This window comes from Beta vulgaris, chromosome 4, assembly GCF_026745355.1.
Source record: "Beta vulgaris subsp. vulgaris cultivar EL10 chromosome 4, EL10.2, whole genome shotgun sequence".
NCBI lineage: Eukaryota > Viridiplantae > Streptophyta > Magnoliopsida > Caryophyllales > Amaranthaceae > Beta > Beta vulgaris.
In genome coordinates, this window is record NC_079205.1 from 57,667,985 (window position 1) to 57,739,499 (window position 71,515).

Genomic DNA, 71,515 nt, shown 5'->3' on the forward strand with positions numbered 1-71,515 from the left:
TGTTTTCTGGTGTGGTTCTTCCTCCTCTTCTCCCGCCATCGAGGTCTTTTTCTTTCTCTCTCTCTTCTTATTTTCATTTGATGTTTCTGTAATCTCGAATTTTTGTTCATCAGTTTTTATTGAAGAAAAAAATGAATTTATTGAAGAGGTTGAAGAAAGAGAAAGACGGTGAGTGTAAGAATGGCAGTGGAGGAAAAAAGGTGGGAAAAAGGAGAGGCGGTTGATGCTATTTGCAGATGGAAGGCGGTCGTCCGACAGAAAGTATTGGGTCAGATGGTCTGACCTAATACTTTCACTTAATTTTAATACCAATAAGACAATAACGTAAAATGGTTGTGATACTATTTCAAATGCTTAGACTGATATGAGCTCGGTAAGTTCATGTACAAATCATATGGTGGTATATATACACCATAAATTAGTACATAACAGTAATATACGTCCCCCGGGCCAACTGAATGAAACATTTATTATTAAGGCCATTTCGGAATAAACACAACTTTATTTTATTTGACATTTAGGTATCTTTATGTCTCTATTCGTTACATGGGTTCATCTTCTTAATCCTCTCTATCACTCTCCTTTCATTGATCTTTATGCCTCCTCCCTACATTTCATTTATTTTAAAATGGATAAAGTATATATTTACGGCTTGTGCATAACGTTGGTGGTTCTTGGTAATGGCGTGTTGTATAGCACGTGTAGTGTTGTTGAGTTGCAATACTAATTTGTATATCGTAATTGTAGGGCCCATGAGTCCACCTACAACTATATCATTAGTATAATATTATCTGCTTTGGGTCTACCCGCACATATTTATTTTTGGACTCCTTCTCAAAAGGCATTATACTAATATAGTTGGTGAACTCTTATAAACTAGGTAACTTCTTATCTCTCAGATTTTGGATTTGAGATGTATACCCAACAATCCTTCCATCAGATACAGGACCACAAGCCTCCCCTTCAGTGAACAATCCATCTAATCATCTTGTATCGCTGCCAATCTGTGCACCACCACAATATCAGGAAGACTTTCAACATAAGGCATCAAGCACAAATTTCTCATCACAAGGTCACACTAAGAGCCTCACCATCTCCTTAGATCTCATGCAGCATGCCTCTGAGCTATGTATGCAACAAACATGTTTCTGTTCCATGCTTCCAGATTTCACCGCACCCCTGACATATTTTTGCTCTACATGAACCGCATGTGCATCCAACTAAGTCAACTATATTTGAGAATCATATAAAATACCACCAAAGACTTGCACCCACGCCATAGAGCTTCACCACTCCACACCCTGCGTGCTCCAGCAAGCCGACCATGGGGGTCCACCATTGTATACATGTTCTCCTGGGCCAAACCATCGGCTCTGATACCATTTGTAGGGCTCACGAGTCCAACTGTAACTCCACCATTGGTATGCTATTGTCTGCTTTGGGCTCAACCGGCAAGAATTCGTTTTTGGACTCCTACCTAAAAGGCTTCATACTAATTTAGTTGGTGAACTCTTATAAACTAGGTAACTCCTTATATATCCAATGTGGGACTTGAGATGTATACCCAACAGTAAATTGTATATGAATTTATTTTAGAAAGGTATTGTTATTATTATACACTCGATCCTACTCACGTTTTAAAGCTTAGTACGCTAGCACGCCTAGATGAGCTAGCACGTGATTTGCACATGCATGTTGATTGGAAGTACAACAAAAGTTGCTAGGGAGAGTTACTTACTTTTCATTGCTTATCTCATTACTCATGATACTTTTAATGTTCCTTCATGAGAAAATTAAATTATGGTTTACATACATTTAAAGAACATTCTTAAAAAATGGGTTTAACAACTACTCTATATATCATTATTCAAATTTGTTAAGTTTGCCTCTGACAACCAATACAAATCTCAATATTGGTCCCACCTTTTATAATACCCCTCATGATTGCTTTAAAGAGATTTAGCAGACTACTCATTCCAACAAGATGCATCTTTTTTTTAGAGGTGTTTAGTTACTCCACATTTAAGCGTGCTTGGCTGGGAGTAATCCAGGGATGACTGATGAGTGACCTCTTGATCTGAGAAGTTTCTCACACTCGCATAAGTGAGGACAAAATGTGCCGAAAAAACTTGTGTTAGTTATTGAGGACTACACCTTTTCTCATTAATTAATCACATATTTATACCACAAGGTCAGACAACCTATTTAAACACTAACTCCTAAAATATATCGAACTAGACTCCTAGTTGTATAATAGATAATATATATCTCCTAATTCTATTTTCATTACTTTAATCATATCTCCAGATGATATGTGATATTCTATCAACTAAAATAGCTCTGTAATCCTCAACAAAATTTTACATCTCCATATAATTCTTATGCAATTTCTCTTTAGAACATGTAACTAAAGATATCATTTAAAATTTCCATTTTCACTTTCCAGACAACAAATCCTAGTTTGAGTATCCCCTCAAAAAAAAAAATCCTAGTTTGAGTATCCTCATCACCTCATCTCTGGCCTCTTTCCTTGATATATGAGCCTTTTGTTGGATTATCATAAAAAACAAAAAGAAAGAAACAATCTTTTCAATTCAAAAATTGTTACTGCTGGTTTTTCATACATAAAAAAGTACCCTTTATTATTATCTCAAAAAAAGTAAACTTATAAAGTCATGCACATAACAAACTACATTAAAATGATGTGAACAAACTGCCATTAAACACAGTGACTTAATTATTAATTCCTTCCAACCTTAGAAAAAGGAATCGTATAATTCCATCCAAGTTTCCTCAACCTATATATCCAACCTCTTTTAGTTTTAGTATGGGAAAAAAGAAAATAACACGATAATTAGAGTAAGTAAAATTCCTAAACTACCCCCGAAAACATTCAATATGATATAAATATACCAACAGAAGATATTCCATAAATAGTACTACTTGTCATAATCTTATAGGTCAGACTCACCCAAATTATCAAATACATCATACATGCACTATAATTAGTATCATGAGATTGTGAAACTTTTAAAACAAACCCGTGAACTTTAAGGGTAATTTAGACATTTCACACTGCATTACTAACCATAAAAAGAAAAATCACCTAAGATTTTTCTTGCTTCTTTTGTTGTTTCTTCTCTATAAAGTAGCTTTCAAGTTTTTCAACCTCTACATTTGCATTAAGTCATATGTATAGCAAGTGAGGTAGTATATTATATGCAGTTGTGCAATGCAGCATTGTTCTTGTGAGGAGATATAAAGAGAAAAAAATGGAGTTGAAGTGTTGGGTTTTTGTAGGGGTGATGTTAATGGTAATAGTAGGAAGCAAAGGAAGTGAAGAAGAAGAAGTTACATATGATGGAAGGTCTCTCATTATTGGTGGCCAAAGGAAGCTCCTCTTCTCTGGTTCTATTCATTATCCTAGGAGTACACCCGAGGTTAGCATCATAGCATGTTCGATTTATTTTAAAGTACTCGTGTCAAATACTCGACATATGAATAAATTTAGTTTGGTGTTCTGGTGTATAATTTATATATTATGTGTAATTTGTTATGATGTTAGAGTTTTAATAATAATGTAGGTAATGGCTGGTAGTATAATACTATCATGGGTAGTTATTAAATGATTGATACTTCTATGGTTCTATTAGGTAAGGTGTCATTTAGCTTAGTCAGTTTTTGTGGAGAAATTGAGTCTAAAATATAAAATTTGTTGTTTAATGAGTTCAGCTATTTACCTAATTGTTTTGCGGAGAAATAAAGTGGTTAATGACTTTCATTCACCCGCTCTTAGAGCCCGTTCTTTTCGGCATAAAACAACTGAACCGAACCGAATTGAATTAAATTGAACTGAACTGAAATGAACAAGGATATGTGAGAATAAAAGTATTGTCCAAAGCCGAACTGAATTGAACTGAACTGAACTGAAAACAAGCTGGGGAGAACAAACCCTTAATTAACAAGTCAAGGTTCAATTGTACTAGTAAGGGTGATATTGTCAATATACATTTTGTTATTCAAAATTTTCACTTTATATTTTTTTTTTGATAATAAGTACTCGCAAGCAAAAATCAAACACAACCCACTACTTATGACCAACGACCATTTCGTAGGATACAAGACCAGGTACACATCTATTATTATCGCTTGATTAATGTCATTACTTTTGGGATAGAAAAAGAGTTAAAACAAAACTATATAAGTGTATGTAGATTGCTTTGATCATCTTCAGTCACTTCTCAGTTCTTACAAAGTGTGTGATTTCAACTAACAATTTATATAACTACATTTAAGACCAGTTTAAGCTAAATTATATTTGAAGGGACAAAATGAGGTAAGTAGGTTAAAAGAGTGATAATTAGTTGGGACCTTTTTGCAAGCGCTTTTTCAATTGTAGGAACTTTTGTGTAGTTCTTTTTCGTAGTATCTTATGTATCAAAGTAAAAAAGATAAAAATGAGTGTTTACCAGCTCAAAAGCCAAATTGAAGTGACCTATAATTTAAATAAACTAACACATTTAAAAACAATCTGAATGTTTGAAATTTCAATATATTTGGGTTTGAATTGTGCTACTTCACTACTAGACTACTAGTGCAATCAATTCTTTATGCACCAATTATCTATTAGAAAATTTGTTATAATCTACTTCCTATGCTGCATAAAAATATGCAATACTTCTCTGTTTGGCACTAGCATTTCAGGTAGCGATTATCGGTTGGACAAAAATTAAAACACTACTTAAGAAAATTATGAGTGTTTGGTAATGTAGTGATTGTAGTAGCGGGTAGTAGTTGGAGTAGATTATAAGTAGCGGTTGTGGAACGTTACTACAAGTAACATTTGAGATTTAGAGATAGCGGTCTAGCAAATAAACACTATATGATATCATAAGGTAGCATTATTAATCAATGTTTTTTTTATTTCTTTTTTCTTTTACTGTTTATTAATTTTTTTATTTTATGGCAATTCAATGTTTATTTTACAGTAGCAGATATGCAATTCAAATATTTATTTTAAAGATAAGATATGTTACAAGTATTTTACTTAAAATTGGTAATATAAAATTTTCGAGGGTTGAATATTTTCTTAGATTTATACATTTCTTTGAACAGCTAAAAAGTCGTATACTCCTTTTTGTGTAACTTCTTGAAAAAATAAATATTGAATTTAACTATTGAACGAACATATGAAATTGTTTAGTTCATTTCATATTAGAATAAATGTCATTTATTGTCTTTTACAATTTCAACAGCTACTTTTACCAAACACTTCTAATTGAACAACTAATTTAATCGTTGGTCGCTGACAGCTACTAGTAGATCGCTAACAGCTACCCCCAACAGCTACAACTATTGCAATCGCTAACAGCTACTAGAACCGCTAGTTTTACCAAACATGCTTAAATTTTAAAAACTTTGACCACAAATTCTCACTAGTAATAAATAATGTAATCACCCCTCAAAAAAAAATAAAATAATGTAGTCATGTATAATCTTGTTAGACAGATATCAATGTTTAATTTTTTTTTTTTAAAATAAAGTGTTACCTTTTTTAAGGAGTGAACTAGTTATTAGGCCCGGGCTATGCCCCGGGTAAAGAAAATTTTCATTTATTAATACTATACTTTAATTTTTTATTGTTTGTGAATTACATGGAGTAAAATACATGCTTTAGGGAGAGCGCCATATGGCACCGTTCCACGTTTAGGAACGCCTTTTAATATATTAGTACTAGAATTTTTTTGCACGCGATGCGTGCTTGAAGTTTTTTCAAAACAGAAACTTGATTTTCTTCGGCATAAGAGTCAAAATTTAAACATTAGACATATGAAGTAATTGTCTTTAGTTGCAAAATTTGATTGCTTTAGTTTCTATCACTTAAGAGTTAAGTCTCTCACCAATCTTTTTGTTTTTACTTTTCAAAGTTAAATTCTATGAACAAAATAGAAATTTTATTGAATTTATTTATGATTTCTAATATTATAATTTTTTAGTTGATTTTTGAATTAAGTACAGTACTTCGTAAAGAAAGTGGACACTTTGATTTCAAGTCAATTTTTTCATAAAAAGTAGTTTTTAAGTGAATTTTTATGTTTTTATAAAGTTTTCTCATTTTAGTGATTTGCATAACGTAAATTATGCAATTTTTTTAGTTGACTTGTGAGTGATTGTTATATTATATGTTTTGTATTTTTGTTTGAAGCCCCCTTTGATTTGTAATTGAATTTTTAATTTAGAATGGGAAGAGGGTAACATAATCTCTTCATTCGGGGACACCATAGCTCCCCCTCCCTTATTATATAACAGAGATATCTCTATTATATAAGCCAAGGGAGGAGGTGTGGTATCCTCTTTTGAAGTGACTAAAATATCCTTAATGATCTAATTAATGGAATGAAAAAAATTACAAAAGCAAATCATTTAAAAATTCTCATTCCAACTTGCCATTTAAAACAAGTTCAAAATGGTATATGCATCAAATAATTCAATCAAAAATTAAATGGACAAAATACTTATACTTTATAAAAAATATGGCATACATAACGTGCACATGAAAAGTCTGAACATTCACTACCTTTGATACTCTTTAATTCAGTTAAACCAACTCATTATTTTTGTTCTTTCTATTCAATATTCATTCACAAAAAATTAATGTCAACAATCACTCACAACCTTTTTATTTTTTTACATTAGCGAATTAATATATCTAAATTCATCTAACTGTTGAATTTTTCACATTTAAGTTTAATCATAAATAAAGTACGAATGGAGTATCTAATAGAATAATAAATTCTAAAATTAACGCACGCATCGCCTGCATATGAAGGCTAGTTTTATATAATAGAAAAAGATAGGTCCAAATATATGTAAAAGTTTCATTATATATAGGGAACACTATAAAAAAAGTAAATAATTTTTTTCCTTGTCTAACTTCTAAATTTCAATTTGACTACAAATACACCTCTATTTTTTTTTATCATGACCCACCATTAATTGTGAATGGTTCTTGAGAATAGTGATTTGTGTATTTGTGAGTTAGTGTTATAAATTAATTTTCGGTAGTTTTTTTTTTTTGAGTGCCAATTATGATTTTGATATTCCTTGTAATTTAGAAAGGGAAGGGGGCAAAATAGACATTTCAAAAGAGGACACCATTGCTCACCCCTTCCCTTATATAATAGAGATAGATGAATTACTTAAATAGAAACACATTGTTAAAAAAATTTGTTATAAAATAACTTATAAAGACCCTATTAGTATCTGTTTATCTCCCCAGTCTACTCCCCAAATTACATAATTTCATCAACTAAACTATAAAGATCCCTTCAAAAAAACTAAACTATAAAGATAACTGCAATTTTCTCACCTGCAAAAGTTCATAGCTACTATCAAGTATTCAAGTCCAAACAATGGAACATGGTCAGAGTGATAACTACATAAGTATGCTCCTTTATTTTTTTTGTCCTCGTCTTCTTTTTTCTTTCTTTCTTCTTTTTTGAGTATGACTGCTCTTTGTTGAATTTAACTAGTCTAACATTCTATATTACAGATGAGAAATGTTTTAGATATCAAAAGTTTGAAATTTGGAATGTCAAAGGTTTAACCATTTCTTGTTTGAGGGTTTTGTCGTATAAGAAAATGTAGGCTGTTTTTATCAGATACTATAATTTACATAATCTTTAGGTAGTTGATTAATTTATGTGCCCTCTCTTGAACACTATTAATTAAGAAACTAGTTATTGGGTCGGACGATATGCTAAATTGTTTTGTGCAATGTTACTCTGAATCTCTAAGTACTTATGTCGGATGCTTGGTGCTTTAATATAGGTATAGACAATTTGACACTTGCATATGGTTTCATATCATGAAATTATTTCATATATAGTGGACACGGAATATACCCGTGTTCGACATGAGCACCTTGAGTCCGAGTATGTTGAAGCTATAATGTATAGCACATAATACATGTGAGTGTCCTATATTGACAAAATAAAGAATAGAGATGAGTTCACTTTATAATGCAAAGGGGCTACTCCCCTCGTTGCCAGATGGTTTTAAGGTGAAACCTCGTTTTTCTTGTAAAGAGATAGGTTTTGTGTGATATATTTGCTTCGTTGGTGAGCGTTTGCTTATTTGCTATTACTGTCGTGATCAATGGGAGTTTCTTTAGCGACACGGAGCATATTAGCTCCTTAAGGTGGCATTTAGTGGGGAGCTTGTGTGTCTTTAGTGATATGAGGGTTGCAAGATTGATCAATTGTAGCATCACTGGTATTGGGGATAGAATTTAAGGATGATTGGGGGGGAAATTAATAAAGTGGGGAAATTTGCAAAATCTTTTGAAATGGAGTTAGAAATAGAAGAAGATGTTGTATTTGTCTTTTGGGCTTAGTTCTTTTCAAGCTAGTATGATACTAGTGTAATGGGTTTGCTGTGACTTAGAACAAATTAATGGTTTGTGGGAGTGGTTAAAGCATCAATTTTGTATTTATGAGGTCATAACTCATAAGATTCAGACTTCTTTCACAAATGTAGATGTGCTATATAGGAAGGAATATCTTTTAATGTGGTGAGAGAGATTACAGGTGCTACAATGTCTTTAAATATGAGCATATTATGTATTGTGGTTCATAAGAAAGAAAACTGGGGACGTGAAGAAGCTGAGATATCAGCAAGAACAAGAAAATAGAGAGAAGGAAGAGAAGAAGTGTTTATTATTCTGTTAAACTGAATCAAGTATTTACAGTAGACCAAATGATCTATTTATACAATAGTTTGTTGTAGGAATAACAAACTTATAACAGAATATGCTGACTAGGATTAATATAAGTTATACATACATCTTATATCCCCCCTTCAAGCTGGACTTGGGATACAAGACCAAGCTTGGAACACAGAAGATGATGTTGCTGGGAAGCTAAAGCTTTGGTGAGTAAGTCAGCCAGCTGAGCTGAACTCTGAATGTGACATGTAGCTAAGAATCCAGCCTCTACTTGCTCACGAACATAATGCATGTCCCTCTTGAGATGCTTTGTTTTCTCATGAAATTTGGGATTAAGAGCTAGGTGCTCAGCAGATGTATTATCACAATACATAGTAATTGGAAGAGAAACATTAACTTGCAAGTCTTCTAATAACCCATGCAGCCAAACTACCTCACTAGCAGTTGATGACATGCTGAGGATTTGCTCACAGTAGACTGTTTCTTGGTTTTCCAAGAAACTAAGCTGTCTCCAAGGCATACAGCATAAGCACTTAATGATCTACTGGAGAACTGACAAGCGCTCCAATCTGAATCACTATAAACAGTGACTAGAAGCTTGTTATTTGCAGGATAAAACAAACCACAATCCTTAGTACCTTGTAAATACTTCACAACATGTAAGGCAACCCTGAGATGAGGCACTCTAGGTTGATGAAGAAATTGACTGAGATGCTGAATTGAATAAGAAAGATCTGGTCTAGTAAGACCTAGGTATAACAATCTCCCAATTAATCTTCTGTAAACTTCAGGTTCTTCCAGAACATCACCAATTTCAGTAGACAACTTTAGTCCAACTGGTAGAGGAGCAGGAGAAGAATCACTAGACACCATTCCACAATCAACAATGATGTCATTAATGTATTTCTTTTGAGATAAAAAAACACCAGATGAATTTCTAGTGATCTGAACACCCAAGAAATAATTGAGATCACCAAGATCTTTTATAGTAAATTCCCTGTCAAGAGCAGTTTTAACAGCATGAATTTGAGCCATATGAGTACCAGTAACAACCATATCATCTACATAGACTAGGATGGCTAAGAATTCACCATCTAACTTTCTTGTAAACAATGAATAATCTTGCTTAGATTGAAGAAAACCAAGACTCATGAGAAATCTGGAAAGCTCCTTGTTCCACTGCCTTGAGGCTTGTTTAAGTCCATATATGGACTTCTTTAGTTTGCAAACTTGACCAGGAAGAGCCTTATCATAACCAGCAGGAGGCACCATATAAACTTCCTCATCCAAAAAACCATGCAGAAACGCATTATTCACATCTAATTGACACATAGGCCAATTCTTTGCAACAGCAACAACAATCAAAACCCTGACAGTAGCAAGTTTAGCAACTGGTGCAAAGGTCTGAGTAAAGTCTTGACCTTCCACCTGTTGATAGCCTATAGCAACCAAACGAGCTTTGTATCTTTCAATAGTGCCATCAGGATTCAATTTTGTCTTGTATACCCACTTAGAACCAATGGCCTTTTTATCTGCTGGAAGAGAAGTTAACTCCCATGTTTGATTAACTTCAAGAGCCTCTATCTCTTTATTCATTGCTGTAATCCAATGTGGATTATTTTTAGCTTGGTTATAGTGTTTGGGTTCTATATGTGGCTGTGAATCAACATTGAAAGAAGCAGAAGAGGTAGAAAGGGAAGGAGGAGAGATTTGTGTTTTATGAGGTATATAAGTGGTAATAAAATCAGTCAATTTAGTAGAAGGTTTAATGTGTCTAGATGAATGTCTAGGAATGAAAGGAATAGAATTAGGAGAAGAAGTAGAAACTGACTGAGAAGAAGAAGGAAGGTGATGAATAGAAGTATCAATCTGTGTGTTAGATGGAAGTATGGGAGAAACAGGTGGAGAGGGAGTGTGTATGTGAAAGAAAGATTCATTATTACTGGAATCATCATGAGTAATCTGCCTTGGATGGCATGAATCATCACCAAATTGAACAAGAGGAATATGTAATGGTTGCTGAGAATGTACCAAAGTAGAATAGGGAAAAACAGTTTCAAAGAAAATCACATCCCTAGACACAAAACATGTATGAGTAACTAGATCATATAATTTATAAGCTTTTTGCCCATATGGATATCCCAAGAAAATACACTTTCTAGCACGAGCATCAAATTTGTCCTTCTGAACATTCATGTTATAAGCATAACATAGGCAACCAAGGACTCTCAAGTTATCATAGGATGGCACTTTGTTGAATAGAACTTCATAGGGAGACTTCCAGTTTAACACCTTAGTTGGAAGTTTGTTGATAACATGAGTGGCAGTTAAGAGACAATCTCCCCAAAATTTCTTGGGAAGATTAGCATGAAATCTAAAGGCTCTAGACATCTCTAGTAAGTGTTGATGTTTTCTCTCTACCCTTCCATTTTGTTGGGGAACATATGGAACACTTTTCTGATGCAAGATACCTCTTTCAGCAAATAGATGTAAACATTGTTCTTTTATCACTTCAGTGCCATTATCAGATCTAATAACTTTCACCTTCTTATTGAACTGTGTCTCAACCATAACCAGAAAATCTGCAATTGTCTTAACAACTTGTAGTTTGTTATGCAACAAGAAGGTCCAAACTACCCTGCTAACACAGTCAGAAAATAAGATGCCCCATTTAAAGCTTTCACCTTGTAAGGACCCCATAGGTCTAAGTGAATCAAATCAAAACAGTCAACAGCTCTACTTTGACTAATAGGAAAAGGCAACTTATGTTGTTTTGCATGAAAACACACATTGCAATTATATTCCCTTATACCTTTGCAATTACATACAGCAATATGCTGCATTTTAGACAAAGAAACATGTCCCAAACGAGCATGTATTATATCAAGATTCAGTTCTCCACTTATTATATTCTTGATGCTTGTACTAGTTTTATTAGGTAAAGTACTAGTATCTACAAAAGATTCAGTAACAGCCACATTACAAGAATTGTCTCCAGCAATCATCTTATCTTCTCTTCCTGATTTCAGCAATGAGGAAGAGTTGAAGTAGTATAAACCATGCTGCTTCTTGCCCACAGCAATAATATGTTTGCTAGTAAGGTCCTGAAAGTAACATCCAGTTTTGGTAAACACTACTGTAATCCCAGATTTATCAATGAGTTGTCCTATAGACATGAGATTATGTTTGAAATTATCTACTAAGAGCACATCATGTAAAACCAAACCATCTCCCAAATTAACTGTGCCAGTTAATTTCACCAAACAATAGCTCCCATCAGGCATCCCTACTTTAATTGGAGTTTTTAATACCACTTTATCAACAAGCATATTAATATCATATACCATATGATCACACGCACCTGAGTCAATTATCCAGTTGACATGTTCTTGAGATTTAAAGACAGAACAAGTAATAGAGTTATTACCTGCAAAACTAGCAAAGCTAGATGATGCTCCTTCATCAGATGTCATCTGTTTGCCCTTCATATTCTTCATAACTTGTTGACATATAACAGCTAACATATCTGAATCAATTCCAGTATATGTATTATGAGTTTCATGCTGATTATCATGAGTATCCAGTGGAGTGTCCTGAGTAGCAGTATGCACATTTGCCACAATTTTGTGAACATTATGCCCTCCCTTCTTACCAGCCTTGATTGTGTTATACCACTCAGGGTAACCAATCAATTTAAAACACTGATCAATAGAATGACCCTTGTTTTTACAGTGATCACAAAATTTGTCCATTTTATCTTTTCTCCAATCTCTCTTCATAGGATTAAAGGAAATCTTCTGTGACTGAGCAGCCTTATAGTTCCTCTGTGCAGCCATGGCACTACTTTCTGCACCAATTTCCACAACACCAGCACTAACTTCTTGTTGTTTCTCAATTTGTTGGACTATTGAGAAAGCACGATTTACTGTAGGCATAGGATCCATTGACAGAAGATTAGAAATGGTAGAATTAAACCCACTGTTTAATCCAAGTAAAAACTGCATCAATTTATCTTCAGCCTCCAAATCTTGTAATTTCTTTAAAAAATTACAAGAACATGAGTTTAATGCACCACAAGAACATATAGGAAACATTTTCAAACTCTGTAATTCATCCCAAAGTTTCTTAACTTTGCCATAATAAGCCACTATTGAGAGATTCTCTTGTTTTAGATCACTGATTTCTTTCTTCAATTGATATACAAGAGGTCCATTAGATTGGCCAAAACGTTCTTGTAATTCACTCCATAAATCCGTTGAATTCTCTATGAATCCAAATTCATCAGCCAATTCAGGACTCATAGAATTCAAAATCCAACTCATAACCATGTAATCAGCACGTTTCCATTTCTGGAAATCTTTATCCTTTTCATCAGGCATTTTCAAGATTCCAGTTATGAAACCTTCTTTATTTTTAGCTATCAAAGCTCTCCTTACATTTCTACTCCAACGCATGAAGTTATTGCCAGAAAATATAGTAACAACAAGTGAAGAATTAGGATTATCTGATGAAGATATGAATAAAGGATCAATACCTCCATTTTCAGTTCCTGAATTTCTATTTCCAACATTTCCACTATTCAATGAAGCTTCAGAATCTTGCACCATCTTTGATTATTATGAATCAATTATCAAACCTCAATTCAAAATTTCAATGTATCATGAAATTTTAAGAACTGAATCTTTAAACCTTTATCTCAGTATCGAGATAAAGCTCTGATACCATGAAGAAGCTGAGATATCAGCAAGAACAAGAAAATAGAGAGAAGGAAGAGAAGAAGTGTTTATTATTCTGTTAAACTGAATCAAGTATTTACAGTAGACCAAATGATCTATTTATACAATAGTTTGTTGTAGGAATAACAAACTTATAACAGAATATGCTGACTAGGATTAATATAAGTTATACATACATCTTATAGGACGTTAGTGGGTAAGGTGGGGGGTTGAAATGTGTTTTCACTCTAAGTGTTTGGTTACATAACGTATATTGAATAATGTGATATAAGAATAGAAGAGGTAGATGAGAATGTATAGACTTATAATTGAAGTTATTGAGGCGTTTGATTTAGTAGTTAAAAAAAAAAATCTTTTTCAGGGCGAGAAGGGTTTTATAGAGAACCACAACAGACAATGATGTTGTGTGACGACTCACGTATATACATAAATACATAATCATACATCTTTGCTTAATCTTGGATGATAATCATTATCATACAATCTTACTCAGATATACATGTCAAGCTAAGCCAAGTCGCACATTGTAACACATTGTAAATACAATTATATGTCCATGTCTATGTATAACCATGGATGGAAAGGATATAAAGTGGTGATCAAAATGAGTGAATAAAAATACATGATTGCTTACACTTTAGACATCAAACTAAGTGTCTTTATGTGTAAGACTTTGCGATCATGACAATAAACAAATTTCATTGTTGCATTGATCAATTATTCATCTCTAATAAAGATGCAAATATGAGCAAGGCAAATTGAGTGACAACCTTTTGGAATGATTTTTTAGATGTGGCCGTCATTAATAGCCAAGGCCAAAGACGGTGGGCTGGATGTAATTCAAACATATGTGTTTTGGAGCCTCCATGAACCCCAACCAGGTCAGGTATGGTTGTTCTTTTAACCTGTTTATATGTTAAAATGTGTTAGATCTTATCATATCCTTGATCCTTCTTATATTAATACTAACTATCTTCTCTTGCTTTATGCAGTATGACTTTTCTGGGAGGTACGATCTAGTGAAGTTCATCAAGGAAGTTCAAACACAGGGGTTGTACGTTTGCCTCAGGATCGGCCCTTACATTGAAAGTGAATGGAGTTATGGGTGTGTATCTACATCCGTGTAACTTATATTTCACAAAGTCCTAACATCTTATTTTTGCTAAATTAATGTTCTAAGGATGAAATACATTACAGTACTAGTGTTTTGACTAGCTACGCTCGGGTTATAGCAAATGAAAAAGCGTCAAATGACTAATTATTATTTCTAAGCACACGATAAATTTCTATATGTTTTCTTGTATAACAATTATGCAACTCTTGCTAGTAGTGATGGATGCTTTGTTGTGAGATTGCAGGGGTTTTCCGTTTTGGCTGCATGACATCCCGGACATTTCCTATAGAACAGATAACGAACCTTTTAAGGTACTTCTTCTGCTTATTCTTGATTCATGTCTGACATCATCAAGTTTTGCTTATTATCTTTTCCTTATTTATTTTTGTAGTTCTACATGCAAAATTTTACCACAAAAATAGTGAACCTCATGAAATCAGAGGGTTTATATGCATCACAAGGTGGTCCTATAATATTATCACAGGTAAGATGTTGGACTAGCATTTCATATGATGAGTTTCAAATTTAATAAGTCACTTGTCTATTTACAAACTACTACTATATCTTAAAATAGATTGAAAATGAATATCAAAACGTTGAAGCAGCTTTTCGTGATAAAGGACGTTCTTATGTACGTTGGGCTGCTAGTATGGCCGTTGGGCTTCAGACTGGTGTTCCATGGGTGATGTGTAAGCAATATGATGCTCCTGATCCTGTGGTTAGTTCCTTAATTGGCTATAATCTCTTTTCATTATTTCTTCTTGTTGACAAAGAGGGAAGAATCTGATTATCTTGTTTCTTATTTCAAAATAAGATTTGTTTGACTATTAACTTATAATTTATACTAACAGATTAATACATGCAATGGGATGAAATGCGGAGAAACTTTTGCAGGACCTAACTCCCCAAACAAACCTGCAATGTGGACAGAAAACTGGACTTCTTTGTAAGTGTATATTAATCAGTAAAAATGATTTCACTTCAGTTAAATTTGGCGAAGGGAGCAAGGCCTTAGTTGAGTTGACAATTGTATGACGGGATAAGTTGAGCTTGTGTCTGTGAATTTTAAAGTTGATGTGCTGTTCAGATTATTTGTATCCGGCTATCAGCAATCTACCTCTTTGGTAATTACCTTATGTTATCTCGATACAGCTTCCAAGTCTTTGGTGGGAAGCCATACATAAGGCACGCGGATGAGATTGCATTTCATGTCTCACTTTTCATTGCGAATAATAATGGATGTTACGTGAATTACTATATGGTATTTCTGCTGTCAGCTATAATTACATTTCAGATTCAGATGCTATTTTTCTCCTCTTGTACAATTGTTATTTATAACTTTGTCATCTCACTTTCCTCTCTGTTTTGTGACATCTATCATCTATGTAGTATCATGGAGGAACAAATTTCGGACGAACAGGCACTTCTTATGTTACAACCAGTTATTATGATCTAGCACCTCTTGATGAATATGGTAAGTGCATGTTTCATTCAAATATTCATGTAATCTATGTTTCCAGGACTTCTCATTACACCACAAGTACTCATGTCGGATCCTCTCGGCTATGGCCTATGGGGTGAACACTAACTCTTCAATTATGGGCCAAAAATATGAAATTATTCATGAATAGCCAAGTCGTCGGATACATGGACATGTACCCGTCTTCAACATGAGTACCCGAGTCCAATTAACATCGTGCAATAAAAAAACATCTTACATGAGTTTTTTTTGGACTTTCCCAAAATTGTAGGTCTTATAAGGCAACCTAAATGGGGCCACCTTAAGGAGCTACATATGGTTATAAAAGCTTGCTCAAAAACCTTGTTGGAGGGAAAGAAGTCCATCGTTCCCCTGGGTGAACTTCAGACGGTATTTAAGTGTTTCTCATTCAACTCAATTATCAAAGAAATTATAACTTTTTTAGTTGTATATTAATCTAATTGATGATTATTGCTGTAATAAGTAGGCTTATGTTTTTCAAGAACCTAGTGAAGGTTGTGTCGCCTTTCTGATAAACAATGATACACAACATAGTGCAAATATTGAGTTTCGGAACAACTCATATCAACTTCCTCCAAAATCAATTAGCATCCTTCCAGATTGTTTGAATGCAACTTTTAACACAGCAAAGGTAAGTTTTAGTAGTGGATGTAACAATTAATAATTGCAGAAATCTTAAGTATGATTGTTAATCTCGTTTTGACTCTCATTTCATAGATACTAACAGAAAGTGGAGAGAGAAATGCAAGACCAGAATTAGTTCTGAGCTCAGCTACAAGGTGGGAAGTATTTAATGAGCTGATACCAAACTTTTCAGACACATCTTTGAAGGCAGATGCTTTACTAGAGCACATGAACGTGACAAAAGATGAATCTGATTATCTCTGGTACAGTCTCAGGTAAATCCATTGTTGCATTGAATCACAAACAATAAGAGTTCTATTTGCCTGAGAATTTAGGTAACTACATCAGGCAAAGCAAACTAAGGTTGGTTGTTGCAGTGATAGATTCCCACCCTTGTGACTAGAGATGTTACAGGTTCGAATCCCGTCAGGCCATCACTAAGATCCTTGGGGTGGGATTTCCTCTTATTCTTCCCCACATTCCCATATGGGCTTGGCCTGTTAAGTTGAATTGATTTAACTTGTGCGAGATTCCTATCCAGTAGGTCCTTCTACTTACCATATAAAAGAGAAGAAAAAAAAATCAGCAATGCTTACCCATATACCCTTAATGAACCAAACTAAAGTTACGTTCTAGTTATGGAAGGACAAAAGCAAGTAAGCTATGAAACTTTTCACCCTTTTTTTTGTTGCTTAACTGTTAGGCAATTTGCCTGACTCCTAAAACAGCAAAATGTTGAGTGTTATGATAGACTTTTCACCCTCTTTTAGGTGCCTTGTTATTCTGCTAATTGTCTGGCTCCTGCAATTACAGGATGTTTGGGTTCATGGCATTTAACCTTAGCATTATTTTTGGTTTGCGTTTGCAGGTTCGAGACTGATTCTTCTTGCAGTGAACCTGTACTTCATGTTCGGTCTCTTGCACATATTGCTTATGCTTTTGTGAATGGCACATATGCTGGTATGTTGTTAGTATTTTAATAAGCATCTAAGACTTTGTTTGGTTGGAGGGGAAAGATTATCGATGGAAATCGCAACTGTAAATTATATTTCCTTTATTAATTCCTTTCACCAATAGTTAGCAAGGAGACAAAAATCGAAAATGGGGGATGGGATGGATAGGAGAAAACAAGGAAGGCAAAGACTCTGGAGGAAAATGTAGCATATCTTGCTTTAGAAAGCACAATGTTATTTATCCTTGGGGAAATATTACCTGTTGTTAACGAAACAAACGAAATTAGGAAATTACATTATGAAGAAAATGTTTCTCTTTCCAAACACAAACTAAGGTTATTATAGTGCAATGCTTGAAATCAGCATAGTGACCTTTTTCTTTCTCTTACACATCACATAAGCAGGTGGCGCTCATGGAAGTCGTGATGTCAAGAATTTTACACTCGATACCCCAATTAAGATAGATACTGGAATGAACGAGATTTCTATATTGAGTGTGATGGCTGGATTACCGGTATATATATGTCATGAATTTCTTCTTTACACCATGGATTAGCATACATTTCATTGCCAATTGAACAAGTTTTTTTTTTTTTTTTTTTTGAATTCGTTTGCAAGGATTCAGGACCTTATCTTGAGAGAAAATTTGCTGGATTACGTGAAGTGAGTGTAAGATGCAATGGAAATGATATTTATGATTTAACAGCGAATCATACGTGGGGATACAAGGTTGATTCTTCTTAGCTTCCCAGTATTAGAATTTCCTAGTTATCGAGCTATGTCAAACTTCCAAAATAATTTATATAATCATTTCAGGTTGGATTTCTGGGAGAAGATTTACAAATTTATAAACAAGAGAATCTTGGTAAAGTGGTTTGGGGTGGATTTGAACTTTCTGCTCCAAAGGCTTTTACTTGGTATAAGGTAAACACTCACAATCCTAAGATTTCAAGTAGTAGTTATTTGACTAGTTAATAGAGATTGTGTTACAATATTTATTGCTTACTACCCAAAAAAAATCAATCTCATGGTACAAAAATTGTTCAAAATTTTCAGGCAACGTTTGATGCACCAAGCGGTGATGATCCAGTGGCCTTGGATCTAAGCGCAATGGGAAAAGGTGAAGCTTGGATCAACGGACAAAGCATTGGTCGTTATTGGGTGTCTTTGCTCACCCCGCAAGGAAAACCTTCACAAACATTGTAAGTTGCCATTTTTCCCTCTTCAGTTATGGGGTCTGCTAGAAAGCCTAAGAAATTTGAGATGAGATTTGCACTACTCATCTGACAGTTTGAAAATGAAAGAAAGTGTATATCACTATATTGGTTGCTTCAGTTGTTGTGGGGCTTGTAAACTGATGCATGACATTCGTCCTTAGGTACCACATTCCTCGATCCTTCCTGAAAGCGTCAGAAAATCTTCTGGTTCTGTTTGAGGAAATTGGTGGAAATCCTCGTCAAATTTCTGTGAACACCATTTCATGGACGACTAGCAAAAGCAGCAACAATGTTGATTATACACCAAATGACATTAAATACCTGATGACACCAGAAGGAATCCATACATGATTGCTTTTTTTTTTTCCACATGGAACCTTCAAGATTCAAAATTCATATTTCCTTTACTGTTCATATTTACAAGTTACAAACAGAAGTAGCTTTACCCCTTTGTATCAATTTGAACATGTTTAAAGGTCAACACTATACTTAGGATAATTGTCTTAGTCTCACCATTACACGAAGTTGTAAATTTTCTGATTTGATTCAGTTCGAACTCTTCTAATGTGATCCAATCTGAACTTTTCTGAAATAATAAAGACAGCAAATCAACTATTTTTATATATATCGTGTCCATGCACCCGTATCTAATTTAGGAAAGTGTCCGACAGTCCAAAATATGGACCACTGACATGTCAAAGTCGACACTTAGATATGTACACATACCTCTCGCTCGTACCCGTGTATGAGTAACATTACACACTACTGAACTAGTCCCTGAAGTTTGCAGTGTGACTGTCAGATCAGATCTACATGCATTTAAGTATACATGCTAAAAGGCCGAGCCACAAAGTTGTCCTTCTTGGACTGTGATTGAAAACACTGGCCCAATATACCGATTTATTATATGAGCATAGATTTTTTTGGTGCAGATGTAAGACTGGACCCACTATTTCTGTCAGGCTCCCAGCTGTTAGAGGGGTGAGAGAAGTTTTTGCTCCTTGATTTGAGTAAACACCGCCCAACACAAGGCATGGGATTTGTTTCTCTGTTATGTGGATGGGACCTGGAAATTTAATGTTTATAATTATATAACCCAAAGAAAGATATTATATTGTAATGGAAAGATTTTGGTCTGACATTGTTTATTTTACTTCTAGATGTTAGTGTACTACTACACATGAATATATGATATGCCCCAGATAATCTACTGTCGTCAGATTGTAATTAACTTGGTTTCTGGATCAAGTGTTACTAAGTGAGATGCATTAAAGGGAGCATTTTGAGATGGGATTCAGAAAACAACTCTTATAATAATATGTATAGATACTTCATAGATGTATAAGATCTAGTTTTACTGATGGTTTGCAAGTTTGTTCTCATTGGTCACATTATTTCTCTCTCTACTTGCACAATTCAATAAAAATAATTGGTGACCTAGGAGATAACCAAGGATTATGCTATTATGTACTCTAGTGACTACTAGTGGTTGTTTGATTGAACGTAAGAACGTGTAATTTTCCAAATACTTTATAAAAATTGTAAATTTATTTTTTGAGAAGAACTGAAAATTGTTTTGTTGATCTTGGGAAGTAGAATTTTTCGTTGGAATCTTTATTTATCTAGAGAATGATGTAAGTGAGTTCCAATACTTTTGTCAACCAAACAATTATATAGTTATCTACTTCTCGATACTTTTTTGTTTCTTAAATTTTTTTATGTCAACCAAACAAACACCTAAACTAAAGGTATGTGATTCTCAAAATCTAGCCTCTACACCATTGATTCTAGAGATTGCCATCAACTTTATTTTCTTTGTATCCACTAAAATAATAATAAAAAATTTACACCCACTAATATGGTGTATTATTCTGCCATTGCACTTAAGTTTGACAAAAATAGAAGGTGGTAATTCTAAGTTCTAATGGTAAAAAAAACCAACAGATCCTGTTTTTTTAATGTCTGAAATCTGCATATTCAAAGTCTCTGTCTTTATTCCAACAAGAGCAAAATCACTTTCATCAATCATCCCTTAATTACATGATTTCATCCAAATCTAGCTGTCTTTTCTCACACACACACACAATAACACACCTATAAATTGAAAATGACATAAATTTGGCATAGTAGTAAGTCTAGTAACTAGTAATAGTAGTAGTAGTACACTGTAAAATCTACCTTAACGCGTTTTCTTTCACCTTCCCCAACACAAGTTTATCAGAAATTCAGGATACCACAAGTTCAAAAAAAAACTCCTTTAAAAAGCTAGTTGCTTTATTAGCTAGTACTTCTACATGTTAAATGTGTACTTTTGGAACTGATTTTTTTCACTTCCAGTTTCATATATCATTGAAATTTCATACAGAATAAACATGAAGTTAAGCTTAATGTCAATACATTGCTTGTTTTTGGCATTGTTTATGAAATTAGCAGTTGGGTATGGCAGTAATGTTTCATATGATAGCCGTTCTTTCATAATTGATGGCCAAAGAAAGCTTCTTATTTCTGCTGCTGTTCATTACCCTCGCAGTGTTCCTGCTGTTAGTTTCTGACTCTCTCTCTCTTGCTCATTTTGTAGCTTATGCTTTCTGGGTTTTGCTTGTTCATTTGATTTTTTTGCTTCAGTTTTCCTTAAACCAAACAATGAAGTAGAAACTAAGAGTTTTTCCTTCTATATTGACCAAAAAAGAAGTATGCCCAAGTGGGAATTTATTGAATTTGTATGGCTAGTTTGGTTTTTCTGTGATTTATGCTTCTATGTTCAAGTGGGAATTTTGATTTACTGTTATATTTCTACAGAATGTGTATTGCAATTTGCAATGTTATTTTAAGTGTGTTACTGTTTGTATATGCATTTAGAATATCTGCTTGTAAGATGGATGATTAATGCCTATTGATATGAGTGGTTTTGTGGCTCTACAGATGTGGCCAGGTTTAGTTCAACTGGCAAAGGAAGGTGGTGCAAATGTTATTGAATCATATGTATTTTGGAATGGTCATGAATTATCTCCAGACAATGTGAGTCATAAATATGTGTGAATTGCGTTACTTATTTCCTATTCTGGAGTACTCCTGAATCCTGACTAATCTGTGATTTTGTATCTATTTTGTTTGTGATCTTTTAGTACTATTTTGAGGGACGGTATGATCTAGTCAAGTTTGTGAAGATCGTGCAGCAGGCTGGGATGTATATGATGCTCCGTATAGGACCTTTTGTTGCGGCAGAGTGGAATTTCGGGTGTGATTGTTGTTTTAAGGAATCTAAATTAATGTAGTTGGGGGAAGTAGATTGATATTGCACATAATCTGTAAGATTTTAATATTAATGTGTGATAAACTTTAATTATGTTCTGCAGAGGGGTTCCTGTTTGGCTGCACTATGTGCCTGGAACTGTATTTAGAACTGACAACGAGCCATGGAAGGTACTCAACCATCTGTTTCTTCAGGATCATCAACCATTTCAGCAAGAAATTCTACATTTTATAATGGCCAGAACTTTTTCATTTGCGATTCTTTTACATTTGCTGAGTAGTTAGTTGTTGTATGCAGTACTACATGGAGAAGTTTACGACATACATAGTGAAACTGATGAAGAAGGAGAAGCTTTTTGCATCACAAGGAGGTCCAATCATCATGGCTCAGGTACATCAGTTTTGATATGCTGATAGTTAGATAATTGGATTGGATTGTGGAGTTACAATTTTGTTTTATTTTGAAAAAAGGCCTAATTTAAGCACCATGGCAAAAGTATCATATAAAGTGCTGTTTAAACTTTAAAGCCATTCCTGAAGTAAATGTGTTTAAAGTAGCATGTTAAATGGACCTTTGTTTAAATTATTTGCTGCTCGCACAAAGCATTTGATAGACTTCTTTCTATAAAGCCTTTAGATTTTGTGTACTTGAGCTTTTTAAGTGATAGAGCACTGCTAACATTGGGTTGATTTGGTTCTATAGAATATCTTGTATGATTTATGCGTCTTCCATAGATGTATTTTTTTTCTTTGTTTTGTCTGTCCCTCTGTGTCTTATTGGATATATTCCTCCTCCTGTGTTATTAATGCATACTATTATAATGCTGATAATATACTCGCTCATAGTTTCATTCCATTTTCCTTGCAGATTGAAAATGAATATGGGTATTATGAACAATCATATGGAGATGGAGGGAAAAGATATGCCATGTGGGCTGCTAAAATGGCTGTTTCTCAGAAAATTGGTGTACCTTGGATAATGTGCCAGCAGTGGGATGCACCTGATCCTGTGGTGAGAATCTTTGGACATAAATGTTCAGTTGCCTTGTGTGAGAGGGGATTCATGGACATGTTAGTGCTAAAATCACCTTCCTTTTTTATTCTAAAATTAAATCCGTAGTCTAAAAATATGTGGGCTAAAGAAAAAAGTTTCCATCCACAATCTAAATGTACGTGTGACAAAGTTCCACATTATGTCGGAAACGGGAAACCTCAGCGTGTGCTATTTAGCCTTTTATCTAGTTTGCTCAAACAGTTGGTTCTTGGTTCTGTCCTGATCTTCATGTGTGACATAACTGCAAACATATAACTAATCTTCCTGTAGAAGTGACTCCTAATGCAATTGTGGATGTTATGGGCTTATGCTAACAGGATCACTACGGGTTTTAGTTACCACTTTTAGAATTGATAACATGAAAGGTGCTGCACCAGTTGAGTTACCCCTCTAGCTAGTTTTCTTCTCTCTTCTCCTGTGAACAAAAATAGGAAAAAAGAGAGAGATATCCTATTCTTTCTTCATGCACATTCACACTTGTCAGACACAAAGGTGTCTAATGTCCCCTAAAGACTTTGTTCCTCCCTTTTCCCTCTCACTTGAGGTGTGCATTCATACTCATCGTCTAAATGTTGCTAGTAAAAGATTGCTCCTTTTCAGGAGAAATTTATAGGATAAAGCCTGTGTCAAAAAGGATGTCTTGCTAATGAAAGATATTGGAGGTTTTCTCCCTATCTCATTTATATTAGAAAAAAAAACCATACATATGCTAACAGTTTTTCCTTCATTTTGTGTTATCCAATGAAATTTGGGAAACTGAAGGGATATTGCTGCCATTTGCAGATAAATACTTGTAATGGATTCTACTGTGATGACTTTACTCCAATTTCTTCCAATAGCCCGAAGATTTGGACAGAGAACTGGCCTGGATGGTAACTTTTGTTTACTTTTTTGACATATTTTCTGAAATGTCTATCAGGATCTTGAGAATTCGAAAGTTCTAGTTTTTTAGGCATAATATTGATAAAACGTGGTTGAAAAATCTATTTGACTTCTGCTCCAGGTTCAAAACATTTGGCTCCATGGACCCTCACAGGCCTGTTGAAGATGTTGCTTATGCTGTTACTCGCTTTTTTGAGAATGGTGGCAGTGTACACAATTATTACATGGTAAGCTATCTGGGATCTCTCGACACTGAAATATTATAACCATCCTTCGTTGATGACCTCTGGTTAGCTACTATGATTCTAGCACTGAAAATTAGAGATTGGAATAAAAGTTAAAGAAAAGAAAAGATTCAAGGAAAATGAGAAAGGACTACAAAGAAAGGATGTTGAAGAGGCATTGATGTTATATATTCTTTTAATCGATTTTAACACCTCTTTTTATGTGATGTGTATTTGTTCAGTATCATGGTGGGACAAATTTTGGTCGCACTGCAGGTGGGCCATTTATTACAACAAGTTACGATTATGATGCACCAATTGATGAATATGGTAATTTACTCCATCATTGCTCCAAAACTGTTGCTGCAGTTTGAGCCTGCACATCTTTCAATTAAAAATTATAACCAATACGTAAAATAAAAAGACTGTTCTTACATCTTTCTTATTCTCCTTGGTGCTTCTGATGTCTAAGAAGAAGTAGCAATGCAAAGTTTCTATTTAAGTTAAATATTGCCTTGTTTCGTCCAGGCTTACCTAGGTTTCCCAAGTGGGGACATCTCAAGGAACTACATGGAGCATTTAAGTTGTGTGAGAATGCACTGCTTTTTGGAGAGAGGACTAATTTGTCTCTTGGTCCTCTGCAAGAGGTGATTATTCTCGCTCTTTAATACTTCTTTTCCTGCTTCTAAGTGCTAATATGTGAAATGTGCTAGCATAGGTGACATCTCAGAAAAGAAACCAGTTGTCAGTCTGCTCACACATGCTATCTTTCTTTGAAACTATCGATATATCCGGACATTTGTAAATACATGCTGTTCTTATAATGATTATGGAAAGAAGTTCATCTTCAATACCTTAGTGTAGGTCAGGATAATATTCTGTTTTAGGCTATTTATATGACTAGTCAACTAAGAATTCTCACTGTGCATCAAGATGCAGTCACTGATACTCACAATTACCGCGAACAAACATATAATGTCATATTTTTGCTATGCAAATACTTGTATTCTGGTTGCGGAAGAGGTGTGGTGCTTAAAAGCAAGATAAAAGTATCTTTGCCTGTGGCTGGGGCAGTCTCTATCTAGCATGCCTGTTGTAAAATTAGAACCAATCAAACCCATGGTCATCCCGGGAAGCACTGCAATTTTTCATTTCTTTATGTTTGCATTCAGCATAAAATATGGCATCAATATGCAACTTACTTCAGCACTGTCATACAGGCCAGTGTATATACAGAATCTACTGGAGTTTGTGCAGCCTTCCTTGCCAATATGGACAACAAAACTGATACGGTAGTGAAATTCAGAAATATGACATACCATCTACCTGCATGGTCAGTCAGCATCCTGCCAGACTGCAAAAATGTAGTATACAACACTGCCAAGGTCAGCTTCTACATTAAGTTTCTTTATTCTCCCAGTTGCATTGAGAGAATTTTGTGTTTAAATATTGTGCTTGTTACAGGCTCGCAGTTCTACTTTATGCCCTTATAAACCTGTATAAATGTGAAAGAAAAGGAAAAAGAACTTATTTTTCAGTGGTTATATTGGTTTCTGGTTGGCTAATGTTCCCTTGGAAACTTTATCTTTACTATGGTTTTGCTGCATAATATGCTGTTTTTCTAGTCTGCTAGAATGAGTCTATGTGCTTGTAAATCCTCTAAAAATATGTGATCACATCATATTGGTCACAGTGTAATGTTTTAAGAAGGCAATTTAAAATCTCAGTGTTCAACCGTTGTTAAAGCAAAGCAAAGAGGATTCACACTTTTACTCCTGTGCAGCATTCAAACTTACATGTGCTATTTTCATCAGGTTGGATCCCAGGCTTCTGTAGTTGATATGGTGCCAGAGGATCTCCGACCATCAGTGGTGTCACCTAAGAAAGACTTGAAAGCTCTCCAGTGGGAAGTGTTTGTAGAAAAACCCGGAATATGGGAAAAACCAGAATTCAGTAAGACTGGCTTTGTTGATCATATAAATACAACAAAAGACACAACTGACTATCTCTGGGTCACAACAAGGTTGTATCTGGCACTCTAACTTCTAATCCTTATGCTAGTAGCCAGTTAGCCTTTTCTTTTCCTAGTTTTATGTTTGCTTTCATCTTGAATCCATATATACTGTGTGCATAAAAGGAAAACCTATATGGCCCTGCATTTAATCAAAGGTGTAACTGGTGCTTCTTGTTTTCTTTTCTTATTTACAGCCTGTATGTTGACGGTGATGAAATGTTCTTGAAAAAAGGCATCCCCCCAATACTATCAGTGAAATCAAAGGGCCATGCTCTTCATGTTTTTGTGAATCAAGAACTTCAAGGTTTTACATGAATCATTTTTCTAGTCTCATTATATATATCAGCACTTGTGAATGTGTTCCTAACCTGGTCAACTGACATTATATTCATCATGAATTTTTTTTTACTTGTGTTTTCAAGATTCTACTCGGTTTTTTGTGGTAACTGGAATTGTTTGTGCTAGCACTATGTGCTTTGATTTCTTGTTGCAGCAGTAGATTCTCTTCTGGTTCTGCATCTCATCAGCAGAGACATAAAATATATGTCGTCACTTATGAGATTTCTTTTCACTCAGTTGCTTCTGTATAATGTCACCATTATAGACCAGCAGCATGTAACGCTGCCATCTGCAAACATATTCTCTCTGGCTTCTCTCACTCTTTGAAATATGTGCTATACTAGAATTTTGTGCTAGTTTTGGTTTCCAATTCCACATCCAGTGCTTTTATGTGTTATTTGCAAACTCTTCTATATATCCAGGTAGTGCATCTGGGAACGGAACAATTTTTCCTTTTGCATCTGAAATTCCCATTTCTCTAAAGGCGGGAAAGAATGAAATTGCACTTCTTAGCATGACTGTCGGGCTGCAAGTAAGTTGGCACCACTACTACACCTCAACTATCTACTTCTTCATCCCATTTGTAATTTTTACTTAAAATCTTGTCTTCACAAGTGACTTTATACTAGAGTAGTGCCTATGAGTTGCAATGATCTTCATTGATGTTTTTCCAACAATTATTTTTTTTTGGTTAATGCTAATAGTGTTTTACCTCCAGACTGCAGGGCCTCAGTACGAATGGATAGGAGCAGGCCTAACAAGTGTTGAGATCAAAGGTCTTAACAACGGGAATGTGAATTTGTCTAAATTCACTTGGACCTACAAGGTTTCTAGTTTATTTCTTGACCTGCATTATATCACTTTTTACTAATCAACTCCTAATTTCTCATAGAAAAAACCTCCAATCCCCATTTATTACAGTATCTTGAGTTGCCTGAGCAATTGTTTGAAGCACGTGCATCTTTTTGCGAGAACAACTAGTTAAAGTATATAATTACTATTAGGCCTGATTGACAGCAAAAAGAAACTTGAAATATGAGCTTATGTTGTTCCAATTCTTTGTATTTCTAGATTGGATTACTGGGAGAGCACTTGAATATATACAAAGGTGATGGTTTGAAAAGTAAAAACTGGGTCTTAACCACTGAACCACCCAAGAGAAAACCGCTTACATGGTACAAGGTAGGATCAAGACTTCACTTTGTGTTCTGAAATATAGAAATTGGGTTTCACTAATTTAAGCTACTTGACCGTCTAATTAACTTTTTACTTGCTTGACCTGTGAAGGCTTTGGTGGACCCTCCCTCTGGGAATGAGCCTGTAGGGCTAGACATGATCCATATGGGGAAGGGATTAGCTTGGTTGAATGGAGAAGAAATAGGAAGATATTGGCCTCGAAAAAGTTCCAAGCATGATGCTTGTGTTGATCATTGTGACTACCGAGGCAAATTTTCTCCCAACAAGTGCAGCACAGGATGTGGGGAACCAACTCAGAGATGGTAAAGTACATCATTATGACAAGATTCTAACACTGCACATCTGCACCTATTTACTCCCTCCATATATTTTTTTTTTGTTCTTTACATCTTGCTGTCACTAAGATACCTCGACACCTTTTCAAGAACTAGATCTCGGTAACAGAATACAGCTCTATAAAGAACAGATAAAGAAATGCTTGCTTTCTTTCTGGAACTATACGTCTATACCCCTTTTCACGATATTTTGTTTCTCTCCTAGTTGCACATTTCATTTTAACTATTCGTCATTTCTTAGAGGATTAGCTTTTTTCACTCAGCTAGGTTGTCAATCATCAGATAACTTCTTCTGGTGCAGGTATCATGTCCCACGGTCTTGGTTTAAGTCATCAGGCAACGAACTGGTCATCTTTGAAGAAACAGGTGGAGATCCAACTCAGATTAGATTCTCCAAGAGGAAAACCTCTGGTGTTTGTAGTCTCATGTCTGAGGATCATCCGTCTATCTCTGTTGAATCCTGGACCACTGCTACAAAAGACACTAACGACAAGAAAGCAACTGCACAGCTAAGATGCCCTAGTAATACTCGCGTTTCTGCTATCAAGTTCGCCAGTTTTGGGAATCCTATGGGAGCTTGTGGATCCTACAGCCACGGAGATTGCCATGATCCAGAGTCTGCTTCTGTGGTGGAAAAAGTAACACTTTATTCTTATATTCTTTTAATGTTTCTTAGAAAAACTAGAATTGCTTGATCATATGCTGTATTATCTTGCAGATGTGCTTGAATAGAAGTGAGTGTAGCATCGAATTGAGCAAAGAAAATTTCAATTTCGGTTCATGTCCGGGAAAAATTAAAAGACTAGCTGTTGAAGCAGTTTGCAGCTGAAATGGCATTATAATACAGATTGATAGTTGAGTAATATACTCCTAGAGTTTTGTATTAGTAAGAGAATACTCTTATATTGTGCATCAAGTTTGAGTCATCATATACAACAACAACGTCAGAACCTTAATCCCATTACAGTGAGGTCCGTTTGAGAAGATTATTTATCTTACGAAGAAAAAGATATACCTCCTTTTTCAGCAATTCAGAAGATGTTTTCGCACCAGAAAATTGAGGGGGAGAAATAGGGAAGGATAGAGGAAAATAAATAGTGAGGCATTTAGTATACATTGTAATACCAACTCATGAAATACTAATCATTCAATATATTGCTCCATTTAGAGATATGAGAGATCAAGCGCAATTTCATACAGATATGACAAATCAAGTGCAGTCTCACATTTTTTAAATTCATTTAATGACTAGTTCAAACTCGTACCAATTATACACGAACGCTCCTTATGCATTATAGCTTCTTCAAAATGCTTCCAATGCTCAAGCTTGCTAATTATACTCCAAATAAATATCCATTACCTAAAATTAATCAAAAACAAGAAAACATACCGAATAAGAGTAGAATAGCACAACATAAGAATATGATGCGATATGAATCTTAATGCTTAAAAATACAATCTAAGTGCATCTAAAAATTATATACAAACATGACACATCAATGAAGTACCCGATATGACCCAAAATGTGAAAACTTATATATTTTAATTTAGTTGTTATAGTATTATTTAAGACTATATACCAACATTATCATATGATTTCTACTACATTACTACACAATTGCTCTTTACTCAAATTATCAAGTGACCCCAAATTTAAAAGAAAAAAAATTTATTTTATCTTTTTTAACTCGTTCAATTTTCATATATCTAAATGCAAGTTCCCAGTTTCATTTCATTGTAGATAATTATCAGATAATATAGATACCTGATATTATCTTAACGGGTACCCGTATTCAATTTGATAACTTGTATATTCGATCGGGTACTTGACTCGATAATTTTTTTTTGGTTCGATAATCAATTATTCGAATCAGTTTTGGAACGATTTTTCTAGTTTTCGGATAATTTTGCTCAACCTATTTGGCATCACCTTCGATTCCAATATTATACATTTATTTTTACGTCTATCAACTCATAACTTTAAGTCTTTAACCATTAATATATTTAACTATCAATAAGTAAAGATTACAAAATGTCAACCCTAAACTCATACCAGTATAACTACATCTATATATTTTTTTTAAAATTAGAAGAAGGAGACTCAGGCTATGTTTAGTTCACCTGAAATTTTCTGATCTGAACTTATCTGATCTGATCTGAACTTATTTTTTCTGATCTGATCTGATCTGAACTTATTTTTTCTGAACTTATTTGATTACAAGATCTTATAATTTAGATTTTTCTCAATCTATAAGAAAAAATATAGTCATGTGGGGTCTTGTTTGATTCGTCTCAATGAGTACTTTATTAATATTTAATTATTAAAATTTTTACTAATATGTAATGAAAGATATTTAATAATAATAATGAGTTTTTAAAACTGACTGATCTGATTTGATCTGAACTTATTTTTTCTGATCTGATCTGAACTGATCTGATTAGATCTGAAATAAGCAAAAATAAGGTGAACTGAACATAGCCTCACTCGAGGAAAAATAAGGGGAATGACATAATGACATACTTCCTCCGTTTTTTTATAGATGCTACATTTCCCTTAAATGGAAATGTCATAATAGATGTTACATACCATAAATGGATTCCTTTTCACCATAAAAATCTTAAAATACTAATCCCTCTGTCCCAAAATATAGTTCCCACTTTATTTTGCACAGTCTCCAAGACGTACCTTTGACCTACGATATCTTCTATTTGTTATTAGTAAAAAATATATAAAGTTGATATTACGAATGTATACATTGAGACGAATCTAACAAGATCCCTCATGAATATGTTTTGTTGTATACATTAGTAAGAATATCTGGTCAAAGTTTTTAAAATTTGACTCCCAAAATAGAAATGGGAACTATATTTTGAGACGGGTGGAGTATTAAAAAGTTAGTGGTCCCCCACCTTCTCTTTTAAAATACTCATACTTTTTCCTTAACAAATGGTTTTTTATTCAAAAAGTGATGATCCCCTACTTTCTCTCTCTACCTTTCTTAAAAACCCCCCACTTTCTCTATGTAGAAAGAATTAAAAACACGGAGGAAGTATATTGAGAGCAAGTGGTACCTTATATAGTTATATCTTGAAATGGATGGAGTACTTCAGCTTCAGGTCTGTTTTCTGTCCCGTGGTCATAAGTTCATAACTCATAGAAGAGATAGTTCGAAAATTTGTCACAAGTAATTATCTATGAAGTTGAAGTATTTGTTTCTCGTAGAGAATCAGTGATTGATAAACAAAAGACAAAATAAAAAAAAAAGAGTGAAAGTGTTCATAAATGAAGATGATTGTGAGAGAGATGATGTTGCGGAGCCAAATTGCTGCAATTGAACTTGTTCATCATCAATCTGGTATTGCTTCCAATTTCCAATTTTTATTTTCTTGTCGAAATTATACACGTAGAGCAACAAATTATGTTGATGTTGATGACCGTCAATTGTTCCTAAAATCTGTGAGACATGAATGCAAATTAGGGTTTCACAAGATTAATCATCCCCTTTCTCTGTTTGATGCTATGATATCTTTGAGTCCTCTTCCTTGTATAATTGATTTCAATCAGCTTTTAAGTGCAATGTGTAAGATTAAACCCCACCCCCCTTTCTCCATTGTTATCTCTCTCTTTAGGCAGCTTCAGCTGTCCGGCATCTCACCCAATATTTATTCCCTCAACATCTGTGCCAATTGTTACTGCCGCTCTGGTCGTGTTGATTTCGGGTTTTCTGTTCTCGCCAAGCTGTTTAAGATGGGACATCAACCTGATATTGTCACTTTCACTACATTGATTAATGGGCTTATTCATTTTGATCGACTGGACGAAGCTGTTCAATTGCTCGATAAGACCATCAAGCTTGGCTTCCGACCTGACATCTTGACCTACGGGACTATGTTTAAAGGTCTCTGCAAACGAGGAAACAATGTTGGTGCTCTTAAGTTGCTTCGCACTATGGAATCCCATGGCCATTACCTGCCTGATGTTGTCATATATAATACCATCATTGATAGTCTCTGCAAAGACCAGCTTTTACCTCAAGCTGTCCAACTCTTTGAGGAGATGAAAAGAAAGCGCATTTCCCCCACAGTCATCACTTATAGTACGTTAATTCGTGGTATGTGCACTGTGGGGAAGTGGAAAGATGCTCAAGAGATGTTGACTCAGATGTTGGACAACAGCATAGTTGTTGATGTGGAGACCTACACCATGTTGATTGACATGTATTGTAAAGAAGGGATGGTTGCTGAAGCAAGGGCTATATTTGATTCCATGATTGACAGTGGTCAGGTTCCAGATATTATCACTTATAGTGCTTTAGTGGATGGATATTGCTTACACGGTGAGATGGAAGAGGCTGAAAAGGTAATGGATTTGATGGTAAAACATGACTGCAAACCTAATGTGGTTACTTTTAACAGCTTAATCAATGGATATTCAAAGGCTAAAAAGGTTGACAAAGCTGTGCATCTTTTCCAAGAAATGCCACATAAAGGACTTACTCCTAATGTTGTCACATATAACACTCTAATTGATCACTGTCTGAAGGACAATCAAGTACATTTTGCACGCAAGCTCTTTAAAGATATGGAATCTCATGGCTTAAAACCAAATGTAGTCACTTATAATTCGTTGATTCATGGTCTATGTCAAAATGCACTGATTGACGATGCATTACACATGTTTAATCACATGAAGAGGAGTGGTGTGCTCCCCAATAATTTCACGTACACTATCTTTATTGATGGCTTTTGTGAAGCTGGCCGACTTGAAGAGGCTGTGAATATCTTCTCCTTTCTTGTAGCTAAGGGGTTACCCCTAGATGTGCATACCTACACTGCAATGATCAAAGGGTTTTGTAAGAAATGGCTACTAACTGATGCTAACGAGCTACTAAAGAAAATGGAAGATGATGGATGTCCTCCAGATGGGTGCACCTACAATACAATTATTAGGGGATTCCTTCATGGTCATGATGTGAAAAAGGCGTTGGAGCTTGTCAGCATTATGACCAGCAAAGGTTTTGCAGCTGACACTGAGACTACTTCGTTTTTCTTTCACTTACTCAATGATCCTAGGATTAGTGAAGAAAACAAGGCCTTGCTTCGAAAGTTCTTCGAAAGTTGAGTAAGTATAAAGTACTTTGTGGATGCATAAGTTAATCTTGTTAGCCTTGCCTATGATTATAATGTTTCTGTTTGAAGTCCATTTATCAAGGCAGAGACTACTCTTTGATGGTTTGCTTTTGTCTCCTCTTTTTTCTTCACTTGAATTGTACAATGGATGGATTTTCAGTTACAACTCGATGTTACCAGATCAATTGTTGTCTTCTTTGGTTCACCTTTGCTGATATTGCGTGTAAAACATTTTCCTTTTATGCTGTTTTAGTCATCAGGAAAATTGTGTTTACATCCTTGTAAGCTACAGATCATCTTGTACATGTCTATTGTCTTCTTTTTCTGTGGGAGGTGTGTACTTTTTCTGCTCTAAGTGAGTATCAGCTTTTCGGCCAATTATTAGGAAGTTCTGATACTTGTTTTTCGCGGAGGACATGTCATATAGACGGTTGATGCTCCCACTATAATGAAAATATTGGTTTACTTTTATATCTTCTTCCTGAATCTTGCAAGTTTCACCTTCAGTTCCTTTTATTTGAGCATATTATGTCAAAGGTTAGTTGGATCTATACTAGTATGGTAATTTGGTAAGCAACTGATATTAGATGGACTGATGAACAACTTGAGCTATAAGCCTATAATTATATAATGAGAAATTCATCACAATACCGACTTCTAACATTGTTGTTAGGACTAAGCTTGGAGGAATTCTAACGTTAGTGTAACTTAGTTATTAGAAAATATGCAGGATTAAATTGAACATTTTGCATAATCTCTAACTTTCTGCATAATCTCAGGGTTACCTCAAAAAATTTACAAAAAGAAAAGAATCATGTACTTGTAAACATGGACGTCACACGTCGTCTGCGGTCCTATTCCCGATTCTTAGGTACGCTACTGGTGTTAACTTTTAAAACTAGTGCTTCATGAAAGAATACGTCGAATATCACAATGCTGTATTGTTCAAACAAATAAAAGATAATAAGTATGAATCTAGCATTTAATCTTTGTAGTTTGTATCAAAAGTGTAGATATAGCTTTAACATCAGTACAGTTTATTAGTAGGTGTATCCCTTGACAAACATTCCCTTTTGTGCTTCTTCACTTTCGCCTTCGGCAGAGTAGCTACCAAGTTGTGCATGAGAATTTGCCTTGGCACGAGCCAAAAGACCCTTCTGAGCTGCTTCTACATTCCAAGGACGCCCTTGCCATGTCTTAAGCACGCTGTTCTGTAAAGCACGAGCGTATGAGAAAGAGACATGCCATGGATTAGGGCTCTGATTCATAGCATTAAGGTTCAAGGTGGCTTCCACTTCTGACTGTCCTCCAGACAAAAACTATAGAGCAGGCAAAACATCCTCTTGTTAGTCTTGGAACTTAAAAATGAAAGAATGCAAAAAATTCAAGTTTGAAAGAAATGTTAATAGAATTCTTTGACAAATAGCCACCTCTCCATAGAATACACTATTCGGATATTACCAAATACCACTGAGTGGTCTAGCAATATGTTTTTTGGTCGAACCAGTAACCACTTAACTTTTTACCTTTCTTTCTTAACATTTGAGTATTCTACTAAGATTTTTGTAGATTAATATATCTTTTATGCCTAATTTTCCCCTTTTTTTTGTTTAACTAATTGATGGTCTCATCGTTTTTTTTTTGTCATTACCAATCCTCTCCTGGGACATAGGGATCTCGGACTTTGCGATTTTCAAAATTACGAAAAGAAGGCCCTGAAGAAACATACCATGATTCCAGGGACAGCAGGAGGTACTCGTCTCGTAAGCATTTGAAGGGTAAATTTGGTGATAGTCTCAGGAGAAGCCTTCTCTTTGTAATCAGCTCCTGGTGTTACCATGCTTGGCTTAAGAAGAATTCCTTCAAGTAGAACATTGTTTTCAGCCAAATAGTAGAAGACTTCCGCCCAAACCCGCTCTGCTACTTCAAGGGTTTTCTCAATTGGATGGTCACCATCAAGAAGGATCTCTGGTTCTACTATGGGCACAAGACCATTGTCCTAAGACAGATTTATCATACATCCAATTCAAACACTTACACATATCTGTATGATAATTGATAAGCAAGCAGTAGTGATGATTAACATCAAAACGGTAATTATCTAAAGATGCAGGTGGTGATGATCACCTCGCAGCTCGGGGTATGCTAATAATACTCAAAATTAACTATTCTTTTTGTTCTACAATGATTTACTCAGAGGTAGCATTTCAGATTCTCAGTATGTGTACCTTTGTTCTAGTCAGGTGTCATATTCCCTTTTTTTTTCATTGTACTTCTATACATGTACATGATTTTTCGTAAGGTATAATTTATGTTATAATGTAAACAATGAACATACAAGTGTAATGTAAAGAAATTAATACCAGAAATATGATGCGAATCATGCTTCAGGACAGTTCAGGTGTACATCTTAATCATTGGAGTTCAAACAGCCAAAAGGTTTGGCACAATGCTGTCTGAATTATGGAAAGACTACCAGAAAAAAGATTGCTTATCCTCATGGCATACATAGACTATTTCAAATTCACTAGGTCAGCTCGAACCTGATTCGGATCGAATGTGCCGTGTGCGTGATTCACAATGCATCAAATTTGGAATTCGATAAAGCAGGAGCTAATTCTGGAAACCCTGGCAGAGTTTGCTTATTAGAACCGCTCTAATAGGCAAACTCTGATACATTAACGGCAATTTTCCGGATGCTTCCTAGCCATCTAGCGCACCTTAAACTACTAATGAAAGCTTAAGTATACCTGAGAGATAGAAGCGTAACGAGCGAGTCCCCATGCAGCTTCCTTAACAGCCAGAGCAGAAGGTCCATAAGGGATACTAACAACTGTACGCCTACATTTGTGCACCAGAACAAGCATATGTCATTTTATTTGCCAAACATATAAAAGTTTATGATATAAGTGCAACGCTTCATAATCTTGAACCACATTTTCTTCACTTCTCAACATTATATAAGAAAAATCATAGTTACATGTGGAATATTATTAGCTTTGCTTGATTATGTATTTTCAGATATCAAACATTAATTAGAAACGGAGGAAGTATATGCAAGACAAATTTATGATTCTTCACTAATAAATGAAATAGAAAAGGAACTTCATGGCTTATTAATGATATATATATACTGTCAAGAAGATCTTACAGGTCTTAGGTCTAGTACATGTGAAATTGGTTTACCATTTTGCAAAACGAGCACCCTGCTTATAGTACTCTGCAGATCTTGAAGCCAAACCATCTAACCCTTGGCACCAAGATTCATTATTTGAACCAGGCAAAGAAACCAAACCCTGGAATTGAAAGAGTGATCAAAAGTTATTTGAAGGTCATTGATCATTACTTCCAATCAATACTCTTCACTTCTAAAACATGACTTTTACACGATTTACATACATGAATTGACCATATCTTTTTACTAACATATAAAACAAATGTTGCTATAATATTTATCATTTCGTCTCAATGTGTATTTTCCAAAGGTCAACTTTATTTTCTCTAAATCGGATTCTGAGAGATGTTAATAGTTAAAAGTTGTGTCTTGGCAAACATGATATACAAAGTGATAAAATTAAAACAGAACGAAGGGAGTATTATGCTGTCAAAATGTGGAAGACATGCAACATTGTTATACCTTGTCAACTTTGATGCCAGGAACAATATTCTCATCACGTAAGCAGTCGACAAATTTCTTCCCATCTGTTGTAGACTGGTAGAGTGTCTCCTCAAACAGAATGGCACCAGAAATGTATTCACCAAGACCAGGAGTTGTGAGTAGAAGTTGCCTATAAGCCTGACGATTACCCTCTGTGTTATCCAAGCCAATTGATGCCAATCTCTTCCCACAAGTTGCGTTTGACTCATCAATGGCAAGAATACCACGTCCAGGAGAAGCAATGGTTTTCTGCAGAGCCAATACAAAATGAATTGCAGTTCGAATTAAGGACAACATCGCCACAAGTCATAAACTCATAATATATGTATCGCGGAAACAATTGGGGTTTCAGAAACCAGGAACCACATGTTACTGTACTTCATGGAGAGATACATATTTATACATGTCCAATAATTGATGCCAGTGGAAAACAAAGTACTGCAAGATATATTAAGATCACAAGCATCACACATTCATAAAACACAATCCCAAAAGATGCTATGTTGAAGTAGGGACTATGATGCAAGAAATATCTCATGAAGATCATGTTTCCCAATTCTGAAACTCGGGAACGCGAGGAAAACATACGAATTTGAGTGACAATCAAATTCTTGATAGCAACAACATAATTTGAAAGTAAGAAAAATCAATTGGTTTAAATGTTTTAGATTGTAGTTCCACTACAATTCAATTGAGCCTAAGCTCCCTGAAAACAACTTTAGCTGACAACCCAAATAAGAAACTACACTAAGAAAGTTCAAGAATTTGTTTCAATGATCAAATGCTTTACTTCCAAGAAACTCCAAAAAGTGAGTACTTAACCAGCTGAATTCCATCTCTACACTTCAAGCTCCTAGAATATGCCTTGAACAATTACACATCCATCTTTTAGCAACAAAAGTTTGCAACCTTTTACATAATCATACAAGTACATCTTTTTAGCAATAATTTCAACAAGTCAACAGTACAAATAAATGGGGAAAAAAGAAAACAAATGAGAGAAAGAACATACAGCAGTTTTTACAAGCTCATCAACATAAGAGCTTGAAGTAGCACAACGGCTTGGCATGGAAACTCGGCGAGTTGTTATGAACGTTGGTGATCGGCCATGGAAATCGAACGAATTCTGTCCCATCCATTGTGATGACAACGCCCCATTTAGCTTCATCAAACTTGTAGATGTCATTGCTATGGCTGATAACTTGATATCTCTCCTACCTCCCTAAGTCAACTATATTAGCCAAAATGAATGAAATTCAAATGCATATATATGAGTTGAGTGATCTAAGGTGCCAAAGTAGACTAAATTAAACAAATCAATCAAACGCAATGATCACTTGACTATAACAAGAACAACCAACAACTACCATGATAAAAATATCAAGTAAAGAAATGAACACAACAACCCAATAATATGTTAGCATTAAAGTGTAAAGTCATCTTTCATCAACCTATATGTGTATTTAGGTGGGCCATTCAAGGAAAAACAAGGGTCAAATAAAGACAACAAACCAATACTAACTACTAAGGCTATGTTTAGTTCACCTGAAATTTTCTGATCTGAACTTATCTGATCTGATCTGAACTTATTTTTTCTGATCTGATCTGATCTGAATGATCTGATTACAAGATCTTATCTTTTAGATTTTTCTCAATACATAAGAAAAAATATAGTCATGTGGGATCTTGTTTGATTCGTCTCAATGAGTACTTTATTAATATTCAATTATTATAATTTTTACTAATATGTAATGAAAAATATAATGATTTTTAAATATAAGCATAATCTGAACTGATGTGATCTGAACTTATTTTTTCTGATCTGATCTGATCTGATTAGATCTGAAATAAGCAAAAATAAGGTGAACTGAACATAGCCTAAAGGCTATGTTCTTTTGGATTGAATTGATAAAAATTCAATTCAATTCAATTCAAACACATTTATTTCAGTTCAGTTTACCTCAATTCAATTAGTTTCCTCTCACAATTTTCATTCATTTCAGACAAATTCAATTTAGTTCAGTTTAATTCAAAAGAACAGACCCTAAAGACGGGAAATTCCAGGTTCATAACTGATATAAATATTCGAAACATTTTTCTTAACTATATTCGACAAACAAAATTTTGTATATTCAAACCCTATGTATTATCAGTTCATCAACATGTATTAATTACATTAAAACGGTGAAATTTTTAATAAAATAAAAAAATTATGTGATTCAATGTGTAATTCAAATTGTTATAATAGGATATACAATTTAAATAAAATAAAAGATTCTGAACAAAATATATACATATTAGTCACTTAATATGATTTACGAACCTCAGTACCCTAAAAATTAAGATTGTTGTTCTGTTTCTAATTACACTATAAATGTCATTATTAATTTCATAAAGGGATAAAAATAACCAAAATCCTTTCTTTATACTATTTTCTGTGTACATGAACCAAAAAAAAAAAAATCATCACAAAAACCCAGGTAAAAGAAAAGATAATTGAATCAATACACTGCAAAATTAAATAATTAATAATTAAGAGAGAAGTGAAATAATCATTGAATTAATGAATGACGTCAGTATTGCAGTCATAAAGATGAAGTAGTGTGTTAATTTCACCTAAGAAAATAAGGAGAAAAGATTATTAAAAAAAAACATGCACATAGATAAGATCATAAGAATGATGAATGTAGAGAAAAGTACTTGGCTTACTGCTTTGAAACTGCAGTCGATTTACAGAAGTAGATGTGCTCAACTCTTCCAACACCGGAGAACTTTTTTTTTCTCTTTCTTACTATAAAAGTTTTGTCGTGGAATAGAATCACATACTTTAACTCAAATGCTACTACCACTAATCCACTATATACTACTGCTACTAGTTCTTTAATCTTTAATTTTTCTAATCGAGAAAGATAATTAGTCCGAAGATTAAAGCCTACAAGGTTACTAGCATGTCGGGTAGACGGACACACTAGTTCAGAGGTTGGATACAAGGTTAAACATTCCGAAAAACAACATGTCTAAAGACACATTACCGTCACAAGTAAATACCCCAACATATTGTTCGAATGATGATTCGAACTCTGGGCAATATCTTAAAATTCGGGATGGTACTTCACTGAACTACCAGCAATCCGTCAGTTCTTTAATCTTTATAAAATCGTGCAAGTTGCAATGGGAACTTTTAAAAATTTTGGGGCCATTTTAATTTAACGAAAACTTATGAGATCAATTTGCACAACTGCTAGAAGTTTATGGAGCCATAACTCAGGAGCTACTTTCACAACATAGCATGTTTGGCAAAATTAACATTTTTAATAGCTGCTAGCGGTTGTAATAGATGTAGCGGTTGGGTGTAGCTGCTAGTTGTCTACTAGTAGCTGTTAGCGATTAACGATTAAATTAGTTGTTTAATTAGAAGTGTTTGGTAAAAGTAGTTGTTGAAATTATAAAAACATTTATTGAAATATGAAATAAACTACAACAATTTCATATGTTCGTTCAATAGTTAAATTCAATATTTATTTTTTCAAATAACTTACTCTAAAAGGAGTATACAATTTTTTAACTACTCAAAGAAATGTATAAATTTATGATAATATTTAACCCTCAAAAAATATATATTACCTATTTTAACTAAAATGCTTGTGGAATGAGTATTAAATATTGTGAAATATTAGTTGTATTTTATATTTAAAATTAATACTTAAATCACATCTCTGTTATTGTAAAGAAAAAACAATGAATTGTCATAAAATAAAACCATTAATAGACAATATAAGGAAAAAGAAATAAAAAAACATTGATTAACAACTTTATTTATTGAATTTAATAAATAAACCTGTTATTAATAGCGTTTATTTGCACCAAGGATGACTTGGCCTAGTGATTAAGATTGAGGTGATGTGTTTTTTGTCCGCTGTACTGCCTCCGTGTCTCATATGGATCAAAAAAATATAGTGCTTATTTGCTAGACCGCTACCTATAAATCTCAAACATTACTTGTGGTAACGTTCTACAACCGCTACCTATAGTCTACTCCAACCGCTACCCGCTACTACAACCACAACCTTACCAAACACTCATAATTTTCTTAAGTAGCGTTTTGATCTTGTCAAATCGCTACCCGCCACCTAAAACGCTAGTGCCAAACAGGGCCATAACAGAAGTAACAAAAAAGAAAAGTCCTAATGCCATATTTCAGTTGCAGTATACATATTTAACAATTATTCTTATTTATTTGTCAGTGATTGTTATACAAATCTATAAATACACAATTCTTTTTCCTTAGTTTTTGTTAATTATTGCCAAGTTTTTTTATTTCTATTTGGGTTTTTTCTATCAACTCATAGAAACTATGTATTTTTATTTCTGATTGGGTAAACATGTACATAAATTTCCTAGATGAAATTTGATAATTAAAATTGGTTTTTCTAGGTAGTGCCCATGCATTTTACGAAATTCTATGTTGTACCTGACCTTTTTGAAATTTTCATGTTGTACACCTAAGCTTTATAAATGTTGGTTTATTAAAATTTAACCGGTGAAAGGTTGTATTATTAGAATCAATTATTCATAACATATATAACTAAAATACAATCTCTTTTTTATCTTGTTTTTTAAATTTAGGTTAATGTGTAAAAATGTAATTGATGTAATTAAATAGTGTAGTGGCGTCAATTAGGTAGGACATGCTAATATCAGTATTAGATTAATGAGTACTCCCTCCGTTTCCTAAAGATCTTCCCACTTACTGTTCCTACAGATACCAAGGAAAATCAAGTTGTGTGGGGCATGGTGTGAGTAAAGTAGGAGAGAGAAAGGGGTTAAGATAAATAAGCAAATAAAAAGGGGTTAAAGTAGGAGAGAGAAAGGGAGTAAAATTGAATTAATAATGTAATGGTGGACCATATGATAGTGACATGAGAGGGTAAATAGGAAAATTTGTTTTGCCAAATAAGGAATAAAGCAAAAGTGGGAAGATCTTTTGGAAACACCCTTAAACGGAAAGTGGGAAGATCTTTAGGAAACGGAGGGAGTATTAATAAATACATTTATATTTATTTTTTTAAAAAAAAATTATTATCTTGTCTTTAAATAATTTTTTTCTTCCACAAAGACCAACACGAGATGGTAGATTAGTTGGTTAGTTTTTTTTCAAATGAGAGGTTATGGTCTCGAGTCTTAACATACACATTTTTATTGTTTAACTTGTCTCATTTGATTGTGTATGGAAAGGGGGGAACACATGTGGCAACATGACATGGCCATTTAATTCTTGGCAGAATAATTTGTTGATCAATAAATTGTTTACTACTCCCTTCATCCCATAATATAGTGCTCACATTCGTTTCTTAATGTCCCAAAATGTTGTGCCTAATTTTTTAAAATCAATTTATTTGAACTAAATTATCCTTCATTTCTACATAAACTTTGCAAAATATCCCTATCTTTTTCTCAAAATATGTGTGCCCTATCTATTTCTTTACACCATTCCAAGAATTTTTTTTTAAAAAAATATTTTAAAGGAAATAGAATACAAAATTCTAGTTCCAAGACAAAAGTACCAAAAAAACATTTGCTTTAATATATATTTTTGGAAAATCCTACAACACTTTCCAATTTTCTAATTCTCGTGAAAAATAAGAAGTGATCACTATATTATAAGATGAAGGGAGTAATTTGTTTTAGCTAAAGGACAAAGACTATAAATAAACTTCATGCTTAATTTAAGATTTCTTGGTCCAATATTTTTGAGCTAGACATAGGATTAGAGAAAAGGTTAGAGGATCCAAACCCCAAACACTACAGTTAGGAGCCAGGATCTGACCTTGTAACTTCAAAGTTACAAGGTGAATCTTCAACAAACTATACAAGTATTTTTTGGTATGCTACAAATACTATACTTGTGTTAGATGTTTTTCTCCTTCACCTGCAAAAACGGTGAAAAGCATATGATTATGAACTTTTTTAGAGAATGAAGCTTTTTTTATAAGTGATAACTGTTGGATAATGATGTGCACTAGTAGAAAAAAGGCTACTTGCAGCGGTTAAAAAGTGCCCTATTGCTGCGGAATAGGGCGCGCAGCAATTAAGGGCGCATCAATAGGTATTAATAATATTGCTGCGGTTTTAAACCGCAGCAATATAACGTAATATTGCTGCGGTTTTAATGACCAAACCGCAGCAAGATGCATTTTTTTAATATTACAAAAGTACACATATTGCTGCGGTTTTGGGCCCAAAACCGCAGCAATAGGTACAATTTTTCAAAAAAAAAAATTTTTTTTTTTAAAATTAAAATTTTCAATGTTAAAAGTACTTAAAATGCAATAAAAACTAAAAGTAACTAAAACATTATATCAGATCAACCAGCTAAAATACTACTAATAACATTTACCGCTGCATAAATGCATAAGCATAATCTAAACAAAGGTTACTCAAGACAACTCGTATTTCAACCAAAATAAATCAAAAATACAGAATCATAGGTCCTTAATGGTTCATAAACATACACATCTTTTACTCGTATTTCACTGTATTAAATCATCCTAAAATTTACATAAAATAAAAATACATAAAATAAAAATTCAGAAAATAAAAATACAGAAAATAAAAATACAGAAAAATAAAAATACAGAAAAATAAAAATAAGAACAACCACCATGCGGATATTAAACCACCGATGTCACCACCGTGCGGATCATCGACGAGAAAAACTGAAAGACGAGAAGCAATTTGGCAACTCATGAACCACCAATCACGAACAGATCTAAAAAAAAAACGAAAAAAATAAGAACCACCACTCACGAACAGATCTGAAAAAAAAAAAAGAGAAACCACTCACGAACAGATCTCAAAAAAACGAGAAACCACTCACGAACCAACGAAAAAAAAATGACGACGGAGTATTGAGCCGACGAAACCAAAAACCAATCTTCGAGCCGACGAGAAACCAGTCTTCGAGCCGAAGAGACCAAAAACCAATCTTCGAGTGTTGAACGGTCGACGAAGATAGATCTGAAAGGAGGAAGAACGACCAACTAAGACTGATGAAGAGCGGTGAGGACGAAGATGCACGGTTGATGGAGAGCAACGACGAACGACGAAGAAGGACGAAGAATGGCCGCAGGAGTGAGTGATTGAGGAGAGGAGAGAGGTCAGATTTGTTTTTTGGTTTAGGGTTTAGTGAGGGAGGCGCATGCGTGAAGTGAGGGAGTGAGGGAGGCGTGAAGTGAGGGAGTGAGGGAGGCGTGAAGTGAGGGAGGAAGTATAGGGTTTGGTTTGGGGCTGAATGTCGTGAAGCAGTGACTAAGTGAGAGAGTGTGAGTATATATATGTGAGGAGCCTAATATTGCTGCGGTTTCCATGTAGGACCGCAGCAATATATTAAAAAAATATTTTTTAATATATTGCTGCGGTCCTACGTGGAAACCGCAGCAATATTAGTTGTTCAAGGTCCCACTTTATTTTAAAAGTATTCGTTAGACAATATTGCTGCGGTTTTGGGCGGGAACCGCAGCAATATTGTCAATTTTTATTTTTTCTTTTTCTTTTGCGTGTTATATTGCTGCGTATAGGTAAAAACGCAGCAATATCACCGCAGCAAATAGCATTTATTCTACTAGTGGTGGATCGATGGTAGTCGGAAGATGACGATGAAGGAGCGATCGATGCATCGGTGTGCCAAGCTAGAACGTTTGGGGAAGCACAACAATGGATCAAAGCATAAATAATAGAAGATCACGACCGAAAACAAAAGTAAAAATAGAGGGTGTCTTGGGTTATGATCAAATGATACATAGAGTGATACAGTTGAAACAAAGTATTTTATTATGAAATAATAAATACTTCGGAGACGGGTAACTTCAGCGGCATCTCTCTTCTTCTTTTCCATCTACATGGTGTTGGATGAACACCACGACCTACCCATGGAGTTCACTACTAGGAGCATCTTTGGTGCTTTGTACAACTCAAGTCCACGGGTTGGATGTGGTGTTAAGAGAAAGGCCACAGCCTATCCGTGGTGTTCCCTGCTACACGAGTTTCTAGTCAGTTTCCTTGTTTCGTTCGGATTCCTTTTAACCCTAAAGTACAAATATGTTTAGAGGTTATTTTGCCTCATTATTACTATTCTTCTCAAATTAGAGAGAAAGAGCTTTAGGAGAGGTCCTTGAGAGCTTGTTTTCACCATTAAACTCATCTTACTTTGATTACTAGTGCATATTCGTGGTTTTTATCCCGTTTTTTGGGTTTCCACGTTAAAATTTCTTTGTGTCTATTTATTGCTTTCCTCAATTCGTTGTTCAATTATTGTTTGAGATTGATTCTAGATTGATAGACATACGTTAGAATTTACAATAACTAACTATTGTTGAAAGAACGTAATGGTTAGCAGGGGTGTTCATAGGTGGTAAACCGCCTCGAAACAACAATTTGTTCGTTAACCGAAAGTTTTGCTCTTTTTTTTGCGAATTGTAACCGTAACCTTTTCGACCGATTATCGCCTAAGCGGTTAACCGTTTTTTCGGTTAACCATTAACCTTTATTTAAGTTATACTATTATGTTTTACTCATTATATATATATATATATATATATATATATATATATATATATATATTAATAATATAATATATATATAATATATATATATATATATATATATATATATATATATATATATATATATAATTATATATATATATATATAAAGTAGATAATAAATCTATTGGAAACCATAACCAACACTAAGAATTCACTCGATTTCCTAATTATATATAGTGTTTATATTAGTACTAAATTTTCCAAATAATCACATACTTCCTTTAATTGTTGTAACTTAGTAACAAATATCAGAATTAATGTAAAAAATGTTTCACGATCATTAAATAGAGAAAAAATATTTTTGGTATTTTGGTTAACGTTCACTCAAGAATCATAACCGTAACACAATTACCACCCATTTTCACCAGTTTTCGGTATTTCAGTTTCGATTTTTTATGAACACTGTGGTTGGGATTATGAGATATCTCAAAATTTTGGATTTGTAATCCTCCCTCCGTTCAATATTATAATGCTCGCATTTTTTTTAGGTGTCCGAAATTATTGTGCCTATATTCTGTTTTATCAATTTGTTTGGACTAAACTATCCTTAATTTCTACATAAACTTTTTAGAATACCCCTATATTTCTTTCAAAATACATACCCTAGTGCAAAATATCTTTCAAACTTCCTCTATTTCTTTTTAAGTGCAAAATTTCGACTTTTGCACATACATCACTTTGACCGTATTTTTATATATTAATATAAAAAAGCAAAAGTGGTCATATAAAATGTTCTTGAATTTGTTCCAATGAATATTTCATAACATCAACTTTTTATAACTTTTATAAATATATAATTAGAGATATTGATGGTCAAGCATGAAAGTCAAATTATTGCACTTATTTAGAAACCGTGATTAGTATTTTACAGCATTCTAAGGAAGATTCGTTATTTTCTGAAAGAAAAAAATAATAAAGAACTAGTTCAAAGATAAAAGGTGAAAAAAAAATGCACTTTCTTAATGTTTTTTTTGGAAAATCATACTACTACTTATATTTTCTTCAATTCTCGTGAAAAATGAGAAGTGAGCAATATATTACGAAATAGAGGAAGTACTTTTTATATATAGATGAAAGAGCCTCCTACATATGACCAAATCATAGATTTCTACAAGTTTGTTACTTAATAGGCTCGGGCGCTCGGCTGTTACGTCATTTTCCCATGCGATGTTAGTTTTGTATTTAATACATAATTCATCCGTCCTATAATATAGTCCTCATTTATCATTTTATATGTTTCAAAATGTTTCTCCCCTTTTTTTTTTTTTCTAAAATCACATTATTTTCTTGATTTGACTAGAAATATTGTGCCACAATCATTTAATTGCATATTGGAACTAGTTTTATTTAATTTGTTTAATGAACCCAAGGTTAAGTTGTTTATACATTTAATGCCTTTTCAATCAATACTCTCCATTCTCCCTCCTAAAATAAGTTGTAATCTACTCCCTCCGTCCCATAATATAGTGCTTACTTCTCTTTTTTCACGGGAATTAACAAAAAATGAAATGAGTGGTAGAATTTCCAAAAAAAAAATTTAATGAAGTACTTTTTTGATACTTTTGTATTGAAACTGGTTATTTATTTTCTTTTTCCTTGAAATAAAATCAAAAGGCAATAAATTTTCCTTGGATTGGTGTAAAGCAATAAATGGGGTCACATGTTTTAAGAGAAAAGTAGGGGTATTTTGGAAAGTTTGTGTAGAAATTAATGATAATTTAGTCCAAACAAATTGACAAAAAGAAAATAGGCACAACATTTTGGGACACCAAAAAAGGAATGTAAGCAATATATTATGGGACGGAAGAAGTATAATATTACGCCCTTCGTCTCAAAATATCGTGATTCATTTCCATTTTGCATTGAGTGTCCCACAATATAGTGTTTGCTTTTATACTCTGTGATTGAGTTTCATATTTTTTTGTGATTTGCCTAGAAAAACCGTGTCACCATTATTTATGTGCTTCTTCAAATTAGTTTTTTGCTTTATTTTAATCATCTCAAGAGTTACATTGAATGCTCTTTCACCAATTATTCTCCATTTTCACTCCTAAAATTACATTTTATTTTGCCATACAACATTTATTTTAGATAAATAGAAAGTCATTACTTTTATATTAGATTCTACTTACCTTAATTCTTGTGAAAAAATAAAATTAAGCATTATATTTTACTCGCCCCGTCCCTTAATATAGTGCCTATATTTTATTTTGGGTGTCCCAAAATATTGCGCCTACTTCATTTTTATCAATTTATTTAGATTAAATTATCTTCAACTTTCACACAAACTTTTCAAATATCCATACCTTTCTTTCAAGATTTATGCTCCTATTCATTGTTTTGCGCCATCCCAAGGAAAATTTATTGCTTCTTAAGTTTTGTTACAGAAAAAGAAAATAAAGAAGTAGTTTCAATAAAAAAAATTACTTTATTAATTATTTTATTTAAAATAGTCTCTTAATTTTCCTTAATTTACGTGAAAAAAGAAGAAGTAAACACTATATTATAGTCCTTATGGAGTAAACAAAGGGTGTAATATACTAATATTTATCATTTTTTTGTTCCCCAAATTAAAATGTTAACCAATCAACACTTAGTCTACAATATCAACATCCTGTCAAAAAAAAAAAAAAAAACAATATCAACATAAATGACGTTGATTATCCTTGATATAGTAATATAAATGGTAAACCTAATTCATACTTCACTCTGATCACCCTCACCTCTCACCCACCACCGCCCTCACCCCTCGCCTCTCGCCTCTCGCCTCTCAGCCTCTCGCCTGTCACCACCGTCCACCATTCGTCAATCGTCATAGATCTTCATCAACATTATTATTACAACTTGGTTGAGTAGCTTGGCATTTGGCAAAAATGGATTTAGTACATCTGATGATCGCTGCTGCAATGCCAATCATCAACGTGTTGTTAATCACCGCCGTTGGTGTTGTACTTGCATTGGATCGAGTTGCTATCCTAGGAGAGTTGTCACGAAAGAATTTGAACAAGGTAATTGATTAAGTTAAGTACCCCTTTTAATTATGAGTGTGTAAATCTTGTTCAATTTTCTTTTCATACTTTATCCGTTTCATAGTACTCGCTACATTTTTTATTGTGGGAAGTTTCACATTACTTGCTACACTTCTTTTTTGAGTAATAAACACTCGTCCCTTTTATTTTTTATACTCTACCTCTTTCTTCTCCAAAAAGTTCGTGAATTGAGAAATGTAGCGAGTAATATGAAACGGAGGAAGTATATTTATTACTTGCCTAGCCTTTTAAAGTCGCATTTCATAAATTTTGATCATAAAATCTCATTTTTAAGAATAATATCAATATACCGATGTTTGTTGAATTCATGTACTCTCAGTTGCCTTTTTTTCTTTAATTTCTTTTCTATAATGAAACATATAATTGAACGTATTATAGGTCAAAGGTGTGTTTAAAATTGTAAATTATTTTAGCATTTCTATGTGGTGGAAGTATGCGATTGCAAATATTATATGTTTGTCGTTTATGTTATTCAACAGCTTGTGTATTATGTCTTCAATCCTGCCCTTTGTGGGAGTAGTTTGGCTGAGACCATGACTTTCAGCAGCCTACGTAAATTGTGAGTGTTGCTTATTTACTGTCTTTGTTTCAAAATTGAAGAAGAGTAGTATTTACTAGCCTTGTATATGCGCGATGCGATGTGTGCCGTAATATTACCATTGATATTAACATTAATAAGTATAGTACTTTCTGATTTTTGAATTTTCAAAAGAAATATTAGTAGTATATATCTTCTATAAAATATAGTATATCTCAATTTGACTTTCATCTCACAAATTTAGAAACTAACATTGAATGTGGTCACATATTAAAAAGGTCATGTACATTTATATAATTTTTAAGATATCTCTATTTGAAAGTAGCAATCAAAAGAGAATTAACATAATACCCCTTTTCTTGTATAAATAAAGATAAATTATCATGTAAATTATACTCCATATTTGTTAAGTTTTTTTAAGGATTGAAATAATGTGCATAAGTTAGATTTGTCAAGTTTAAATATTTTAAGCTTTTAATTGTCCTAAATGTCAAGTTTATATTACTTTTAAGTAGACACCATTACCATCTCCTTCTTCTTATATAATAGAGATTTTCTATTTCGAAACTTGATGTGAGTAGTGACTAAATATATGTTTGTTCGCTCCTTTATTTTAATTTTTTTGGTTGTAATTCTTTCTTTCAATTTTCTAAAAAAGTTTCTCTTGATCTCTAGGTGGTTTATGCCACTCAACGTGTTGCTTATAAATATAATAGGCACCGCATTTGGTTGGATTCTTATAAAACTCACAAGAGCTCCCAAAGAGCTTAGGGGAGTCATAATTGTATCTTGTTCTGCAGGTAATGTTTCACTTTTTATTTTTCGTTTTTATGTGTATATTCATTTTTATGTGTACATCAAAAGGGGGGCTAGCAAAGTGATGTTGTCCAAATTAGGTTACAATGTCTCCCTTCATTATATAACTATCTCCATCTCAAGATAGTCCTTTATGATTTATAATGCTTAGAATTTTAGAATATAAGTAGTTGATTAAATGTTATTTTAGGTAAATATAGAGTTAATAATAGTGACTGAGGTGTATATGTTTTTGAAAAAGTAGATATGATCATAGTTTTAAAAGGCGCAAGGAAAAGAGAGGCACAAGGAGAAAGGACACATATGTCGAACATGAGGCGCACCTTATTTTTGAAACTTTTTAAGGTATTAAATTTTTAGTAGATAAGTAAATATTAATGTAATTAACATAAATAACCTTAAAGAAAAATGTAACTAAAATAATAGAAAAACTGATAATCTTTTTAGAATAATTATATATTTCTATTATTACTTCATAAAAACAGTGGGGCCCAGAGAAAGGAGAAAAAAAAAAGGTAAATAAGAGCATCGTAAAAAGAAGAAGAAAGACATAGTAAGAGATAAGAGAATAACAGAAAAAGATGAGAATTGAAGCAACATTTTTCAAAAATGAAATATTAATACAGAGTCCATATTGAAGAGGAAGAGTGCAAAAAATATGAGAGGGCAACAAACAAGAAGGTGAAAAAGTGATCGAAGAGAAAGGGGAAAGTAGATCGAGAACTTACCTCATACCTCTTAACCGTCGCCGACCACCAGTTATAACCAAAATCACCAAAGATGCCTGTCGGCCTTCTCTGTCATAGTTGGGAAGTCGGTGACCACTTAACTCAGGCACAAATCTAACTTATCAGGATTCTTTCCTTAGATTAAGGATTGTGATTTTCAGTTGAAACTTGAGATATTTAATGCAATTAAGTGAAGGCTTTAGCTCGAAATGTGTTTATGAAGGTTAAGGTAACACTTGGTTTAAGATTTTCTTCATATTCGTTCAATATGAGCTAGATAGACATTTTTGCGCTTCTTCCCCAAAAGTGTGCGCCTTGGTGCACTTATGCCTTTCCTAAAGGCGGCAAAAAGTGTGCGCAAGGCCTCACATCTTGTAAAGCGCTTTGCCTAACTTAGCTTGCCCGATGCGTTTTGGCTAGTGCCTCCACTCACCTAGCACCTAGGCGTGCCTTGGACGCGCTTTCAAGACTAAGGGTATGATGTATAAGAGTTAATACGGTATAGATTTTATATCAATGTGATAGAATGTCGGGCCCTTTATTTGTATATTGGGAAAAAAGATGAAATAAAATCTTAGTGGATTATGTTGAAAAACATATAAGTGTAGTGGATATTAAAGGATGAAGAAAGTAAAAATCACATTGGAAACAATAACTAAAATTACGGTACATCCAACCTTGAAAAGAATATTTAGGACGGAGGGGAGTATATAAAATGCATCGACGACTTTATTTCTACAATAAATCACATTATTTTGACAATTGACACTATAATTTTGACACAAATTTGACAAATTTGGTACAAAAGTAAAATAATTGTCACGTGGGCCTGGTTGCCATGACTTTCTTTTTATTAAAATATTAGTACAATCATGTTGGTGCAAAATTAGTTTGTTGACCTTACAATCAAGTCAATGCACATCCACTAATTTGATACTTTGAATGCCACGGGAGGCTTAGTCCCTGGGGTCACCGGTTTTAATTAGATAAAACCTTGCTAACGTACTTTATTGCAATTTAATTAATGATTAAACTACAACACCTATCAAATTTAGGCGAGATGCAATAAATAGAGCAAGCAATAATTAATCTTCTAATTAAAGGAAAACATTCTCATTCATACCACAAATTTTAAGAAAAGACTAGTTTTTGAAGCCCGTGCGTTACACGGCTTATTGTTTATTTTATTTTTGCAAATTTAATCTTTTAATTAAAGCAAAATATTCTCATTCATACCACAAACTTTAAGAAAAGATTTTACAAGACATATGAAGATAGGCCAGGCTAGATAACTAAAGGGAAAACACGAAGATTGTTACCTCCATGGTTTATTGCTTCAATCGGGAAATTACATAACTTGGCGCCATAACATGTTCTAAATCTAATGAACTAAACTATAACCCCAAAAGGGGGTTGGCTAGACTATGGCTAGGCTACGATAAGAAAAGAGTAATTGCAAGTTGTTGCGTGATGTTTGATCGTTCTTCGCTTGAGTAAACCTTCTTCTATTTATAAGGCAACATGATACGTAACTTCCATACCTTCTTGGAGGAAAAACATTTGAATCATCTTTGATTCAAATCTCAACAATCTTCTGGCGCTGAATAACCGTAGCTTTGCAGGTTCTTTCTTATGTAGATTCATCTCATGGTTACTCTTTAACCGCTTGTATCTTTGTTATTTTGCACTTTCATCTCCTAATGATCTTGATAACATTCTTATATTAACTTTGACTTACGTTGACCTTATCCAATGGGTTTTATACTATAGTTGGGTCTTCCTATTAAGGTAAAATTAAACTTTTTAAGATTTAATATAATGTACCATAATAAATTCTATCATACATCTAAAAAAGATGGTAACAAATAATAACGTCTTTATTTTCAGTCCCTAAAACTTGATGAATTTTGCTCCAAAAATTTTCATATGCGTTTACCGGGCGCAGGGAACTTATCCCTCACAGTCATCATAATCCCAGCTATGTGTAAAAAGGGTGGTCCATTCGGCTCACCGGAAGTTTGTTATTCTAATGGCATGGCGTATGCTTCCCTTTCGATGGCAGTAAGATTCCTAACTATTCTTATATTTTCACTAGAGAGAAGAGACATAAAATGAACTAAACCTTGATTAGGTGTTACTTCCTCCGCCCTTTATTAGTTTGTCCAGTTTGACTTATAACACTATTCATCATCGTTACTTTGACCATCATTTGTGCTTTATATGTAAGGAAAACTATAATCATGTGGAATATCGTTTGATTCGTCTCAATATGTGAAAAGTCAAAACGGGTAAACTAATAAAGGACGGAGGGAGTATCATACAACGGATTATACCTAGTATGGTACAAATGATTATCATATTTCCTTATTTGCACAATTATTTTACTTTAATGATGAATAGAAATCTGCTTATCTTGTGCACATGACGAGATTAAGTAAATACTTCGTAAATAAATTTTGGCCTTTTCAACTCGTTTTACAATGTTTCAGTTAGGGGCCATAATTTTTTGGGCATATTCTTACAACATTGTCCGCATGTTAACTGTGGAAAGAAGAGTTACAAACTCTGAGGAGGACAACAATTCAAGAACACATAATCTTTCCATCAATCTACTAGACATTCCTGAGGATGATACCAACAATCCTTCCAATGCTTCTATGGTAAATATATTTACTTTTGCATGTATCTTTAGCAGAGATATAACTTCTCTTGATAGTAGAATACTCAATTTAATTATTTTCATAATATCCTAATCAAAGTACATGCATTGTTTAGTCTTGATATGTGCACAATGTTTGTTAGATGTACTCACTGTGTTCCAGTTTAAGTGCAATATCTTAACCAAAAAGTACATTTTGATATGATAGAAAGTATACATTCATTTTGTGTGTCAATAGGTTCATTCGCTACACAAGACTGAGTTGGATGAGCAAGTTCCATCCTAAGCAATTCTTCGCACCTTCGACTATTACATTTAGTAATTTGGTACTCCCTCCGTTTCTTTGTGTGTCCCGTTTAAGTGCAATATCTTAACCAAAAAAGTACTTTTTGATATGATATAAACTATAAAGTATATATTCGTTTTGTGTGTCAATAGGTTCATTCGTTACACAAGACTGAGTTGGATGAACGAGTTCCATACTAAGCAATTCTTCGCACCTTCATCTATTGCATATAGTAATTTGGTATTCATTTGTTGCCCTTCACATGAAAATAGCACAATGAGTATATAGTATGTTTTAGAATTTGTGTGTATAGTATGACCTATGATGAAACAAGGTAAACTAATGCTATGATTTAATATCACTCTTTGATGATTTGCAGATTCTTTCCCAGCAATCAAAGTTAAGGCATTGGATAAGCAAAACTTCAAAACATATGCATCTCACTGAATTGCTCTCACCAACAACTATAGCAGTGGTACACTACTGTTTTTTTAGATGTTTTTATAATGGACTCCAAAAATCACTCTATTATAACACTTAAATTGTGGGTTAACAATAGTCACACAATTGCCATTAGGATTTATATTTTACCTTTTTTTTAGCTCATATATAATAAAATAATCCTTCTTATGTTTTTTTGTTTTTTATCGACTTCTGATTTTTTATTATAAATTCTTAAATATATTTTCCGAAACTTTTTTCTTTGAGAATTTCAGAGATAGTGTTTTTGGAATTTAATAATACTATAAAAAAAAAATTTGAAAAATTTATTTCTAAAATTATAATGTTTGAAATCATAAATGAATTTCTGCAAATAATTTTCGAAAAAAGTCAATTTTAGAAAATATAATCAAGAATCTACTTTATAATGTATATATATACATTCTTTGTAGGGGCAAATTTGTTATTATATATCACCTAGTTAACCGTCAAGCAAGGTTTGACCTACTGGTAAAGGTTTGGCATCATTACTTCAAGGTTATGAGATCAAATTCCACTAGGAACTCTTTGCGCGGTAAGGTTAATTCCCATCCCCTCTCCCTAAGTCTAACTTACAAACCTGACTAATTATACCTATACAAAATATCAATTTAATATGATCCTTCATCTTACCATCTTTAAAAAAAATTATCACCTATTGAACCCAAAGAATATCCTTTGGTAACAAAAGATACCTGATACCATGATAGATTCTAAATAAACAACTTTATTGCATTTTGCAGATCCTTGGTTTTTTTATTGGGACGATTTCTCCAATAAAACATGTACTAATTGGGGATGATGCTATTCTGCATGTATTGAATGACTCCGTATATATGATTGGGTCCGTACGTATCTATGAACACTCTTTGCTAAATTGTTGTATAATCACCTTTTCTTAAATTCTTTTAAATTTCCTCAATATTATAAATTTAAATCTCCAAATTGATCTCATATCTTTCTACTAGCTTATCAAAATGTGTGTATGCTTTTTTTTATTTGTTCAATTTTTAATATTTTTTATTTTGTTCGATTTAACTTTTTTAAATTTTCCAATATAATTCCTCCGTTTTCAAATAGGTGCAAGACTTTAAGTCTTTCACCTATCATAATTAGGGGTGAAAGTTATTCGGATAAAATCCAAAATCCAATCCAATCCAAATTAGTAATTCGGATCGGATTCGAACTGTGTTCGAATTGGATTCAGACTGAGATTTTTTGAAATTTTGGATTTTCGGATTGGATCGGATTGAGGGTAATTGGATCCAAAAATCCAATATAACTTAATAGTAATATGCCTTGTATTATGTATCTGAATTGGGCTTAAGTGCTTAACTTTTTTTATTATAAAAAAACCTACTCCATAGCCCAATACACATAGCACTTCAATCCTTCCCCTAAAACACTAACTGTACTTAATTCCACATTTGCTAAATCTACTAGGCTGTTGTTGTGCTTAATTTATTTCATCGAAAAACTAGAGTTTTTAAAAAAAATCGGATTTTCGGATCGGATCCAATCTAGAGTATGAAATTTCTGATTGTATTGGATCGGATTCAAACCCTAATTGGTTTGGATTCGGATTGAAAAATTGAAATCCAAATTTTATTCGGATTGGATTGGATTAGGCCCTAATCCAAACCGCACACCGAACTTTCACCCCTAATCATAATGCATCACTTTTATCATTAATATATTTAATTATCAAGGAATAAAAATAATAAAAAGATGATATTTTGATAATACATATTGAGAAAAAATATAACAAGATCCCTTTTATTACCTATAATTAATTTTCTTAATTTATTTTAATATGAATAATGATATTTATTATATCTATTAGTTATTTTCAATATTAATAATCACTATATTGTTTATATATTAATATTAATTTAATTCATTTTAGTGTAGTCGTTTTAGTTTAGTTTACGTCATTTCAATTCAATATGGTTCAATTCATTTTAGTATAGTTCAATCCAAAATAACAAAACTTCACGTTGTGGAATAAGAGTACAATTAAAACTAAAATAATTAGTTTTTCTTAAGCATCTTGTAACATGTTGTTCTAGTATGAACATTAAACCAACTACAGGAGGGAGGGTGAATTGTAGTTGAGGGAAAATTTTCGAATTTAAACTGCGGAATTAATATAACTCAAAAACATAAGAGAAAAGACACACAAGATTTTTACAAGGAAAACTTTCTAGACCCAATAGGAAGAAAAACCTTGACCACGAAGATTTTTAACTCAAACTCTCTTCACTATACTAGGCCTAAAGTCTCTCTTTTACAACCTTTTAATGGACCTTTTTTGTTCCTTTAGGAACTTGTTCCCAGTCACTCAGTTCCTCCTAAACTAATGACACTCACTTTGCTCATTCTAATCTAGCTTTGACCGAAGTGAGCTACAATAGTTTACGAGCAAGCTTAGCTCATCATCACCTCTTTCTATAACATAATTGTCCTTTTCACACAGTGATGCTGCTGTCCCAGCTATGCTTCTAATACTAGGGGCAAGTCTTCTTCAAGGTACACTCAAAAACTCATTCTATGTACAATATATCTAATAAGCATAAACAACATAATAATTCGGAGTTTTTGATAAGTCGGATCATTTCAGGTTTAAAAGGATCAAAGATAAAGCTCAGTATTGTGTTAGGCACCATAGTAGTTCGCTATATATTCCTTCCTGGATTGGGTTTTCTTATTGTACGTGGAGCAGTCCATGTTGGCATCATCGACAATGATCCGTTGTTTTTGTATGTTCTATTATATCAACATGCAGTGCCGCCAGCCATGAGCATAAGTAAGTCACTTTTTGACATTTTTTTGTGTATATAACAAATCTTTATGATATACTTTCTCCGTTTCAAAATAGTTGCACCATTTAGCATTTGATTACTATTCATGAATCAATTTTGACAAGTTTTTTCTCATCATTATATAAGAAAAAACGTACTCAAGTGGGGTCTTGTTAAATTCGTCTCAATACAAGAATTTTAAATATCAACTTTTTATAATTTTTACTTATACACAATTAGAGATATTAACGTTCAATTAAGTATCTTGGAAAACGTGAATAAGCAAACGGTGTAACTATTTTGAAATAGAGGAAGTATTAATAAACAATTTTAGTATCACGGTATCGATATTTTAGATATTTTATAGGATTGTATCGAGTAAGGGTGAGATTGCATTTAGCATATATAACAAATTATTATGATATATTAATAACATAGTTATGGAACAAAAGAAACCGAAAAACTTACATTAGATTGAAGTTTGTTTGGGTCAAAATTATCGTCCATTAAGTATCAAATAAAAATGTGTTAGGTCTTTTGTAATTTTTATTTCTCAACAGTTGGAAAAGAGGAGGAGAGAATATTTTTTTAGGGAGATAATATGATAATGAGGGTTTTTAGAGTTATTAGGATTGTGTTCAGTAACCCCTTTTGTATTCTATATTTTCTTAGACAAAGTTGTAAAATTCGATCAAAAGAAGAAAAATAAAAGGGCATACTTAACTTTAAGTCTTAATGTAAATAAACTTCATACCTCTTGAGCTTTAGCGTAGTTAAAATTAGGGTAATTTTATATGTAACCCTTAGGGCTACATATATGCATTAAATACATTTCTTTAAATGAAAACAGTTTAAGAATTCAAGACATATTTTCACATCAATTGAGGTAATAAATGCTTGATTCAATATTTTATTTCCATTTTCCTTAAAATTATCCCAACTATGTGGATACCATCTAATTTAGTTGGATAAAATTTTGGAAACTGGTAGTCAATCTTTTATTGAATTTCATCGACATCATTGCTTTAGTTCACCAGAAAAACATGTCCAAAATTATAATGCCCACCAACTAGCTACATTTTCAGCAACAGAAACCATTTGCCTTAAAACAAAATTATCTATTGAACAAGGTAAGACACATGGGAAAGTGCAATAATATAAAGAGACATATTTAGAGGGAACTTTTAACTTAACATTAAGAGGGTGTTTGGTATAGAAAAAATTGATGTAGGAAACGGATTCAAATAAGCGTTTTCATTTCTAATTGTTTGATATGAGTGTTAAGTAACAAATACCGCTTTCGAAAGAATTCACAATCCCCCATTTGTTACCCTTATCAAACTAGTGGAAACAACTCACATTTGAGAATTTGTCTTGAAATTGTATTTCTATGATTGATTTTCTTACTTATCATCATTAAAATAATGAATTACGAGCTTTTTTATGGCATTTGGCAGGCACAATTACTGAGATGTTCGAAAGTGGTGATAACGAAGGTTCAGTAATTTTACTTTGGACATATGCTTTGGCACCCATTTTCCTAACTCTTTGGTCTGCTTTCTACTTATGGATTGTAGTGTAGTTTAGGATTATAAATTGCAACGATGACTTAACATGTACCATCCATCTCTCATGGTTGGGAACATATGTAAGACATCAAAACATCTATCTGATAAGTAGATGCGTCAATAAGAAATTTTAGCCTTGTGGCTTTCTCTATTCATCATGTGAATGATGTAGATAAATTAAGTACTTTTGCTCAAAATGTTGCCCTAGCTATTGTAATGTTTGAGATGCTTAGAAACACACAAATATTGGTATTCCATATTTTCCAAAGTCACATGTATATTTAGAAATCATGCTTCGTTTTCCTAATCTTTTTTTAATATAACTCCACGACATTTCTTTAAAATCATGTTGTTAGAGCAATGCTAATGATGACACAATTGTTCATGAAATTGCAATTTTTTTGAGTGAACAAAAAAAAACACCTCTCCCATTGGTGATAATAATTCGTTCATAACATGAACAAATTGTTCATCCTAAACTACACAAAACAAGCTAATGACAAGTTGCCACGTCCTGGGTAACTTTGGGAAATTTTGTAAAAATTTCTATGCATGGAATTTTTCGAAAAATTCCTTTATGAAAAAAAAAAATTATACCAAAATTCATAATTTATTTCCTTCTATAAAATGATACCCATATTAACATATTTCGGAATATATTTTTTTAAAATGAAATGATGTATAGTGATGATTTATTTGGTCATGAGTGGAATGGAGGTGATATTTTTGTTCAAAAATTGAACAAAACATGAATAAGGAGGGAAATTTGGTGAACTTTTTGTTCACCATTGACAATGCTCTTAGTGTTACTATTATCACCAAATGTTGATATTTAATTGTTGTACACTTTTAGATGATATAAGTGGAATCAGATTACACTATTTCCTAACATTTAAGAGGGTCAATCACATACATTAACATGCTTCTGTAATGGAGTATACTCCATTGTATTGTTGATAGATCTGTAAATCCATAAAGCTTTAGCACTCTCTTACAGATCAAGTATATTGATTGTTGCTTGTTTACTTGATCCACGAGCACGGAATAGATCAGCAAACATATGTTATTAGTGTGGAGTTGTAGAGTTCACTCATGGTACACCCGGGTGTACCATGAGCATGGTACACCTAGGGGTATTTTTGTAATAAATTAGAATTTCAGGTGCTCATTTGACACTAAATTTGCTCATATGGGCATTTTGCTCATTTTGTAATAAAAGTGTTTGCTCATTTTCTTAAATGAGTAAAAATGTTTGCTCATTTGTTTATTTTGCTCATTTGCTCATTCGCTCATTTTGCTCATTAATTTGTAGAAAATAGTCTTGGGTGTACCATGAGCATGGTACACCCAGGTGTACTATAAATATTCTCGGAATTGAAGGTTGAAGTAAAAAAAACTCTCTCTCACTTGCTTTTTTTTTTAAAAACGAGAGATTGTACATTAATTAAAAGAGGAAGTACAACCTAATGTTAATACCCCAAACTAAAACAAACCTAAAGAAGCTTTTAATTTGCGAGATTTTCGCTAGTCAAAAGAAATTGTAAAATTTTAATATTTGAATCGCGATTTTAATAACTTTGTTTTTTTGAATCGAGTGGACTATAATTACAAGTATGTATATGTAACGAGTAACTTAAAGAGATAAATTCATTAATAAGTGAAGAGAGGAAAGACTAATTGACATATATGGAAACAATAATAACTCTAAAACAAGGTAGCAATTTGATGAAACACATTTTTTCATGTACACTACAAAAAGAAGGAAAAAAAAAATGAACGAACAACAACGAGATGAGCTAAAGTTATTATTACAAGGTGCATGATCATGCATGATGATTGATGATTGATAATCATAATGCATCACATTGAGTAGGAATGAAAGAAATGGTCTCTTTTGCAAGATCATGAACCACCATCATATTTTGTTGTTGAACATTACCAAAAATTGACATTCCACTTGATTTCCCCATTGCTAAACATAAAATTCCCATGTTTGTATCTCCAATCATGTAATTTTCACTAGGTAAGTCCAAATCTGCCTCCTTAAAATGGAAAACAAATTTTGGGACCTCTAAACTTGTTGTACCTTTAGGCATTTTGAAGCATAGATCAAGCCCGGCCGAGCCCGAATCATCCAATGGAAGGTTCATTTGTGATGTAAATGCTTTCTTCACTTGCTCAAATGCACTTTTCTCTAAGTATGTAATTGTAGTTCCTGAGTCAATAATAATCCCACCAGTACCATCATCATTAAGGGAAAAAATGTCTTTGTTAATTGGTAAATGAGTTTTTCCTACACTAATTCCTTCAAGGTTTAGGTAATAGAATGAGGATTGTGATGGGTTTTTGAGTAGTGAGGTGGTTACTACTTTTGATGATTTAGAGTTTGTAGTTGATAATGTAGAGTTGGTATTAGCTAGGGATCCCATCAATAGTGTGCTAGTTTTGGACCCATCAATTGAGGTTAAGCAATATGAGAATTTAGGCTCATTTAATTGTGATACTAAGGATAACGGGCCTCGACCCAACCCAATTAAGCCCGCGCCTTGGTCAAATCCATTGCCCTCATTGTCCTCACCACAACCGAACCCAATGGTTGGGACCGAGACTTTGTCCGAGTCCGACCCGAATGTAAACGTCTCAGTGGCTAGGATCCCTTGGGTTGAGGAGTAGTCCCCATAAGTGTACAAATATTGACACCCATTGTCTTGGCATGTAGATGTAGGTAGAGCTTGACAAAGGTCACTAGAACAAGATATTTTAGAAAAAGTGGATGATTGAGAAGGATCAAATATGGGTGTGGATTGATCAAAACACTCCTCGCAAGGCTTACATTGGGTCCAAACTAAATCACTACCCGTATCCATTATTGCTGAATACAATTTAGGGGGAGTTCCGATAGCTATATTCATTAAGAACTCACCGTTACCTGGATGAATTTTGGATTCAACATCATACGTGCCCAAATTTGAAGCCAATACCATTGCATTTAACCTTTGTACTCTAGACTTTGACCGATTGATACCTCGTTGAATACGTTCCAATTTGGTATAATTCATACCATGATCGACGTGTTTAAGGGTAACCCGAAACCCTATTTCACTAGGTTTCCCTTGAACAAGCGCCCTTCTTGAGGTCGAAGATACAGATCTAGCAAAAATGGATAGTAAAGCTAATAAGAATAATGTAACCTTGGTCCAAGAATGCATGGAATAAAGGGTCATATTGTAGTATAGAGGGAAGATCAACTATGAAGGAGATAATATTGTATAATTATTATGGTTAACCTTAAAAAAAAGGGGTGTTTACTTAAAATGGATAGTGAGAAAATGGCTTAGTGAAAATGGAGGAGACAGAACTCAGGGAGGAACTATGTCTAAAAGTAATGACCAGTACAGCAATTTAACCTACTAAGCATGCATGAGAAAAGAAGATTATGCAAGTAATCAAATTTTTTGCTAATTGAATAATTTGAACAAGAGAAGTTGGGATTTTTTACAACTTCATGGAGGTATTGTTGGTTTGGTGGTTAGGAAAAATGAGACCAGATATATTGTGCAACAAATGTATGCACAAAATCATACCAATAGTCCACTTGAGTGCTACTTCATGTAATCATGGCATAGACAACTATAAACTTTATTTCCTTTTCATAATTCGTTTAATTCAAACATTTATGAGTAATTATAATGACCCATGTAAAATGATGTTCTTGTGACTTCTTAGCTTCTACTCTAACAGTATGTGTATGATCCATTGAATTTTCGAGTTATAGAGTACTATATATTATCGAGTATTAATTATTATATGTTTATGCTATCTTAAAAAATTTGTCAGAAACCACCTTTTATAATCATTTTTTTTTTTGTGAGAAACCACCTTTTTAAAAAAATTGGTTAATTAGCCACCTTTTTGGTTCTTTTTTTTTGTTGGAAGCCACCACTTGCCGGAATCCGGCGTTGACCTTGATTTTTCGGTGTCGACCATCAGATTTTCGCCATTTTTTCCCGGACCCTTTATCTTTCTCCCCCCTCGCATCCCCGGCGACCCACCCTCCCCCCTCGCATCCCCGGCAACCCCCCTTCCCTCTCGCATCCCCCGCGAACCCCCCTCCTCCCTCTCAACCCGCCGGCAAACACCCCACCACGACCATCCCCACCCTCCCAGCCCTAAGCCCATCACCTCCCTCGCATCCCCCGACATCTTAGCTGGAAGAAATGGCAAAAATCTGATTGTCAACGCCGGAAAATCAAGGTCGACGCCGGATTCCGGCAAGTGATGGCTTCCAACAAAAAAAAGAACCAAAAAGCTGGCTAATTAACCAAAAAAATTTAAAATGTGGTTTATCACAAAAAAATGATTATAAAAGGTGGTTTCTGACAAATTTTCCTAAAAAAAATCATGTTCAAATTTGATAACATTAGATTAGAAAAACTACATATCACATTTTTTATGATTGAATATCACATGATATATTATTATCAAATATGCGAGAAATTAATCTTGTATGTGTATAAGTTAAATTTAAATAAAAAGATAATAATGTAGACAGGGTTTGATTCCAAATGGTACGGCACATATGACCTCACATTAACTTTACTAATTAAGTTAATTGTCCTTTCAAAAAAAAAAAAATTAAGTTAATTGTCATTCACAACATAGCGATTACCGTGTCTGTGAAGGTAAATTATATCATCGTCATACTTTAATTTAAAACAAATCTTTCATTCCCTAAAAAAAATCTTTCACAAATTGCAAATGCAAAAAATGATCAAGTTGAAATTTTAGAGGAGATTTATAAGTATAGGTTTAAAGTTGAGGTATAATTCTGCAGTAAAGTAGACTTCTTGGAGACATAGATCCATCAATATTACTCCAGGTAAAAAGAGTTGATCAATCATGGTTGCTTCACTACAAGACAATAATCAAATAGTCTTTGATGTTTGTTATAAATTATAATACTAGCCACATTATCATAAAAAATTGATTGGATGGAGATGATGGTAAGGTTGGTAAGCGAATTGTTTTCCCTAAAAAGTTACGAGGTAAAACTCATGCCTCTTTGGTCTATTTGTTTGGTTTCCAAGCATTGTCTTGTTTGATGTAACCAAACTTTATTTTGTTTAGTTAGGTTTGAAGCATTGAGCACGTATTCATCATCTTATCTTTTTCCTTTTGCTACTTTGACAATGATTTCTTCTAAAATATAATTCAAATGTTTAATTTCTCAACTACACATAAGAACTACAATCTAATTAATGATAATAACTTATAAATAATAGGAGATTAGGAGTATTGTATTAAAATAATTAACTTTGTTTGCCTTCTAGAAAAACTTGGATCTTATTATGATAACATGAGTGTCGTGAGTAGACCTGGTTATTGAGCGGATCAGGGTCGGGGTCCGTGCGGGTCGGAAGTGGAATGGTCATAAAAGGATCGCCTCATAAAGGGTCGTAGCGGGTCGGGCTGATTGTAGTGGGTCGATAATGAGCGGGTCGGCAAACGAGCAAGAAAAACAAGTAACAAAGAGAGCCAAAAAGTGAGTTTGAATGAATGTGAATCTAAATATGTAATTATTTTTACAAAATCTATTTTATTTTCAAAATTATTGGGTTTCTTTATTGGCAATATAATAACCCTGTCTAATAATGACTATATCCAATAAAGCCCTGTCTAAAAAATTCCCGTAAATTTAACCCTAACCCTTTAGCCATTGGGCTACCCTGTCCAATATCCAGGTTTAGTCATGAATAAAACGTCAAACTCGCTTGATTTTTTTAGTTTACCAAACACTGCAAAGATAGAAGCAAGTACTATTACTTTTGTCAACATGTAATTTCTACTTCAAAAGCTACCGCTAAACATAATCTTGATCAAATATCTTATTGAAATGATACACTCAAAAGTATCACGTATTTATGTTAAAATTCTTTAACTTTGTGGTTTATGTATTGTATCTATTTGATCTTGGCCTTGATGTGCTGAAGCTTGTCTGGCTTTTAACAAATTTATGTTACATATCCAAGTCTATTAATGTTTCACTCGATTGTCAGTTGTTCATCAAGCAATCTATGACTGATAGACTGATACATAATATCATTAACATAGGTAACATAATAGCTCAAGTTATTGCTAAAAGTTTGCAAGTTTGACAGGCACTTAGGGCCTGTTCTCCCCAGCTTATTTTCAATTCAATTCAGTCCAGTTCAGTTCAATTCAGCTCTAGACAATACTTTTACTCTCACATATCACTATTCATTTCAGTTCAATTCAATTCAATTCAATTCAGTCCAGTTCAATTCAGTTGTTTTATGCCGAAGAGAACAGACCCTTAGACAGTACAGTAGTCCACCTCCCAAGCAATTAAGGAAATTATACGAGAATTAGGCTGCTAACAAAGACGCCAACATCAGAAAAATAAAAAATGTCACAATCTCCAGTCCAACAGGTTAATTTTTATGCATAGATGATTACAAAAAATGTTGCAAGATATTTTGTAGTTTTACCAATTCTGATGTTAATGCATGTTAACTGAACAGACACGGCACATGTCAGTAAAAAAAACCTGATTGGAATTAAGCTTTTCAGCAATATGACGCTTAATACAGTACAATCAGATGTTCTGTACCCTCGCAGGTCAGTAAAAAAATCCTACTTGGCCTTAAGCTTTTCAACAATATGAAGCTCAGTAGTACAACCAGATGTTCTTTACCTTAAGAAGCTCGCACGTGAAATATCGCTACACACATTATAACATCAATATTGCAGATAAAGATTATAGGCCAACAGCAGAAGATGCTTTAGGCCGACCTCTACTTTTAGCCAATATCTGATTCGCTCGCTCCTCTTCCTCTTCAAGTTTCTTTCTTCTAGCAGCTTCTTCCTTCTGACGCTGAATCAACTCCAGTTCTCGTTGGCGTTCCTCCAACTTTCGCTGGAGCTCTAGAGCTTCTTTCCTCTGAGCCTCTTCCACTCTCCTCCGGTTCTCTTCAAGCATCTTATCGAGCTCCTCTCTCTCTCTCCGTGCTTGTTCCTGAGGAGGGTTTCACACACACGTTCAGATAGAAGCATTATCAAGACACCCGACGACAACAAAATCCAATGGGTTGAGTTTAAACATATAAAATCATAATGGAATTACAAATAAGGCGGAAAATACGTTCACTCCAGTTTATCAGCATTACCCAGCTTGCACCAATAACAATGATTAATGTGGTCGGGTGGGTGTGGGCAACTTTAAACAAAAGGTAGAGAGAAAAGGCTTCTCATAAGAGAGTATAGATTACTTTAGGACTACCCCCAAAGGAATTTGGACGAGGAAATTGAGAGACAAAGAACTCATGTCATAACTGATATGCAATATATACTCACTTCTTTTTGCCTTGCCTCCATGAGAGCCGTTTCCTTCTCTTTTTTAAGCTGAGCAGCTACATCATCAAATAATTTCTTCTGGCCTTCCTCTATGCGCCTTTGAATTTCTAGCTTAAGTTCTTCAGAATTCAATTTCTCCTCGACATTCTTGCGAATAGCTTCTTCAATTCTCTTTGCAGTTTCTTCTTCTAATAGTTTGAGCTCTATCTCGTGCTGAATCCTGGTTGCAATAAACAAAGTCAGGTATAACTAAAGAGCGGGCACTACAAGGAATCCTGACGACCATAACTGTGATGAACATTAACGTTCTCACGGCATGCTTATGCCTCCTTTCACAAAGATTATCTTCACTTGTCAGCAGAGAGCTTAGCGTTCAGTAAGATGAAATTGCTTTTATAATGCTTCACATCAGCAGGTTGTACACTAGCTTATGCAATCAATCATCCAAGGCATACCTCTCTAATAGGTGTCTGGTCAACACATGAGATTTTAACACGGGGAACAGTAGACAAACGACGCAGCACTAGATCATCAAAATAATAAGTTGAAACATAGCAGTAGCTTCCTTCAGAAAACCCGGTAAAGAAGCTCAAGCAACCTGTAGCATATTTAAATCTAATTATAAATCCAAGAGAAGCACGTGTCAGAATCAGCTCATAAGATATGGAAGAAGTCTGCTGCTAACCAGACAGATAGCTACACAGAAAGGTCCAACATGAAAGCAAAGACATGAATGAAGGAAGCAGAATTTACACGAAGGCAAAACCAAGCCAACAGACTGAAAGTACAAGCAAATAGATGTAGAAACAGAGAATATTTACAACAATATGAAGAAGAAAAAATGAGTTATTTCTTTTCTGATACACTAACCCAGACTTCAAAAAGAATCAGATGAAAAATGAATCACCAGCTTGTGCGGAATCCCAGTGTTCACAGACATTTTCATAATCAGTTGACAGTAAGGAAGTACGCAGAGTCGCAGACAGTAGACTTACAGAATAACAACTAGACCAAATGAGGGTTAGATATTTGAAGCATAATTTACGCATTACTGCAACTACCTTTTCTTTTCTTCTTCTTCCTTTTTCTGTTTCTTTTTGGCTTCCTTGCGCTCAGCTGATGCAACACTTGGACTGCGGGACTTACGCGGAGGAGAGCGAGACGAACTTCTACTTTTCTTTGTCCTATAATGCCGTGTTGTTGGAGAACGGCTCTTACGACGCCTTACAGGTGAACGACTTTTACGACGATGGGGGGAGCTTGACCGACTTCTCCGTCTGCATAAGATTATAGCCAGCTCAACTTAGAAAATGAGTACAGACAACAGAGTCCAAGCAGAAATTGTTTGCTTTACGAAAATTCCTACTTCAAAAGAGAAGAGACACTGGGTTAACTTCAAAAAACCAGTGCACTCATCAGACCTGGAAACCTTATTATCACCATATTCCAACAAATATGATATATTCCTTCAAGCTGTACATATACTGAGCTAAGATCTGTGACAAAGTTCTAGCATAATAACTTAATTAGATATGATTCATATGTACCATAAAAGAAATCACTGACTCGTCATGGAATTTCTACAGCCCGCCATACATTATGATTCGCATGCACACACATGCATTAAGCAAATGACCAAAGTATCAGCTATCAAATAGATACCAGAAAATTGTAACTAACCCCCCATCCAGAAATATTATTGGTCATATAGTCCAGCTCTATCTTACACAAATATTAACATAATTTACAATAAAGCTACTAACATAATTTACTAGAAAACCTTCACCATAGCTGTCACCTCCCCACCCTCATTCATTCTCGATGGTATGATTTGTTAATATTATTGGGATTGTGAAACACTTTTCTGCCACACCAAAACAGTTTAGTATATGCGACAATTTTTCTAGATAGTAAGTAGTAGTAATTCTGTGAAGCATATAATGCGCATAGCACACACCCATCCAGTCAACATAAAAGGGACAGAATGAATACATGTTCACACAAGATGAGCACAACTATTGATATAAGTGGTCATACCATTGTGGGCATGCTCACAACAAATGAACAAAAGTGATTATTATAGGCCAAGATGTAAACAGAAGAGCTCAACAAGTATCTGTCCATAAACAAGAAACCATGTGTCCAAACTAATGCTCAAAACACAAATTGACTCGGAATAGATTCAGAAGGAACTTTGAAGTTGAAAAAAATGTCAAGTTCTATCTATGAACCTCAGCTTCAAGCATTTAACAGCAACCCCCCACCCTCCACCCACAAGAAAAAGAAAAAAAAAGGATGATACCATGAAAATACACACTACCAACTCTAACTTTGTAAAACAGATTTCATGCAGCTCTAATATCCCTTAATTTCTAACCCCCCGAGTTGCATTCATCACCCTTCTAACATACAAGTCCATCCCCCCGAAGCTCCGAAACTTTGCAACAAAATCAACTAGTCCTAGATTCTATATATAACCTCCATTAGCATTCAACACCTACTAACCCATCCATTCAACCCCTTTCCACTCACAAAATCCACCGAGCCAAGAGCTTAAACAAACAAAATTACAAAAGCATAACATTGTACTGCATTCGAATGTTCCTAAGCTCCATCACACTATAAGACGTCAATACATACCCCAAATACACAGTACCCATGTCCTACTATTGGGCTATTGGCTACTCAAACTCCAAAAGGATTATTCCACACTTCAACTTAGACCAAGAAAAATACACTTCAAACCAGTATTACCTACTTCGCTAAATCCTCGGGTTATCCGTAAAAAGGCGAATTACTACATGCAAGAGATAATCATTCTCATACTAAACCCATAAGTAAAGTGATTTGACAGAGTTCTAGATCACAGCAAATCACCAAAAATAAACTTCACAAGTAAAATAGCTTCTAGACCTATTATTGCATCAGAACAATTACCCAAAAAAAAAAAACACCAATAATTTAGTGGAAATTACACTAATTAGTCCTAATTACCTAAAAACAAACAAAAAGCAGATAATTTAAGCACAACTAAATAACGAAAAACGATGCAAAATTAGGGGAGGTTAGAGTCACCGGCTGTGAGGAGAACGGCTGCGATCTCTCCTGCTACGGCGGCTATGGCGGTGACTGACAGGCGACGGAGAATATCGCCGTCTATATGACGGCGACCGTGAAACACTTCGAGCCATTAACGAACCTTAATCTCTTCGCTCAGAAATCAAAATCCCTAATTTTTTCAGATATCCATTTAAACATTTACCAGCGAAATTGATTTAGAAACCCTAAATTTCAAATTCTGAATGTTTTACGCAGAAATTCTAGGTGAAATCGATAATAACAACATAGAATTAGCTCGAAAGAACCCTAGATTGAGTTAAGCATCTCATGAACTAAAGAGAAGAAAAGGTATGGTGAAGATGGATGAAATTGGGGGTTTTGTTCATTCGGATTTTTGTTGAACAAATCCAGGTGAAGATTTCGGGGCTTCGAGAGACCGGCCCAACGGAAGAAAATTGGATCAACGATAAATAGTTATGGACCTATTTTCGACTGTTAGCAGCAGTTGTAGGGTTTTGTTTCTGTGTTTTTGAACAACTTCGGGTCTTCTATATTTACGTTGCAACGTATAGATGATGCACACGTTTGTACGTAGAATATGTTATGCACGTGTATCGGTGTATATGGCTAACAAGCTAAATATACATAAATAATAAGTTCAATGAACATATGTACATCTCTGTTGGTATATGTTTATTTGTATTGGTATTGGTATTTGTGTTCATAACCTAGTATTTCATGTGAACTATAAAAAAAAAAACCTAGTATTTCATGTTTATCGTGCGTATGATTCTCATCCTGCAGACGTGTGTATGTACTAATTTGTGTTTACTTTGGTCCATTTTTTAGTTCAACGAATAGAATCGCATGAAGGGGATAACGATACAGGTTGTTTCGGAAGTCCTTTTTTATTGGCTTATCGGTTGGATGACTTACAGTATGAGGAGTCAATAGTTCAAGAGTTTTTTACAAACATTATTTTAATCTTCTGAGTAACATAATAATTTTCAAACGATGTCATGGCATAGATTGACATGGCACCGTGTAAGCACTTGAGAAGTATGGGACTATGCATGGCAGACTACGACTGTTTCCCACACGATCAATAATCAGTGTTGGTCTTGGGCGAGGCGCATGGCACCCGTCCAAGGCCTATAAATCAACCTAGAAAAGTATAACTTTATGAATCATGGTAGTATTACAAATATATGTTGCTTTAACAAACATGATTATCATTGTGGCCTTGTGGGAATGTGAAGAGTCTACGTGGTCGTGGGTTTTAATCCCACTGCATAAGTATTCATCCTTTGTACTTTCCTGATCTTAAATCAATATTCATCATTTACAATGACTTTAACTTGCTTTTTTATACAGTTTTTTCACTATATATCCCTAACAAAAAAAATTTGCACCATATACCCTCCACTTTTGACAAGATACATCCACTTAAACTCTGTTAGCCATTATTCCCTAACTTCCCTCTAATCCTAATTAACTAACCTAAATTTATCCCTAACCTTAACCCTAATTTGATTCATTAACCCTAACCCTAACTTGAACCACCCCTCCCCTACCCCTTACCCTCACTACACCACCAACCCCTCACCTTCCCCCCCTAATCCCCTTTCCCTCCCCTCCCCAACTATTGTTGCAAACCCCCTCCCCTCCCCCACCTACAGTCGTGTCCCCCCCACACCTCCAGCAAGCAGCGGCAGAAAGCGAAAGCACGAGCAACGCGCAGCAGAGGGGAGGAGAGAGTCGTGCATCCCCCTCTAACCCTAATCAAAGGTGGCGTAAATGAATCCGGAACGATGCGAGCAACGCACGGCAAATGGGAGGAGAGAGTCGCGATAAGAGAGAGAAAGAGCGAAAGGGAAAAGAGGAGGTGTGCGAGCAATGGCGAGGGTGGCGCGCGGGTACACCGGCTGGCAGAGGCAGGTGAAGGGTCGTGTTTTTGCGGTCTGAAGGTTTCAGGCATGGTGGTGGTGGTGGTACGAGCAGTAGCTCGAGACAGGAGAGATAGAGTATAAAATAGGGTCGTCGGGGGAAGGGGATGGGGTCAACGGGGGGAAGGGGAGGGGGTGGTGGTGGTGGTGAGGGAGGGTGCAGTGGGGTAAGGGGTGGGTGAGTGGTGTTTAAGGTTAGGGTTAGGGTATTAGAGTAGGGTTAGAGTTAGGGTTTGGCTTAGGCTTAGGTTAGTTAATTAGGATTAAAGAAAGGATTAGAGGTTAATGACTAACGGAAGTCTAACCACGTTAGTCAAAAGGGTAAGTCGATGTATTTTTTGAAAGGTGGGGGTATATGGTGAATTTCAAAAGTTGAAAGGGTATATGGTGAAAAAAAAAATTGTGAAGGATATATGATAAAAAAAAAACCTTTTTTATATATGTTTTTCTTGGGTAACTTATCCTTTCTCTTGCCATTTTCAATTTTTGCCATATTTATATTACTCGATCTATAAGTATCAACTACCTTCTACAACCATTAAAAAAAGTAATGTATGTTTATTTCATTAATTTTTAGTTGAAAATAGTATGTTTTTTCCTTTCCAAGAAAAGAGTATGCTTTTACTATATCTTACTGACTTACTTCATGCG

General features: G+C 34.1%; 6 protein-coding genes across 14 annotated transcripts; 3 read left to right on the forward strand and 3 right to left on the reverse strand.

Annotated features, from left to right (window-relative positions):
• The first annotated feature begins 3,118 nt into the window (after positions 1-3,118).
• On the forward strand, positions 3,119-19,495 carry LOC104890528 (beta-galactosidase 6). Of its 4 annotated transcripts, none has more exons than XM_048643432.2 (18): positions 3,119-3,440; positions 14,252-14,347; positions 14,454-14,566; positions 14,820-14,886; positions 14,967-15,059; positions 15,150-15,293; positions 15,427-15,521; positions 15,728-15,836; positions 15,965-16,049; positions 16,327-16,445; positions 16,543-16,707; positions 16,794-16,975; positions 17,569-17,660; positions 18,055-18,167; positions 18,272-18,382; positions 18,470-18,577; positions 18,710-18,855; positions 19,032-19,495. In XM_048643432.2, the coding sequence occupies exons 1-18, from the start codon at positions 3,273-3,275 to the stop codon at positions 19,219-19,221; spliced, it is 2,196 nt and encodes a 731-aa protein (XP_048499389.1). In that variant the 5' UTR covers positions 3,119-3,272; the 3' UTR covers positions 19,222-19,495. The 4 variants fall into 4 exon arrangements, with proteins under 4 accessions (XP_048499389.1, XP_010674349.1, XP_048499390.1 ...); XM_010676047.4 differs by having other exon boundaries at positions 18,058-18,167; XM_048643433.2 differs by lacking the exon at positions 3,119-3,440 and adding an exon at positions 7,272-7,443.
• Positions 19,496-20,485: 990 nt separating this feature from the next.
• On the forward strand, positions 20,486-29,340 carry LOC104890527 (beta-galactosidase 10). The gene is made up of 19 exons (XM_010676046.4): positions 20,486-21,410; positions 21,793-21,888; positions 21,996-22,108; positions 22,227-22,293; positions 22,421-22,513; positions 22,991-23,134; positions 23,960-24,048; positions 24,180-24,285; positions 24,525-24,612; positions 24,811-24,929; positions 25,503-25,667; positions 26,097-26,305; positions 26,491-26,600; positions 27,058-27,167; positions 27,354-27,461; positions 27,707-27,817; positions 27,923-28,134; positions 28,469-28,805; positions 28,886-29,340. The coding sequence occupies exons 1-19, from the start codon at positions 21,243-21,245 to the stop codon at positions 28,994-28,996; spliced, it is 2,556 nt and encodes an 851-aa protein (XP_010674348.1). The 5' UTR covers positions 20,486-21,242; the 3' UTR covers positions 28,997-29,340.
• A 1,900-nt stretch (positions 29,341-31,240) lies between these two features.
• On the forward strand, positions 31,241-35,692 carry LOC104890525 (pentatricopeptide repeat-containing protein At1g63330). Of its 3 annotated transcripts, XR_007273615.2 has the most exons (3): positions 31,241-33,289; positions 34,077-34,168; positions 34,970-35,692. XR_007273615.2 is itself a non-coding variant. In XM_048643435.2 (2 exons), the coding sequence occupies exon 1, from the start codon at positions 31,451-31,453 to the stop codon at positions 33,287-33,289; it is 1,839 nt and encodes a 612-aa protein (XP_048499392.2). In that variant the 5' UTR covers positions 31,241-31,450; the 3' UTR covers positions 34,077-35,692. The 3 variants fall into 3 exon arrangements, 2 of the variants coding, with proteins under 2 accessions (XP_048499392.2, XP_010674344.2); XM_048643435.2 differs by having other exon boundaries at positions 34,077-35,692; XM_010676042.4 differs by lacking the exon at positions 34,077-34,168.
• Positions 34,203-39,814, reverse strand: LOC104890526 (fructose-bisphosphate aldolase 3, chloroplastic). 4 transcript variants are annotated; one of them, XM_010676043.3, is made up of 7 exons: positions 39,665-39,814; positions 37,968-38,186; positions 36,935-37,204; positions 36,484-36,593; positions 36,048-36,138; positions 35,027-35,296; positions 34,203-34,616 (listed from the first exon to the last, which is right to left on the reverse strand). In XM_010676043.3, exons 2-7 carry the CDS (start codon positions 38,139-38,141, stop codon positions 34,338-34,340), a joined length of 1,194 nt encoding a protein of 397 aa, XP_010674345.1. In that variant the 5' UTR covers positions 38,142-38,186; positions 39,665-39,814; the 3' UTR covers positions 34,203-34,337. The 4 variants fall into 4 exon arrangements, with proteins under 4 accessions (XP_010674345.1, XP_010674347.1, XP_010674346.1 ...); XM_010676045.4 differs by having other exon boundaries at positions 39,656-39,792; XM_010676044.4 differs by having other exon boundaries at positions 37,968-38,177; positions 39,665-39,789.
• A 20,270-nt stretch (positions 39,815-60,084) lies between these two features.
• LOC104890524 (aspartic proteinase nepenthesin-1) lies at positions 60,085-62,108 on the reverse strand. The gene has a single exon (XM_010676040.4). It carries the CDS (start codon positions 61,706-61,708, stop codon positions 60,335-60,337), a length of 1,374 nt encoding a protein of 457 aa, XP_010674342.1. The 5' UTR covers positions 61,709-62,108; the 3' UTR covers positions 60,085-60,334.
• Positions 62,109-65,038: 2,930 nt separating this feature from the next.
• Positions 65,039-69,420, reverse strand: LOC104890523 (uncharacterized protein At1g10890). Its single transcript, XM_010676039.4, has 4 exons — positions 68,934-69,420; positions 66,920-67,135; positions 65,859-66,078; positions 65,039-65,520 (listed from the first exon to the last, which is right to left on the reverse strand). The coding sequence occupies exons 1-4, from the start codon at positions 69,047-69,049 to the stop codon at positions 65,263-65,265; spliced, it is 810 nt and encodes a 269-aa protein (XP_010674341.1). The 5' UTR covers positions 69,050-69,420; the 3' UTR covers positions 65,039-65,262.
• Positions 69,421-71,515: the final 2,095 nt, after the last annotated feature.

Excerpts from the sequence above, each read along its gene's own strand:
- LOC104890527 (XM_010676046.4), top strand. The coding sequence starts at position 21,243 with ATGAAGTTAAGCTTAATGTCAATACATTGCTTGTTTTTGGCATTGTTT. Across the intron at positions 24,286-24,524 it reads GTGTACACAATTATTACATG|TATCATGGTGGGACAAATTT; the intron begins GTAAGCTATCTG and ends GTATTTGTTCAG. Across the intron at positions 26,306-26,490 it reads TATCTCTGGGTCACAACAAG|CCTGTATGTTGACGGTGATG; the intron begins GTTGTATCTGGC and ends TCTTATTTACAG.
- LOC104890528 (XM_048643432.2), top strand. The coding sequence starts at position 3,273 with ATGGAGTTGAAGTGTTGGGTTTTTGTAGGGGTGATGTTAATGGTAATA. Across the intron at positions 15,294-15,426 it reads ATGATGCTCCTGATCCTGTG|ATTAATACATGCAATGGGAT; the intron begins GTTAGTTCCTTA and ends TTATACTAACAG. Across the intron at positions 16,976-17,568 it reads TATCTCTGGTACAGTCTCAG|GTTCGAGACTGATTCTTCTT; the intron begins GTAAATCCATTG and ends TTGCGTTTGCAG.
- LOC104890523 (XM_010676039.4), bottom strand. The coding sequence starts at position 69,049 with ATGGCTCGAAGTGTTTCACGGTCGCCGTCATATAGACGGCGATATTCT. Across the intron at positions 67,136-68,933 it reads AGCCGTTCTCCTCACAGCCG|ACGGAGAAGTCGGTCAAGCT; the intron begins GTGACTCTAACC and ends AATCTTATGCAG. Across the intron at positions 65,521-65,858 it reads TGGAGGCAAGGCAAAAAGAA|GAACAAGCACGGAGAGAGAG; the intron begins GTGAGTATATAT and ends AACCCTCCTCAG.
- LOC104890525 (XM_048643435.2), top strand. The coding sequence starts at position 31,451 with ATGAAGATGATTGTGAGAGAGATGATGTTGCGGAGCCAAATTGCTGCA.
- LOC104890524 (XM_010676040.4), bottom strand. The coding sequence starts at position 61,708 with ATGACCCTTTATTCCATGCATTCTTGGACCAAGGTTACATTATTCTTA.
- LOC104890526 (XM_010676043.3), bottom strand. The coding sequence starts at position 38,141 with ATGACATCTACAAGTTTGATGAAGCTAAATGGGGCGTTGTCATCACAA. Across the intron at positions 37,205-37,967 it reads ATGAGCTTGTAAAAACTGCT|AAAACCATTGCTTCTCCTGG; the intron begins GTATGTTCTTTC and ends TTGGCTCTGCAG. Across the intron at positions 36,594-36,934 it reads CTGGCATCAAAGTTGACAAG|GGTTTGGTTTCTTTGCCTGG; the intron begins GTATAACAATGT and ends TTTCAATTCCAG.